We start from the raw sequence: 72,089 nt of genomic DNA on the forward strand, positions 1-72,089 counted from the left end.
TCCCAACTCTCCAGCATTAGTTAGGAGGAGCAATGGATGAGGAAATTGGATAAAATGATCATTTAGCTAAAGAAGATGTCCGCTTAGAGTGATTAACTGTTTAGAATCGTTGCATAAATGACAATCATACTGACCTAAGTTCTCAACTTCCTTTCTTCATTGTCATTTTCAGTGTGCATAGTAAGGTCGGGATGAACAATTTCTGAGCTTTGTTTGCAAGTTTAGGCTTCAATATCTGTACATGAAGGTAGGAAAAAATTCAATTAATCAGTCATATCTCCATTTTTAGAAGGTAGATTGATGGAAAGTCTTCCCTTGTGTCTCAGCAAAGGTACTGGAAAGGCCAACTTGGCTTGCTGATTTGGAGAATGTCTGGTTAATGGATATTTATGTACTGTTGAAGGGGACACTCCTCTGGTACACTATTGCATGCCTGGAATTCCATGGTATTCTTTGTGATGTCACTAGTGTTATGGAAACAGAAGCTGCCCTTGTGGTATTTTGTTAATGCTTATTGTTTTAGACACAGACATGTTTTCTAGGATTATCGAGTTATTTACAGGAAAAACGGAGTGCATGGAGAGATGAGAGAGAGAAAAAATGATATTAGGACTTCTTTCTTGTTATAAATGTGCAAAATAAATAATCTGGTGTAAAGCAGAGAGAGTAAGCCCTGAGCCAGTACTGGGGAACTTCCTGGAGAAGCTGTGCTTGGGTCAGACCTTCTAGGAGCAGGACTTATGGTCTGAAACATCTGGACTTTTAAAGAAGGGACCAAGCGTCAAGAATATCTGATGAATATTTGGCAGACAGCCAGAAATTGACAAGCATGCAGTTAGTTTGCTATGAGTTCCTTAATTTCACTCTGAATGAGAAAGATATCCAATAGGAGCCACACAGATAAATCTTCTACTCTCAGGGTAGAGTATAGGACTTCATCTACAGACGATTATTGTACAAGTCATTGACATGTTGTGACAAGGAGAGAGAGACGGATACTCCCCTGGAAATGTATCAAGATTTCAGACTCATTTTTCTTGAACATACATGATTAGGGCTTGGTTGTCCTAAGAACTATGGACTACAGAACTTACCTGCATATGTCTAGCAATCATCGTTGGAGGCAGGAGAGTAGCTAATAGGTCCAACTTGAAAAGAGCTTTCTTACTCTCTCAGTGCTTCAAAGTGTCTGTAGATTTCCCCTTTCCTCATGCTTTGTTGGGGGACTCAGAATGGTCTCTCCTGTGACTGGGCCATTAATATGCATGTTCCCTTGTGTTTATCTACAGGGTCTGCTGGGAAGGCATCATGCCAACCTTCCACCATCAATGAGCATGTTCAGCAGATTAAGAAGTAGAAGAAACTGACTATTGAGCTCAAGAAGAAAACCTGTGAGTTGGGTAAACTTCCAGGAATACTGACCCATGGCATCAGCAGAATTTGAACAAAAGATAGTTATTACACCCAGTCATTCCTTGATCGTCTTGACCCCTCTGTGTTAAACCCAGTATTCTCACATCAGAAGAAACTGCAACTCCAACGTCCTCATGCACAAACACACTTTTCTGATATGCCTCTCAAAAGTAGAACTTGAAGGTAGGATAGGAGTGTAATGGAAGCTATTTCATTTCTCAGAAAAGCAGAAGCTGTGTTTGAATAACAGACGATATATGGCAAGCAGTGTGTGAGCTCTCATCCTGGATTTTAATAGAGAGAGATGCATTTTCTGTCCTCAGAGGAACACAGAAAGTTGGTCAGCTACAGAAGCACAGTAACTTAAACTTAGATAAGTAAACTTTTGTTTTTTTATTTATTTTAAAGATTTATTTTATTTGATTTTTATGAGTATACTGTACCTGTCAGACTCACCAGACTCACCTGTCATTATGAATGGTTGGATGCCACGATGAGTACACTTGGAATTGAACTCATGACATTTGGAAAGACAGGCAGTGTTCTTAAATGCTGAATAAACTTCCTAGTCTAAACTACTACTACTACTACTACTACTACTACTACTACTACTACTACTACTACTACTACTTATTATTATTATTATTATTATTATTATTATTATTATTATTATTATTACTATTATTGTTAAGCAACCCTAGATAGATCAAAACTTACCCTCCTCCAATGCTCTTCCCCCTTCCCTGTTTGGAGAAGATCTTAGAATAAAGAAAGTCACCATAATATCTGCCCCTCGACCTCAGCATTAAAAAATGAAAAATTTTACTTTTTCTTAGCTATGGAGATTTTCTTGTTGACTGGGCTCATAGCTTCAGACCTGAAGTCAGGGATATTATGGACAATGGAGATCCATTTGAAAGAAGCTGCTTAACTTGGAGGAACAGGGAAACAGTGAGCAAGAGTAAGATGTTTGTCCACCACCTGATCCCTTGCTGAGAACAAAGTCTCCTCTTCACAGCCTGAAAACTGGGCAGGCTGGGTAAGTAGGCATAGCTAACAAGCCAATCCAATTGTGTAAATGTTTGTACATATACAGGGTATAAAGGGAGAGCATTTCATTGACTAATTTGAATACAAACCCTGTCCACTATGTTCTTATATCTTGCAAGGAAACTTTGGTGTATTTTGTCTATCCTGGGATCCAGAAAGATCGCTTCTCACTCTCATTGTGATTTCTTCCCTCATATGACCCTTAAGAGTACTGAGGAAGTCAGAAAAAACACAGACAACAATAATCTACATTGTAGAGATCAATTACTTCTCATAAGAAACACTTCCTCATAGCTGTGAATTCAGCAGAGGGGCAAGCTGCAACCAATGCTTGATATTGCATCTGATGTCTGGTATACAGGCTCATTGACTAACTATTCTATTGGAGAAAGGAAACATCAAAAGTTAGCATGAGAACAAAAAAAAGACTTAAAATTGAATCAGAACTCTGATACATAGCAGTAAGTGTTCCCAGTGAGGGTCGCAAATAACATGAAGGGTATTACTTGAGCAAGAGTTACTCTGCTATAGTCCTCATATTTCATATTTACTTGAAAATCTGTCACAGCAAACCATATTGATATCATACAATAGTCCAGAGAGACCATACCCAAAAGTATATAATTCCTACTGAAATAAAGTGTTGATAATACTGCACATCACACATTTGTATGTGAGTCTAAAATTAATGTTCTACATAGATGAAAGCATTCCCACAATCCTTACCTTAGTCACTTGATTTTTTTTTTCGTTTGGAAAATGGCTGAGTATTCTTCAGTTCCACACCTGAACTGAACTGACTCTTCCTCAGACTGTATACATAGTGGACATCTGAGTAGCAATTGACATTTTTAGCCAGGTTGGTCTCCCCATGGATCTTTTTGGGCATGAATAAGCATGCATAGACATATTTTACTAAAGGATTCATGTAGTAGCCTAAATATTACAGGATCCCATTGCTGTAAATAATTTTATTTTACACAGCAGAAGGAAGGTGTATCAAAGGCTGTGTATCAAACGTTGTAGATATTACACCATCCATAGATGATAATATATCAAGAAGAATCCCTTAGGATTACACACATCGATCTAGAAACTCACAGACGATTCTAATCCAGGACAGGTAATCACTTGGCTTGGAAACTTACAATAATATAATGCTCCAGATCTATGTGGAGTGTTAATAGATAATGAGAAACCACCTAAAAAGCATATGCATAAGTAAAAGATGCTATTCAAAAATTATCCAGAGGGAGTTTGGCAACCTACATTCAGCACAAAGACATTGATTCGTCACTTCACAGATTCTGATCAGATCAATTTAGTATTGAGAAAACTATATGAGAACTCACTTGCGTATCCCATGACTGTACAACTAGGTAGTCACAGCAAACATGACATTCAGGAAGCATAGCTTGAACTTGCCAACAATGGACAGAGTTCATTTACCTGACGAAGTCTGACCATGAAACTCAAATTTCCGAAATACCACTTAGGTTTGAATTTACAGAACAATAAATACTTAATGAGTTTTGGGACAAAATTCTAATCTAAAGACTACAAAATTATTTATCAATAAGCTCTTAATCCCTATGGAGAGATTAATGGTAGATATAATGAATTTAATCTGTAGCCCAGAGGTATAAATAATTGGTGCAATGTGAGGTGATTTGGTATGTTTAAGAAACATGCAAAAAAAGGAGGTCATTCTATCTTTGAACATATTTGCTTCTCAAACATTTAGCATGAGTTACTGTGGAATAACCTAGACACATACATGCACATATCCTACAGTTAATTGATTTGTTCTGTTCTGTGTGTGGTATGCCGGACTAATCCAAGATAGGAAGTATATAATGCACAAGTATTTTAAACCCAATATCAATGAAAATAAATCAGAATTCCTCTTGTGAATGCCATCCTAGATGAGTTAATCCAGACCAAAAAGTAAAAAATGAGTTACATATTCACTTTAATATGAATGTTAATTCTCTAAACTGTGTATCTGTATGATCATTTTGTGTAAGAGTCTAGTGAAACAGACTGTATATATTTTGAGAAGTGCAAGTGTACTTATGTATTGCTGAAGGACACAGTCAGGAACAGGAATATCAACTGTGAAGAGACAGGGAAAAGAGCAACAATGAAGGGAATGTAGTACATACAGTTAAATTGAGAGACATTTGAGGCATTGAATGGAAAATTAATGGAGTAGAAAGACAATTTTTTTTTAATTTTCTATCAAGTAACTAAATATTTGGTATAGTTACAAGGGCAGAAGATAAAATATTGAATGGGTTTATCTATGTGAAATTCGAATAATAAGTAAGTCACAACAATTTTGGATTTCAACTTTCAGTAAACCTATGTTACATATACTGACTGTATATTCATTAAGGAGAGAGATGTGAACATCTCTGTTGGAAACATACATATCTTATATTATAAATATTGGAAGTGCAAAATAACCTATGTATTTGTTTACATTTCAAAGTCATTTCCCAAACTCTTCTTTCTTTCTTGAATACCCCAAGCCATTCCGATGCTGTTTGTTTCTATGATGGTGCTCCTCCATCTACATGCCCACTTCACTTTAGCCATCTAACATCCCCCTTCTCTGGGATATGACATTTCCAAAGACCGATTGCCTTCCTTTCCAGACATTAAAGATTGGACAGTTGTCTTCTCCATATGCTTTGCTATCTATATAGCAGTAACCATGTACTGGCCAAGTATACTCTCGTTGGTAAATTTCCTGAGACTCTGAAGGATAAACTTAATTGATACTCTTGTGTTTCATATTTGTTTCCAATCCCCTTAAGATCCTTTAGGCATTAGACTAACTCATCTTATGTGGCTGTCAGTTTTCTGTCAAATGTTTAGCTGTATCAGCATCTGTCTCAGTCAGATGATGGCAGAGCCCCTCAGAGGACAGACATATTAGGGTCTTATCTGCAAGCACATCTTGACATCAGGAATAGTTCGAGGATTTAAGGTCTGTGGATGAAATGATTCTTATGGTGAGGTAGTCTCTGAAGGGGCTTTCTTCATTCTCTGCTCTTTTCTTTTACTTTTTTTTAGGCCTTGCATATTTATAGGTTAAAAATTTTGAGCTGCATGGGTAGCACCATCCCTTCACTTGGGTCATGTGTAGCTACAAGAGGCAGTCTCTAGTTGTTCTATCTCTTTGCTGCTTAGTATTTAAACTACTATCATCCCAGTAGGTGTATAGGAGCCTTTTGCCTTCCTGAAATCTGGGACTTTCCTGGGGATACCCAAGTTCACCACCCACCATTGATGATTATTGTTATTTATTCCACTTTTCCTCTGGATTTCTCTCTTGTCTCTTTTCATTGTTGCTATCCCCCTCCCCACTTTGTCTATCCTTCTCTACCTCTACCTAGGTCCCTTCATCCGTCTGCCTTCTAAGTTTGTTGCAAGCATCCATAATTGGATTTCTTTCATGTTACCCTCCATGTGATAAAGGATTTGAATACTGGGTATTCTTAACTTTGTGGCTAACATCCAATTGTACCTAAGTACATTCCATGATATGACCTTTCTGTACTCTGTTACTTCACTATTTTCCAGTTTCTTCCCTTTGTGTACAGTGTTCTTGGTGTCCTCATTTTTAATACATGAGTCGTGTTCCTTTGTTTTATTATAGCACACGTTCTCTATTTATTCCTCAGTGCGGATGACATATTTCACGATTGGTTCCAGCATTTGACTAATATGAGTAAGACTGCTTTGAACATGTTCAAGCACATGTCCTTGTTATATGTGGATCAAGTGTGGGTATATGTGTTGAAGTGAGTGGTAAAGCTGGGTCTTCAGTAAAGCTATTTGCAATTTTCTCTGACCCTCCACCTTGATATCCAAAGTGGCTATAGAGCTACTAATCCCACCAGCAGTGGAGTAGTGTTCCACTTTGTCTACATCCTAGACCACTCTGCTACTGCATCAGTTTTTTATCTTAGTCATTCTGATTGGTGTAATGTAGAATCTCTGGTTCATTTTGATTTCCTTTTTTCTCATAACTCTGGATGTTGAACATTTCTTGATATGTTTCTCAGATATTGAGTTACATCAGTTAAGGATTATTGGTTTAGCTCTCTAACCCATTTTAAAAGTTTGGATATTTGGTTGTCTGGGGCAGTAAGGAAGGGAGTGTCCATGTGGAGGAGACAATCACTAAAATGCGGGAGTGGGAGAGACTAGGGGTGATGAAGAGGAACCCAGGAAAGATAAAAACATTTGAAATACAAATGAGAAATACCCTATTTAATGAAAATGAAAAAAAAGAATAAACTTACACTTCTGAAATCTTACTGTTGAATAAATATAGCTTTTGAGATTTTAAACATTTATTTCCTATGTAAATTAAAATTGTATGTGCAAATTGAATACAATTGCTCAGTACTATATTATCTAGTTATGGAGCCTGAGAATTAAACTTATATGCTGTATAACTGTCTTTTAGAATATTTTTTGGAACTTATTTTAATTATTTCTAAACCTTTTCTGAGCCTGACACTTTTTTATTGACTATGTCCAATTGTTTTTAGAAAGATACATAAAAGATATTTAATCTTTTCATAAACATTGACACATATACTTCAGCACTGACTCAATATGAATTAGGGTGGATATTATAAGGTATTATTAACCTACTGTTTTCATATAAACAAATTCTGTACCTATTCTTTTATTGGATCTTTTTACTTGTTTTACTGTAGGAAATATTAAATATGCATTTGCATCCCATTATCATTTACTTGAAAATATTAATTATATTGATTGTAATATGGCCCAGATGCAGTGGAAAATGGGTGAAATGTGAGGATTGCTGAGAAACATAGGGTCTGCTCTTTGTTAAGCTTGTCATATATCAAAATAAGAGAGGTAGAGTGACTGATACTGATACGTAAAACTGAAGTAATTACAAATGGTGTATGTATTGTGAAAATGATAAGCAGTCTTCATATTTAAGATTTTTAATATTTAAATGGAAATTATTTTAGATTCCTTTATATGGATGTCCTTCTGAGGAGATTATTGGGTCTTAGTAACCAATACCCACAAGTATGACACCCTGATCTGCATATTGTTTTAAATTAATAATAACTGGAGTAGCAAAATGCTTGAAGAAAATTCATCCAGTATACTCCTGTCTGTTTAAATATTGGATATGCAAAAGATGAAAAGAGTTATCTTTGGTTCCTTTATTGAATTTTCTTAATTGAAATGAATGTTTTCAAAAAGAAATATTAAAGAATATAGCCATTTTTGTCACAGGTTATTGTTAGTGTTCTCACTCTGTGTAATTTCACTATAGAGTCATGCAATACTGTTAGTATATCTGTGATATTCATCACATGAAATCAGCATGTTTAAACTGATAACATCCATAATGTAACCTGTACCAAATTTCCACTTTATTTCCTTTTCTGCTCTATTACACGTCAATGTCATTTTTTTTAGCATTTACCATGGATTTATAAATAAACATGCTTATGTAGTCCACTCAGAATCACTTGTAAATATTCTTCAACAAATAATATTCAATATGCAAGTTCAGGTCTTTCACACTTTTTGTTTAAAATTGCATGAAGCACTTCTCTGCATGAGGTCTTCTCCAAGCTCTGCTTCCTCTTCCAGAAGTATTCTTCCTATGATTCTTGTCACATAGCCAGCTTTCTGTTTTAAATCTGAGTAGAACTAGAACTTTGTAACAACTTTGTTTTTCTTGTCTAAAGGTTCAATGGAACAAACTGTTGGTGGAAAATTTATTGCGGGAAAATAGATCATTTTATTATCTCATTTAAAGAGCAATTATAAAATGGTTGATGTTGAAAATAGAACTGAAAACACGGAAGCGGTAGTGATCTCATTTGTGACAGAGAAATAATAATTACCTGTATGAGAGCAATGTTAGTAAAGATAAAAAATGATGGATCATGATTAAATTTCATTATAGCACATGAGGTTCTCTTACAGACTTAAATATAGTGATAAGATTTGAGGTAGAATGCAGAGCAGGGTGGAAAGTAGCTGAAGATTTGCAAATAGAGACAAAGTATGATGTTATGCCTTTAAGTAACAAAGACGAGATGATGGGAGAATTTGACAGATTAATGTAAAGGAATCTAAGTATTTCATCTCTGTTAATTACCTGAGTGGAAGTGTTAAATAGACATTTTATTTTAAAATTACGGCTGATAAATGTTCCTTTAGGTATTAAGATATGAACATAATTCACATTTAAAATTGTGCTTCATATAAGAAGATATTTCACATTTAATAATTATTTCATGATTGATGGTTCTGAGTATGTGATATTAATCTACTTATTATCTGTGATCTTTCATGTATGTAAATATGTATGTATGTATGTATCTTTCTATCATTCTGATCTATCACATAGAGCAGTCCATTTGTTATATTTTCTAACTCACATAGGTCCTTTAGTATCCTGAAATTACATCACATGATGGAAAAGTTAATTAGATATGTCTCATGCTAAAACCCATATACAGTCACATTACCAAACTAAATCTTTGTGTTTTATGAAATAGACGAGGAAATTTGATAGTATAAAAATTAATTAGCTACCTTGAATCTCTTTTCTGAACTGTAACTTTACAATGAATCAAAATTTATGAAACAGCTTTTAAAAATCTTGAGTACTAATGTATAGCTGTGAAAAGTTTCATAAAGTTAGAAAGTAGAGTGCATTTTATGTTACATAAATATATATATATAAACACATATACACATACAAACAAATATATATATATACATATGTGTCCACCTACACGTATATACATATATACATATAAACATATATACATATGCCCTTACGTACACATACACAATTTTATATATATATATATATATATATATATATATATATATATATATATGTGTGTGTGTGTGTGTGTGTGTGTGTGTGTGTGTCCCTATGTACACATACACATATGCAAATGTATACACATATACATATATACATACATACATTCTTTACTAACAAAAACTTTGCTTTTGAAAGAAATTGCCTAGGCATAATGTATATGGTTTAGTCAAATAAGAGAAAAATGATGTTATTGTCAAATGACTCTGTTTGAGTATTCATTTCTTCTTTTTTAACATGATGATGGTTCTACAAATCTGACTTTTGGTAATTGGAGATTATATGTACGACTCTAACTCATTCAAACTCTTACTCCAAAAATAAGTGATTACTTATTATGTTTCCAGTACATGTCTAGAAAATAGATTTATAAAAAAAATGAATTTTCTGCTTTCCTTCAAGGGCTTCACCATCTAGGGAGGATATAGTCAAATATCATTATTTATTAATCCTATAATCTACTCTAAATATTTCCTTCAAATTATATCATTTTGCTCCTCTAAAACTCGATTTAGGTATAAGTACACTTCATTTTTCAAATTCAAGAAAGAAAAGTGTGAAAAAGTCCCCTTGAGAATCAGGAGTACTGGAGTTAAAATTCAAGTTCACATAATATATTGCTTAAAATTATTTTTAAAAATGTATTATATGGGGTTGGGGATTTAGCTCAGTAGTAGAGCACTTGCCTAGCAAGCGGAAGGACCTTGGTTCGGTCCCCAGCTCCGAAAAAAAGAAAATAGAAAAAAAATGTATTATACTTGCTGTCTTGAGTCACCAAGTTCAATAATTTTCTTAATAAAACATTCAAAATAAAATCCAAGGGAAATATATTATTAAGATACAATTCCAAATTGTTTTTCCACACACTTATTACCTTTCATATCTTTACATTTAACATAGAACTAGAAAAAAATATAATAACTCTACCACCGATTTCCAACAACCATGGGACGTTGTTTGTAACGGATGGAATTTTATAGATGACAATTGAAATAAAACTGTGGGTTTGTGACCCTGCTGGTAGATGCATGAAAAAACATGTATATTTAGGTTGAGTTTCTACAATATAAACCAGATTAATCCCTACAACTAGATGGCATGTGCATTTGGCCAAACAGGATAGGAAAATTTGCAAATGAGCTCCATATCTTAAACACATTATTTTATAAACTTGCTTGAAATCATGCTTTTGATAATTATCATCTTGACCAAAATCACCGACAGGCTAGCCCATTCAAAAACAAATTGTTACCACCTTTTGCCAATTAATTCTATTTTTTATACAAGAGTAATAATATGTAACTGCTATTGAGATGGTTGTTAAGGGTTTCCAGTACCATTACAGCTCATAGGTTGTAAGTGTTTTTAAATTTTTATATTGGAAACATGGTCAAAGCAGGTACACTGTTTTGAATTTTCTCAACTGATCACATATTGGATTACCCGTTTCAAAATTAGCAGCAATAACTGTAAAGGATTTGGATAGTGTCAATCACTCTGAAGAGAAAATAATGTACAGGATTACTCAGCTACAGTAATGTATTTGTAGCAGCAGCAAAAATTTCAAACATATGCTATTTTTTCCAAGGGAAAGTTGGCTACACAGACTATGGCAAACAAATGAAGCAGCAGCAACAATGTTTGTGGATCTTGAGTCTCTGCTGATTTCAATTCCCTGAGAGAATCACAGCATAGAACTTCTCTCTGTCCAGGCTACGTACAGAAGCCTGGCTGTTCTACTAGGTTCTGCCACTGCTGCTGTTTCCTGTTTGTTATGACAACTCTGCAAAATTGAACTACTAGTGTATTCATGAAATGTTTGCTAATGGAACAAGCTGCCACTGCTAAACTGTGTAATGTAATTCTGCTATCCAGACAACACAGATGGGAGTTGCTCCAATGAACCTATTTAAACAGGGCCACCACCACTAAACCCAATGCTTCATCCTTTTTTTTACCTTGGGTGGGAGGAGGGCTACAAAGGATGTTAAAGCTTTTAAGAGGCATCAGCAAATATTGATATTTGTAAAAAACAAAGTTTTAGTTTGAAGAGATTTCAGCTGTGGGCTCTCCTTGGGGTGTAATATCACTCAAGCATTTGGTGTATCCTGCATGGAAGGACGCTGAGAATGCCAAGTTAACTGCAAAAAGACAGGTATTTTCTGGTCCTGCATATATCAGTGAATATAAAGTTTTTTTCAACACTGGTAATAAGCAGGAGGTTTGGAGCCTGGGGGGAGAGAGAATGAAGATGTTTACTATGCATGGCATCTCAGCTCCATAAATTAAAAGAGATCTGGATAAGAGAGGGAGTGAGAGACACACACCAGAGATGCTGGGCACTATAAAAAATGGTATATTAAGAGCATTTTATTTTATTTCTTGTAGGACAGTTAAAAAAGAACCCAAAAGCTATTCTTTTTAATCTTATTTAGCATTAGATAAATATCTCCTTTATAAGACAAGATAGACTTTTTTCTAAAGTACTTTGGTAACTTGAGACATTAAAAAATGAATTTTGCTTTCTTTTTCCAGAAGCCAATAGCAATGTACATGAAGAAAGTACATCAGTAGTGAGAAAGAAAATTGCTGCACTTCTTCAATATTCATTTCCTTAGGTAAGTGAAATTTTATCCAGGTGTTTCTGAAATAATCTAACTATTGTCTTTTCCATCAGTATATGTAGAAGGAACCATGATATAAACAAATGGAATTCACTGCTAGAGAAAATCTCATTTAAGTAAAACCATATCTGTAAACTCAAGGAACTTTTCCAAGCAATTCCAATTGACATTCTTACACAAATTATTTTTATAATAAATGTAGTAAACAAAATACACCCATACATACAGTAATATCTTTGGAGTTAAGTTCACATCTTTTAATTAAACTATTATTACTTTGAAAGTAATAAAAGAGAATATGGATTGTGTTTGGTAGCAGGTCACAATCCAAAGCATCAATCCCTTTATGGTAATCTAATAGATATGAATTTCATTTCTTCCAAGAATGTTTAAACAAGATTCTCTCCTTTTAGTATTCCTAGTCTCTTGATTTCTTTTTGGATATCACAGATCCCATAATGGTTTGGTTAAAAATGTTCACTACGGTATGATAATAAACTTAGTCTTAGAAATACTCTGTTAGTTGCTATCTCTGAATAAGGAAGTTTGAATCAGATAAACTAACTTGACTCCACAGAGATGTCATACTTCTCTAACTAGCATTTGCACAATTTTGCCCATAATACTGTGTCTTAGCCAGAGTTTCCATTACTTTAATGAAATACCATGACCAAGGAGGAAAAAAAGCAAGTTGGGGAAGAAAGTGTTTATTATAGTTTATATTTTCTCTTTTAAAATTTTACTTATAAAATTTTAGAGTTCAGATTTCATTCCTCTCAAAGCCCATATTCTGTTCTACATCCCATAACTTCTCCCCACATTCCCAACTGAATGAAGCTGTCTCCCACTCCACCCTCAGTCTACCAGACCTCTCCACTACCTGGGAACTCAAGTGTCTTGAGGGTTAAGTGCATCTTGTCTTGTTGTGTCCAGAACCAGCACTCCAATCTTAGAGGCCTCATATTAGCTGGTGCATGATGCCGCATTGATGGCTCAGTGTCTGAAAAATCACTGAGGTTCAGGTTAGTTAACACTGCTGGTCCTCCGACTGCATTGCTCCCCTACTCAGCTTCCTCAGCTTTTCCCCAATTCAACCACAGTGCTTAGCAGCTTCTGTTCATTGTCTGAGTGTAAATGTCTGCATCTGACTCTTTCAGCTGCTTGTTTTTTCTTTGCTAATGCAGTCATGTCAGGTCCGTTTTGTGAACATGACAAAGCATGAGTAATAGTGTCAGGCCTTGGGGGCCTCTACTTAATCTGGTTCCCAGATATCGCGGGACACTGGAATTCCTTTTGCTCAGGCTCCTCTCTGGTTTTGCCCCTTAAATTCTTTCAGACAGCAACAAATATGGGTCAGAGTTTTGATTTGTGGATGGCAACCTTATCCCTCACTTGATGCGCTCTCTTCGTCATGGAGTTAGCCTCTACAAGTTCCCTCTACCTACTCCTGGACATTTCACTGAGTCCTGATAGTCTCTTACATCTCAGGTCTCTGTAATATTCTAGAGCCACCCCCACCTCCAAACTTTTAGTTCATGAGGTTGACTCTTTTCATTCATTCTGCTGGCACTCAAGACTTCAGTCAAACTCCCCACCAACACTTGAACATGTTCCCCTCTCCCTTACTGACTCCTTTCTCACACAGGCCCCTCACTCTTCCCTCCTGAGGTTCATTTCTTCTCCCTTTCAAGTGGGATTAAGATTCCTCTTTGGCTGTTCAGTTGGTTAAAATTTTATTTTTCCTTTTATAAAAATGGAATATTTTGTTTAATTTCAAATATTATTCACTTTTCTAGTTTTCCAGTCATAAGACTCCTATCCTTTCCCCAACCAGTTCTTCTATAAAGGTGTTCCCCTCACCAACCACTCACTTTCCCAGCACCCGTGACATTCCCCTACACTGGGGGTTCCAGCTTTGGTAGGCCTAAGAGCCTCTCCTTCCATTGATATCCAACAAAGCCATCCTCTACTACATATACATTTGAAGCCATAGTTCTGTCCATGTACAGTCTTTGAATATTGGTTTAGTACCAGAAAGCTATGGGTCGTTGGCATTGTTGTTATGGGCTTGAAAGCCCATTCAGTCCTGGTAATCCTTTCTCCAAATTTACAAACAAGAGGTTTGTTTGCATTCCACTGGTGTGCCAATAACCTTCACATCTGTAATTGGCATGGTCTACCTGGGTCTCTCAGGAAAGATCTATATCCATTTCCTGGCAGCATGCACTTCTTAGCGTCATCAATCTTATGTAGTTTTGTGGCAGATCTATCTGTCCATCTATCTATCTATCTATCTATCTATCTATCTATCTATCTATCTATCTATCTATCTACCTCTATATCTGTCTCTTGTTATCTATATCTATATCTTTATGTATATCTTTATCTATATTTATATTTATATATCTTTATCTATATCTATATCCATATCTATATATATATATCTATATATATATCTATATATCTAAATATATATATATAACTATCTAAATATATATATATATAAATATATGTATGTATATATATATATGTATATATGTATATATGTATATATTTGGTGGCTCCTACAGCTATGTGGTTTGGTGGAATTTTACGATGGATTCTGTAGAACTAGGTCAAAAATGTAGAAATGCCAATCAAATTCCTTTCTGTTATTATGGACCTATTGAAGTTGAGGTTTCTCTGGACATCAAGCCTTTCCTCTTTCTGTCCATCCTTCTGAGTCTTGTGTTTCACCTGAGAAAGAATAGTGGTAAAACCTCCTAAACCCTTTTGTCTGGCCCTGGGAACACAGGAAGGTACATGTTATAAAACTGATATCTAATAGGAGTAGAGATCAGCCTTCTATAGTACATGATGGCCTGTGCTTTACTGATGTCTCATACTTTTTGGATAAAATAAGGATTTGAGAGTATTATTTGAAGTAGTAACACAATATTGACAGTTATATTCACTCTATAACTGGTCACGCTTTGTTGCTAATTTATTGCAAAAAATGAAATTGCAAAACGGAATTATTGAGTACACATTCAGGAATATATATATATATATATATATATATATATATATATATATATATATATATATATATATATATATATGGTGTCTTCTACAACTATGTGTGTGTATATATATATATATATATATATATATATGTATGTATATATAAATTCTCCTATAAAGGAAAGTACAATACGAAAATAAAATACAATGCTCAATCAATTAAAGGTCTGTAGGGAAAATAATGGCCTTTGGGAAACAGAGAAATCCTAGGAAATTGAGTGTATGTCACAGGAATGGACCTGGAAATGGAATTCTTATCCAGAATAAACTCCTCCACCCCATGTTCCTAGATCATTTCTACCCATGCCATGTGCCTGACTAACTTTCTCCATTCAAAGCATGAAAACACTAATGTAGGAAAAAGAAGTCTGTAGCTTTAAAGGGATAGAGTACATAAAACATTCCCCTGTGTCATAGGAGACACTTCTGGAAAAGGCACTCTCAAAACTGGTCACTGTTAGGAAAGATGTTTAGCAGGTAGGCCACGGCAGTTCTCAGTGACATCATCATTAATCCCTCCCTCCAAAATCTCTTGTAACCAGGAGATCCCTATCTTCTCCTGTGATGTCACAAGTGTTGTTGTGTCTGCAACTGCCTCTCAGATATTCCTTCAGTACCTCTAGGGTTTACTAATTGGCCTCTAATTCAGAGTAAACAGCCTTTTGGGAGGGAGAACAAAGAGGATGAAAAGATCTGATATGGGAAGAAAAAAGGAAGCTGGCCTTCTGTCTTGGTATAAAAAAAAGAAAAGAAATAAGTGGTCCTTGTAACAGCTCAGTGAGTACTTGGTAGGGATTTAGTGGTATTGCCAAAGAGACTGCCTTGATCTGAGCCTCCCACATATGGGAATCAGGAGTTGGGAGCCTCTCAGAAACATCTCGACTTGCCTGTTTTTATTGTTCCTGGAAGTCAGAGAGTTTATATCATTAATTTCTTTATTCAATAGGCCAAGTGTTGTGAAGGGCACAGTTGTTTTCCTGACAGCTCATGGCCTTTACTCTTTTTGACAAGAAGAAAAAAGTCCTAAGGAAAAAGGTAGAGACAGATATAGTGTCTCTAGCTCAGAATAAACACCTCCATGTTTGCATATCTATAGTGCAGTCTGAGAAGCAGCATTGCTATTAGGTGACACATCATCATCTCAGTCTTCCCACTAATATTTCCACTGACCACCACTTTACTTTTCTGAGTCAATAGGTATGATTAGCTGTCAGTTTTTTCTTCTTTTATTTCTTTCATTTTTTTATGTTTTAGCAATTTTATTGCTTTTTTTAACTTGATATTTCTATATTTACATTTAATGTTATTTCATTTCCCATTTTCCTACCCAAAAGGTTCCTACCCGTATCCTTCCCCTTTCTTCTCTAACCCCCCCCCCAACTGTGCCTTCACATTCCCTTGAACCTGGAGACAAACCTAGAGAGGACCAATAGCTTCGGCATCCATTCATGATGAACAAGGCCATCCTCTGCCACATGCAGTTTGATCCATAGGTCTGTCTGTGTACATTCACTGAATATTGGTCTAGTATCAGAAAGCTCTGGTTCATTGACATTGTTGTTCTTACGGGATTTTAAGCTCCTTCACCTCTTGTAATCCTTTCTCAAAATCTGCCAGCAAGAAGTCTGTTTCAGTTCACTGGTTTGCTCTAGCATTAACTTCTGTAGTTGACATGATCTACCTGTGTCTCTCAGGAAATATCTATGTCCAGTTGCTGGCAGATTGCACTTTTTAGCGACATCAATCTTATCTAGTTTTGGTGGCTGATATATATATATATATATATATATATATATATATATATATATATATATACACATATACATATACATATATCCTCCTTTAGGTGGCTCCAAGAACTATGTGGTTGGGTGGAGGCAACATGGATTCTGAGCAACTAGGTCAAGAATATAGAGTTCAGAAACGACAGTGCCAAATAAACTCCCTCCTGTTCTTATGAACCAATTGAAGTTGAGGTTTCACTTGCTCTCAAGCCATTCTTCTTTCTGCCCATCCTCCAGTATCTTATGTTTGGCCTTCAGAGAAATAATGGTAAAATGTATGACCCTCAAGTCTAGCAATGGGAACACAAAAAGGTAGATCGTGTAGTACCGATATCAAAAAGTACTAGAAACTGAATTCCATAGTTGTTTTGTCCTTTGCTTTTTTGAAAATTAAATTGGACACAGAAGTTTTGAGTACACATACAGGAATATTAATAAAGTATCTTATCATTCAATGTACAATGAGAAAGTGAAATACAATATTCATTCAATTAAGGTCTGTAGGCAAAATTCTGGCCTTTGGGAAATAGAGAAAACCTGGGATATGAACTGTGTATCACAGGAATGAACCTGGGAAACAAAAATTATCTAGAACTATCTCCTCCACTCTATATTCCTAATTCGTTTCAAGCCATGTTAAGCCCCAGACTAACTTTGTCCATTCAGAATATGTAACCTCTAATGAAGCAAAGAGAAATCTCTAGCTTTAAAGAGATGAAGTATGTAAAGGTTTCCACTGTTAGACAGGAGAAACTCCTGGAAATTGCACTCCAAATCTGTTCAATGTAAGGAAAGCTGTTTAGCAGGTAGGCCATGGCAGTTCTCAGTGACATCATCATTAGGACTCCCAGAAAAATCTCTTGTATCCTGGAGAGACCTCGCTTCTTCTGTGATGTCACAATTGTTGTACTGACTGCAACTGCCTATCAGATATTGCTTCAGTACCTTTGTGTCTTCAAATTGGCATCTAATGCATTGTAAATAGCCATTTGGGAGGGCAAACATAGAGGATGAAGTGATCAGACATGGGTTGTAGAAGGTGACCTTCTGTCTAGTTATAAAAAGAAGAAACACGTGGTCAATGGGAAAGATCCTTGAGTCTTGGGTAGGTGTTGAGTAGGTTCACTGAAGAGATAGCCTTGATCTGAGCTTTCCACATATGGGAATCAGGAGCTGGGAGCCCCTCAGAAGCATCTGGACTTCCCTGCTTGTTATTTTTCTTGGTAGTCAGTTAGTTTATATAAATCATTTCTTTATCCCAAAAGCCAGGTTTTGGGAAGGGCACTCTAGTTTTTCCTGAGAGCTCATAGCTTTTATCCTTTTGTCAAAAAGGAAAAGGTCCTAACAGAAAAGGTAAGGCAAGTATTTTGTCTTCTGCACAGAGTAAATTCCTCCATGCATTGTATTCTAATAATGCAGTTTGTGTCTGGCACTGATAGCTGGAAGGGAGAAGTGCTTCTAGATGAGACTTCATCATATAAGTCTTTCAACTAGTAATACTCTGACTACCATTCCCTGACAGTGACCCCTTAAAATTCTGAGTCAATAGGTGTGAATAGCTGGAAGATTTCTTTTCTTTCATGTCTTTCATTTTTTTAATTTTTAACTAATTTTATTGCTTTTTTAATTGGATATATCTAAATTTTCATTTAAAATATTTCCATTCCCTGTTTTCTGACTGAAAGATCCCTTACCGGTCCTCCTACACTTCTCTTATAACCACCCTTACTGCCCCTGGATATTCCCTTGAACTGGGAGTCAAAGCTAGGCAGAACCACGGGTTCTCCTTCCATTATTACCCAACAGGGCCATCCTCTGCAACATATGCAGTAAGAGCCATAGGATTGTTCATGTTCATTGTTTGAATATTGGTCTACTACCAGAAAGCTCTGTTTCATTGGCATTGTTGTTCTTATGGGTTTGAAAGCACCTTCAACTCTTCTAATCCTTTCTCAAAATCTACCAACAAGAAGTTCGTTTTCAGTTCACTGGTTTGCCACTAGGGTTCATTTTGTGGTTCTCCCTGCAGTTTTCTGTGTTTGATGCAAATTCAACTGCCCCAAAGTCAGGTGCATAGTCCTATACTCAGAACTCAGGTTACTTCACAAGAACTACCTCCCCATTGAATGTGTAAAGTATAAGTGAGTGGCAGGAACAGGATAGAAGGAGGGTTAATTTGTGAGGAGAAGGAAGAATGATCAGTAGAGATGTTTAAAGGAAGAGGAGGACACTAGAGGAAAAAAGAGGATTGTAATATGACAGAGTGAGAAGCCATGGCAGGTGAATTTAAGATTCTGCTCTGTGTATTTACAAGTCGTTTTTAATATTCATAAGGGATGGGTAGTACCCTACGTGGTGTGTTTAAGTGGGCAAATATATCTAATCAACTAAATCAAAGATTATTGTGCTGTGTGTTTTTTATGTGAGGGTTTGAGTATGGGAGAGTGTGTGACGGCATGAAACACTGTGTAGCTGAGGACTGGGAAGGTGTTTATGCCAAGATATCTAGCAGAGAATTTCAGACACTTCAGTGCCAGAGTTAGCAGGATAAAACAAAAATTTACTTTTTATTTTTATAGTTTTACAAGAATACAGTCACTTCCGTATATAATATGCTCTAGCTGTGTTTCTGAGGAAAAATCTATATTTGGTTCCTGGCAGAAAGCACTTCTTAGCTTCATCAATCTTATCAGGTTTTGGTGATATATATGTAGGTGGCTCCTTCTGCTGCTTGGGTAGGGGGAATTTTCATATGGATTCTGTGTAACTAAGTCAAGAATGTAGAATCCACAAAGGACAATGCCAAATAGATTCCCTCCTGTTCTTATGAACCTATTGAATTTGAGGTTTCAGTGGACCTCAAGCCATTCCTCTCACAGTCCTTCCTCTTCTATCTTATTATTCCTCAAGAAAAAATCATGGTAAAACATCCACAACCCTCTAGTCTGGCCATGGGAAAACAGTGAGGTAGATAACACAGAACAGATATCAAATGGGACTAGAGAACCTAATTCTATAGTCCATGTTGGCCTTCGCTTTACTGATATCTGGTAATTTTGGGATAAAATAAGGACTTGGGAGTTTATCATTTCAAGTAGCTACACAATATTTACACTGTTATACTCATTCTATAACTGGGCCAACTTTCTTGCCAAAATCTTTGCAGAAAATGGAATTGGAAAACAATTTTTGAGTACACATTCAGCAATATATATTAAGTCCCATATCGATAAATGTACATTAAGAAAGTGAAATACAATATTCATTCAATTGAAGGTCAGTAGGGAAAATACTGGCCTTTGGGAAATAGAGAAAACCTACAAAATTGTACTGTATTTCAAAGATTGTACCTGGGAATAAAGTTAATATCCAGAAGAATCTCCTCCACTCCATGTTACAAAATCTTTTCTACCCATTCCAAGCCCTTGACTAACTTTTTCCATTCAGAGCATGTATCCACTAATAAAGCAAAGAGAAGTGTCTAGCTTTAGAGAGATGGAGTACATAAAGATTTCCACTGAATCTCAGGAGACATAACAGGAAAGGGCACCCTCAAATCTGATCAATGTAAGGAAAGCTGTTTAGCAGGTAGGCCATGGCAGTTCTCAGAGACATCATCATTAGGCCCTGCCTGAAAAATCTCTTGTAACCTGGAGAGCTTTATCTTCTTTTTTGATGTCTCTAGTGTTGTCAAGTCTGCATCTGCCTCTCAGGTATTCCTTCAGTACCACTAGGGTTTAGTAATTGGCATCTAATTCAAAGTAAACAGCCATCTGGGAGTTAGAACAAAGAGGATGAAGAGATCAGAAATGGGGAGAAGAAAGCTGCCCTTCTGTCTTGGTCAAAAAAAAAAAAGGAAGAAATATGTGTGCTTGGGAAAGCCCAGTGATGCCTCGGTAGGTTTTGAGTAGTATTGCTTAACAGATAGCATCGATCTGAGCGTCCCACATATGGGAATCAGGAACTGGGGTCCTCTCAGAAGCATCCGGACTTCTCTGTTCTTATGGTTCCTGGAATTCAGAGAGTTTATATCATTCATATCTTTATTGCAAAAGCCAAGTGATGGGAAGGGCACTGTTGTTTTCCTGAGAGCAAATGACCTTTATTCTTTTTCACAAGAAGAAAAAGGACCTACAGAAGAAAGAAAGGAAAAGTATTGTGTCTCTTGCTCAGAGTAAACTCCTCCATGCTCCTGTTTCTTATATTTTGCCTTAAGAAAGAATCATGATAACACATCTACAGCCTTCAAGTCTGGCCATGGGAACACAGTAAGGTAGATCGTGTGGTACCGATATCAAATATGACTAGAGAACAGAAATGTATAGTCCATGTGGACGTTTGCTTTATTGATGTCTGGTACTCTTTGGATAAAATAAGGATTTGGGACTTTATCATTTAAAATAGGTACACAGTATTTGCACTGATATACTCACTCTATAGCTGGGCCCACGTCATTGCCAAAATCATTGCAGAAAATGGCATAGTAAAACAGGATTTTTGAGTACACATTCAGGAATATTTATAAAGTCCCCTATCAAGGAATGTACAAATGATAAGTGAAATACAATATTCAATCACCTAAAGGTCTGTAGGGAATATACTGGGCTATACAAGGCAGAGAAAACTAGAAAATTGAACAGTGTATCACAGGAATGGACCTGGAATTAAGTCCTCCTCTCCAAGTTCCCAGATCATTTCTACCCATACCAGGACCCTGACTAACTTTCTACATTCAGAGCATGTAACCACTATGGAAGAAAAGAGAAGTCTCTAGCTTTATAGAGATGGAGTAATAAAGTTTTCCCCTGTGTCACAGGAGACATACCTGGAAACGGCACTCTCGAAACTGCTCAATGTAAAGAAAGCTGTTTAGAGGTAGGCCATGGAAATTCTCAGTTATATCATCATTAGGCCATCCATGAAAAAATCTCTTGTATCCTGGACATCCCTAGTTTCTCCTGTAATATCATGTTGTCATGTCTGCAATGCCTCTCGTATATTCCTTCAGTACCTATAGGATTTAGTAATTGGCCTCTAGTTCAGAGCAAACAGCATTTTGGGAGTGAGAACAAAGAGGATGAAAAGCTCAGAGATGGGGAGAAAGAATATGGCCTTCTGTCTTGGTATAAGAAAAAGGAAGAAACATTTTGACCCTGGGAAATCTCACTGAGTCTTTGGTAGGAGTTGAGTAGGTACGTTGAAGAGATACAACTGATCTGATCCTTCCACACATGGGTTCAGGAGCTTAGAACCTGTCAAAACTAACTGGACGTCCCTGCTTCTAGTGATTCCTTGAGCTCAGAGAGTTTATATCATTAATATATTTATCACAAAAGCCAGGTGTTGAGTAGGGCACTGTCCTTTTCCTTAGAGCTCATGCCTTTTATTTTTTTGCCCAAAAGAAAAGGGTCCTAAAGAAGAATTGAAAGAAAATTATTGTGTCCTCAGCTCAGAGTAAACTCCTTAATTATTGGATTACCTATGGTGCAGTTTGTGTCTGATACTGGTATTTGGGAGTTAGACATGTTTATAGTACATCATATCAGTCTTTTCACTAGGATTACTCTGACTGTCATTGCCTGATTGTGACCCTTTAAATTTCTCATTCAATATGTATGATTAGAAGGCAGTTTTCTTATCTTTAACTTATTTAATATTTATTATTTTTAGCAAGATTTTTTTTTTGCTTTTTTAATTTGATTTTCCATATTTACATTTCAAATATGTTTGCCTTTCCCAGTTTCCTGTCCATAAGATCCCTAACCAGTCCCCCTACCCGTCTTGTATAATCCCTCTTATTGCTCTTTGAAATTCCCTTGAATTGGTAATAAAACCTAGTTTAGACCAAGGGCATCTCCTTCCATTGGTGCAAATCAAAACCATTCTCCACTACATATGAAGTGGGAGCCATAGTTCTATCCATGTACAATCTTTCAATATTTGTATACAACCAGAAAACTCTGGTTCGATGGCATGGTTTTCCTTATAGGATTAAAAGGTCCTTCAGCTGTTGTAACCCTTCACAAAATCTACCAACAACAAATGGGTTTTCAGTTTACTGGTTTGCCACTAACATTCATTTCTGTATTTGACATGCTCTAACTATGTCTCTCAGGAAAGACCTATATTTGTTTCTTCTAATCATGCAATTCTAAGATTCATCCATCTTATCTATTTTGGTGGCTAATATATCTATCTATATCTATATCTATATCCATATCTATAATCTGTATATCTATATATCTATATATCCATATATATATAAAACTATATATCTACATATCTATATCTGTATATCTGTTTATCTATATATCTATATATCTACATATCATCTATATATACAAATATATATCTATATCATCTATATACACACATTTATATGTATATACACACACACATATATATATATGTACATATATATATATATATATATGTAAATTATAGCTACGAAGTTAGATGGAATTTTAACATGGATTCTGGGATACAAGATCAAGAAAGTAGAATCCACAAATGACAGTTCTATATAGACTCTCTCCTGTTCTTATGAACCTAATGAAGCTGAGGTTTCACTGGACCACACTCTATTCCTCATCCTGCACATCCTCCTGAATCTTATGTTTGGCCTGAAGAAAGGATCAGGGTAAAACATCAAAAACCTTCAAGTCTTGTCATGGGAACATAGTAAGGTAGATAATGCAGAACTGATATCAAATGGGACAAGGGAACCAAATTCTATAGTCCATGCTTTCCTTTGCTTTAATGATGTCTGGAAATTTTTGGATAAAATAAGTGTTTGGGAGTTTATCATTTGAAGAAGGTACACAGTATTTACACTCTTATACTCACTCTCTAGCTCTGCCCCCTTTGTTGACAAAGTCATTGCCAATATTGAATTGGAAAACAGAATTTTTGAGTACACATTCAGGAATATGTATAACGTCCCCTCTCAAGGAATGTAGACAAAATAGTTAATACAATATTTATTCAATTGAAGGTCTGTAGGGAAAATACTTGCTTTGGAGATACAGAGAAAACCTAGGAAATTGAAGTGTATGTCACAGGAATGGACCTGGGAATAAAATTATTATCCAGAAGAATCTCCTCCACTCCATGTTCCTAGATCTTTTCTTCCCATGCCAAGCCCCTAACTAACTTTCTCCATTCAGAGAATGTAACCCCTAATGAAACAATAGAAGTACTTAGCATTGGAGAGATGTAGTATGTAAAGGTTTCCACTGTGTCACAGGAGACAGTCATGGAAAAGACACCCTCGAAATTGGTCAATGTAAGGAAAGCTGTTTAAAAGGTAGGCCATGGAAGTTCTCACTGACATCATCATTGGGTCCTGCCTTAAATATTCTTGTATCCTGGAGAGCCCTAACTGGTTCTGTGATGTTTCTAGCATTGTCCTGACAGCAACTGTCTCTCGGATATTCCTTCAGTACCTCTAGGGTTTACTAATTGGCCTCTAATTTAGAGTAAACAGCCATTTGGGAGGGAGAAGAAAGAGGGTAAAGAGAATAGAGATGGGGAGAAGGAAGCTGGCCTTATGTCTTTGCATAAAAGAAAAGAAAAACTATGTGGTTCTTGTGAAAACACTCTGGGAAGATGGCTTTAGTTCTTTTGTTCTATGGGTTAACCAAGCTCATGGAGAAGTTGCTGAACATCCTAAAGACCTTTGGGCAGATGATAAATATTCTAGATACCCCTTTTTAGATTTTGATGGTCCTGGGGATGCTATTGCTGATGGTAAATTTTTCCCAGGAAGAGTCATAGAACCAGATTGATTTTTTTGATGCTTTAGAGGACATGGAATTTTTCTGATATACTTGGGCTAATAGCACAAGGTCTAAATGATTTTTTTTCGATGTGGACTTTCCATCATACCTTTGGAAATATAAAAAGTGTTATTGTATTTTGGAGTATAATTTTCACAATGACAAATTACTTTGAGGATGGAGAACACTTTCTGGAACCCTAGAGAGGGGTGAAGAAATTCCCTGAAACCCTAGGGCAGATTGGTGTACATGCCTTTTTGGTAGAAGGCGGAGGTACTTGAGCATCCTGGGACAATATGGTATATCCAGCATGCCCTTGTAAGGATTGGCAGATTTTCACAATTCCTTCATCATTTTTGGAAAATTTCAAGACCCTTTGGACAGATGGAGAACGTGTGGGACTCACGTGAGGAATATTCTAGCTTTTGGTGTCTCTTTGGCAGCAGAAGATGGCAAAGGATCCCTTTTGGCAGAAGGGGTAATGTTGAAACTGTTCCTTAGAGGAGAAATTTCTCAAGAGTCCATCAGAAGGTTCAAATCTTAACCCTTTGTTTCTAGAAACTGGATGCCTGTGGTCCAATTTGGTAGAGGGAGAATGTTGAGTATTTCTCCCCAGAGTGGACATGTGAAATAAATCTACTTGGGTAGATGGAGATAGTTGTAAAGCATGTTTTTCAGATGCAGTAGATCCTAAGACATCCTTCTCAGATGAGGAAGGTCTTAATGTACTGTGTATATGTTTAGAAATGCTGACTGTGATATCAGAATGGGGGGTAGGTATTAGAACTACCTCAGAAGATGTGACCTCTCCTAGAGCATCATGGACATATGTGAGAGGGCTGAGAGCCTCATGATCAGATATGGATGTTTCTAGATATTTTTGTGTAATTGAGGAAGTTCCAAAAACATATTTCTTCTGCTGGAGAAGTGGAAATAGAGTTCTGTGTAGAAGTGGCAGGTTCCAAAGCCTGACTGGTAGGCAAAACAGGGTCCAAGACCCCTTCAGAATATAAGGTAAAATCCAAAGTCTTTGATGTACTTTGCAGATGTTTTGGGCCCGATTTTGGGTATAAAAAAGGACTGGCAACCATTTGTTCATATTTGGAAGAGTGCGTAGCATCTTCTGTATTTGGGGAAGATGGCCTGATCTTGAGGAGATAAGGAAGTTCAAATAGTCCCCCGTGAAACCTGCAGAGGTCATATGCATTCTTTTGCACAAATGGAAAACAAGGAATCAATTTCCTCAGATATCAAGGATGCTACAGCCACTAGTGTTTGCATTTCATGTTCCACCACTCCTGGTTCACATACAGTTGGATCCATAATGTTCTCTACAGATGGAATATGTCCAAGAAAATCTTTTGTATATGTGTCACATCAACCAGCCGTTTCTAAGATGTGGCTGTGGGTAGAATTCCTTTAGTAGATGTTTCTTGTCCCACCGTCTCTTAATGAGATAGAGTACTACTCAGAGAATCCTGCTTAGTTTTGGAAAATTCTAGCTTCTCTGATGTACATGTGAAAATTTTGGAGCCTCTCCTTTTGGACAGTATGACCTAGAGTCCCCTGTGGAGAAAGGGGATATTTACTCTTCTCCATACATTGTGTAAATATGGAGTCTGAGGTAATGTCTGTCTTTTTCTCTGAGCTGTGTTCCCTGTAGTGCAAAATGCTGGGTCCTCATTCCATATCCAGTTTGCTAATTTGTGTCTTTTTAGGGGGCAATTGTGTTCTTTGATGTTTAGAGATATTTAGGAATAGTGATGGTTGCTTTCTGTTTTTTCATAATTTGAAGTTAGTTTATGTTTGTGTGCTTCTCTTCTCTGTTTTGTTGAGAAAAGTTTAATTTCTTTCTTTATCTATGGTTTTACTTGCCACAATGTGTTGGACTTTGCCATTGATTATCCTTTGTAGGACTGGATATGTGGAACGATACTGTGTAAATTTGGTTTTGTCATGGAATATCGTGAAACCCGTTAAGCTCCTCTGCTTCTCCAGCCCTTCCCTCAGCTCTCCAGTGGAACTCACTGAGCTCCATCCAATGTTTGGCCGTGCATCTGTGCAGCTGTTTCAGTCGGCTGCTCCATTGTGCCTTCCAGAGGAAAATAATGCTACCCTCCTGTCTGCAAACACAAGAAAAGACCATTAATAATGTCAGGGTTTGCCGTCTGCCCATAGGATAAGTCTCACATCCGGCCACTTATCCTTTGACCATTCCCTCATTTCCTCTTCCATCTCTGTCCCTGTGTTTCTTATAGAGGGGGCAATTTCTGGGTCAAAATTTTGGGGGTGGTTTGTGTCCTTAACCTTCCACCATAGGTCCTCCGTGGCTACGGAAAGTGAACATTTCAGTATCTGTATCCCCATTGCTACGAGTCTCAGCTAAAGTCACCCTCATCGATGCCAGGGTAGCCTCACCCATCCCAGATTGCAGGCAAATCATAGAGATAGCACCAACCCTGGACAGTCACTGATTTCAGTTTATTCTCTTGGCTCTCTGTCCCTTTTGCACGCCTCTCCCAAGAAATGATTCTCAAACCCCATATCCCTTCCCATCCCCTCAGCCACCCAATCCTTTCCTTCCATCTGCCTCCTCTCATTATTTTATTCCTCCTTCTGAGTGAAATCAAAGCATTTTTCTTGGATCTTTCTTCATGTTTAGCCTCTTTGGTTCTGTAGATCGCAGCGTGTGAATTCTGTACTTTATGGCTAATACCGTCTTTTAATCACTTAAATTTAATCATGTACATGTTATTTTGGGTCTCAGTTACCTCATTCAGAACAATACTTTCCCATTCCATCTACTTGACCGCATCTTCACAATGTCCTTATTTTTCATAGCTGCGTAGTATTCCATAGTGTAAATGAACCACATATTCTGTAGCCATTCTTTCATTGAGGGGCATCTCGGTTATTTCTATTTTCTACTCATTATGAAGAATGAAGCTAGGAACATGATGGAGCACGTGTCTTTGCGGTATGGCAGATGTCTTTTCAGACATAAGGCCAGGAGTAGTACAGCTAGGTCTATAGGAAGAATATTCCTCGTTCTTTCAGAATCCACTGAATAGATATGCAATGTCATTATTCAGTTTTGATCTTCCCCGGCAAACGGTATTTGTATCCTTATATTTATCAGCTTCCTCAAAGGAGGATGCCTCTAACTAGACCTCTATCATGTATTAAGGAGATCGCATATGAACCTTCTGTCTATTTTAATTGTTCAGTAAATGCTAGAGCCTATGACAGGGAGCCAGAGAGGAAATTTGATAATGGAGGGTGGAGGATGGGGTTAGGTAGAGAGTCAGAATAGGGTAAGAGAGGTATAGTATTATTACTATATAATAATTTAATATACTAACATAATATATAAATATTAATTATATTGAATCATGATATTAATATTTAATAATTTAATATATTAATGTACTATATCTTTATTTATTATTTATTATAATAATATAATTCAATATATTAATATACTAGAGTAATATTTATTATATATTAGCATAACTTTGATATATAACAATTTAAAATGTTAATATAGTATATTAATATTACTTATATTATTATAATGTTAGTATATAATAATTTAATATATTAATTTATTATATAATATTATATATATGTATATACACACACACACATAAATATACTGCATGCTATGCAACATCCACAAAGTTAACTCCAAGTGAGCTCGCATGTTAATGGGAAATCCTGAGGGTAGAATATTTTTTTTCAGTTTTGTTTGCTTATATGGTGGATCACTTTGATGGGTTTTCCTAGATTGATCCACTCCCGCAACCTCAAGAGGAAGCCTACATGATGGCACTGAATGGCGGTTTTGATATGCCCTTGGATATTATTTTGGAACATTTTACCTAGTAATTTTTCCACCAATGTTCGTAAGGGAAATTCGTCTGAAATTCTTCTTTTGTTGAGTCGTTTGTGATTTAGGTGTCAGGGTGACAGTGGTGACATGGAATCAGTTTGGCTATTTTCCTCCTGTTTCTGTTTTTGGAGTAGGTTGAGAATTCTTTGAAAATCTGGTAGGAGTCTGTACTCAATCTGGCCCTGGGGCTGTTTCAGTGGGTAAACTTAATTACTGTTTGTGTCTCTTTAGTTGTTATAGAGCTATTTACATAGTTTATCCTACCAGAATTTACCAGTGATCAGTGTAATCAGTCTACACAATCATTCACTTTGTTCAGAGCTTCTAATTTTTGAGACAGCAGGTAATTGAAGTGAGACCTAAAGATTCTGTGACTTTCATCAGTGTCCATTGATACGGCTCCCTGGTTCAATTCTGTTTTTGTTATTTGGATGATTTCTCTCAACCTATTAGATTATCTGTCTGTGTGTTTGTCTGTCAGGTTGATGTTCCAAGGAACCAACTTTGGGTTTTTTTTTTTTTTGATCTTTGTATTCTCTTTGTTTCTGATGGATCACTTTCACCCCGAGTCTGATCATTTCTTGCTGTCTCCTCCTTTAATATGTATTTGCTTCTTTTTATTTTAGAGATTTAGGGTGTGCTGTGAAGTTGCTAGTGTGTGGTCTCTCCGGTTTCTTTATGAAAGTGCCCAGTGCTGAATATGCAAGTTCCTCTTAGCACTACTTTCCTTATGTCCCTTAAGTTTGAAGAAGCTGTGCCTTCATTTTCATTAAATTCTAGGAACCCTTTTTGTTTTTCATGTCTTCTCGGAACTGGTTGTTTTTCAGTTGCGAGCTATTTAATTTCAATGAGTTCATACACTTTTTCTTATTGTTGAAGTCCAGTTTTAATCCGTGGTGATCTGAAAAGATCCAATGGTTAGCACAGTCTTTCTGTATCTGTTCTGGCTTGTTTAGAGTGGGAGAACATGGTCAGTTTATGATAAGGTTCCATGAGGTACTGAAAAGAAAGAGTGTACTTTTGTGTTCGAGTAAACTATTCTGTAGATATCATTGAGGTCAATCTAATTGAACCCCGTATTAGTTACATCATTTATATTTTTTTAGTTTCTGTCTCAATGGCCTGTCCTTGGTGAGAGTGGGACATTGATGTTCCCCACTATTAATATTTGAGGTTCAATGTGATATTTAAGCTTCAGGAATATTTCTCTCACCAATGTTGCTGCTTTTGTCTTTGACACATAGACATCCAGAACTGAGATGACATTTTGGTGGATTTTTCTTCTGAAGCATAAGAATTGTCCTTCCCCATCTCTTTTGATTACTTTTGGTTGAAAGTCTGATTTGCCGGATGTTAGAATGGCTACACCATCTTGTTTCTTGTGTCCATTTGCTTGGAAAACTTTGCCGATTCCTTAGTCTGAGGTTGTGTCTATCTCGGTTGCTAGATTGTGTTACTTGAGTGCAAAAGAAGGATGGATCCTGTTTTTAAATCCACTGTATTAGCCTGTGTCCTTTTACTGCTGAGTAGAGGCCATTAATGCTTAAAGGTATTAATGAGAAGTGATATTTAGTTCATGCTATTTTGATGTTACAGGAGCAGTGATTTTTCTTTGCTTGCATGTTTTTTGGTTTTTGTTTTTTCGATTGGGATGTTTGAGTGTTTTTGTGAGTATTAGATCTGTTCTGTAGGGTGCATGATTTTTTTGTTTGCATGTTTTTGTTTTTGTTTTTTTTGGAGAGCTGTAAGAGTATGCGTGAGAATATGAGATCCCTTCTGTTGGTTATGCTATGTAATTATTAATATCTAGTGGGAGGCAGGGACGGTTCAATTTCTTAAAATTCATCAATATAATCTACTATATAATGAGACTGAAAGAAAAAAATCACATAATAATCTCATTAGGTGATGAAAAAGCTTGCAAAAATATTCCAACCCCCCCTTCATGTTAAAAGCATCAGAGTGATCAGTGATACCAGTCCTATGCAGAAACAAAATAGAAGCAATGGACAGCAAGCCAGCACGCAACATCAACCTAAATGGAAAGAAACATAAAGAAATTCCATTAAAGTTAAGGACAATGTAAGGATGCCCACACTTCCTACTCAGTATAGTATTTGAAATTCTATCCAGGTTAAAAGCATGGTTCAAATTTTGTTCTGAAATGGAGTATGGCCAAGGCCTGTGAAGGAGGAATGGCGCACAGCTTTAGAACTCCTGCAGTATGGCCCACTCTTCCCCCCAGTCCCGTTGGACCTTGGAGAGTCAGGAACCCAACGAGGACTTCATGCAGAGTGTCACTCGGTTTTTGCACTAATATCTCTCTTAATCTAAGAAGTGCATGAAAATCCTCATGGAGCTTCACACCACTCAGAGGGCAGCACCATTGGTATTTGCAATAACAGTGGTCAAGATCTTTTAGGATTTGCCTCTGGGGCAGATCAGTGCTTCCATCATTGCCCGAGGAAATGTAGAATGGTCAGCGACGACCGCCAACCTTAAAACACATTTGGAAAAGTAAATTGCTTGTGAAGCTGACTAAGATGTTGTCCCTACTGACTCTGAGGTAATAAAAAATTTATGTAACAGTTTGAGGTTTGGAAAGGCTGGGACGTTTTAAGGTCAGGGATCAAGAACAATGGCGGCACAGGCTAATGGTGTGACTGTCACAAAGGCTGAACTGTTGATGACTGATTTCTGTCCCAGGTTTAGCCTCAGTTCCTGATAGGTTTTAATAAGGATTGCCAATCACAGATGTGCATTCTGATCATTTAAAGCAGATATGACATTTTTATACAGATATTTAGATTTCTGTTTTTTTAAAGATTCTTGAGTACTGTTAAAGATAAATAATACAATATTTAAACATTTCTCTGTAAATTGAAATTGATTACTTATGATGTTACGTTGGCCTTGGGAGGAATTTGATTTCTTTAGGTGTACTATGTAATATTTGTTCTAATACAGTATTGGGTATCATTTTTTCAGCACTATGCAAGAAAATAAAACTAGAACATGATCACATTTGTGTAATATAATATTCAATAAATTAATGGCCTATACGGAAAATACTGCCTGTCGGGAAAAAGAGAAAACCTAGAAAATTGAACTGTATGTCACAGGAATGAACCTCGGAATAAAAATATTATCTAGAAAAATCTCCTATACTTTATTTTCCTAAATCATTTCTACCCATGCCAAGCCCCTGACCAACTTTCTCCATTCAGAGTAAGTAACCACTATTGAAGACAAGAGAAGTCTCTAGATTTAGAGAGATATAGTATGTAAAGGTTTCCACTGTGTCACAAAAGACTCACCTGGAAAAGGCACTCTCAAAATTGGTCAATGAAAGCAAAGCTGTTCAGCAGGTAGGATATGGAGGTTCTCAGTGACACCATCATTAGTCCCTCCCTGAAAAATCTCTTGTAACCTTGAGAGCTCTAGCTCCTTCTGTGAGGTCATAAGTGTTGTTGTGACAGCACTTGCTTCTTAGATATTCCTTCAGTACCTCTAGGGCTTACTAATTGGCCTTTAATTCAGAGTGAACAGCCATTTTTGAGGGAGAAAAGGAGGATGAAGAGATCAGAGGTGGAAAGAAGGAAGATGCCCTTCTGTCTTGGTGTTAAAAAAGGAAGAAATACGTGGTCCATTGGAGAGCTAAATTAGTCCTGGGTAGGTTTTTAGTGGGTTCCCTGAAGAGACAGCCTTGATCTGAGTCTTCCACATATGGGAATCAGGAGATGGGAGCCTCTCAGAAGCATCTGGACTTCCCTGTTCTTATGGTTCCTGGAAGTCAGAGTGTTTATATCATTCATTTCTTTATTCCACAAGCCAATATTGGGAAGGGCACAGTTGTTTCCTGAGAGCTCATGACTTTTATTCTTTTTGTCATGAAGATAAAGGTCCTGAGGAAGAAGGGATGAACAAGTATTGTATTTTCAGCTCAGAGTAAACTCCTTCAGGCTTTGGATCCCTATAGTGCTGTTTGTGTCTGACACTGATATCTGGGATAGAGAAGTTCTTCTAGTTGAGATTTCATCATCTCAGTCTTTCAGTAGTATGACTCTAACTACCATTTCCTTACAGTGACCCTTTACATTTCTGAGTCAATAGGTGAGATATGCTAGCAGTTTCTTTTCTTTTATTTCTTCCATTTTTTTCATTTTTTAGCAAATTTTATTGCTTATTTAATTGGATATTTCTATATTAACATTTCAAATGTTATTTTCTTTCACAGTTTCCTGTCAATAAGACCCCTAACTGGTCCCACTACCCTTCTTCTATAACCTCCCTTACTGCACCTTGACATTCTTTGAACTGGGAGTCAAACCTGGGAAGGACAAAGTTCTTCTCCTTCCATTGGTGCACAATAGGGCCATCCTCTGTAACATATGATATTGGAGCCATAGTTCTGTCCATGCACAGAATATTGGATTAGTACCAGAAATCTCTGTTTCTTTGGAATTGCTTTTAGTATGGAGTTGAAAGCCACTTCAATTTTTTTGGAGCGATGTCCTTGCTGTCCTCCAATGTTTATGTTATTATTATGGTTAGAATTAAGTATGACTATTTTCATGGAAAATCCCCACCCAGCTGCAGAATACTAATACACATCTGGTGGTCAAGAAAAATAATAATATTTCAAAGTTGTCCTGCTGACTAATAATATGACATACCTGTGACATTTCTGATATTATGTCAACATCAGCTGACTCCCTGACCACACCAATACTGTATCTTTGGCCTGAGTAAATGTTTCTTACTTCTCCCCTCCCTCTGTTACCCCTGTTATGGTATAAATTCATCCTTGGATAAAAATAAAATTTTTGCCTTGATCAGACTCCTATCTTAACGTCCTTCTTTGCGACCCTTGTCCCCAATTCTATTCCTGGCACCCTCAGACCTCTCACTTACAAATGGCTACCAATGTGCAGCTCTTTGAAGATGTTCTTGAGGAGAACGTCTATCACTGTGAATAGGCTGGTCTGTCTTTTTGTTTGTGGAAGCCTTCGTTCCCCCTTGGAGCTTTTGCTCCCACCCCCGTCCCATCCCAGAGCTTTTGCTGAGTGAGGGAACAAGCATTCTACAGTCATCTTTTGTGACATGTCTCAGGGAGTCACTCAGGACACAAATAGGGTTAAAATTTAAAAAAAAAATCTTAGATTTTGTAAAAATATTTGTCCATAGTTCCCCCAGGAGGGAACAACTGATTCAAAAGATAGTACAGAGTTAGTGATTGTTTAATGGATGGGATAACCCTTTTACTGAAGTCTACCCCCTGTAATGAATAAAAGTTGTGTGGTTTATGGGTACAAGGTTGGCTCTCCTTGTATGGATGAGCAACCTCACATATGTGGATTTAAAACCTTATACCCTCATGCTACTGCAGTGGTCACTTTGTCAATCTGTGCTCCGTGCTTGTGCTCCAGAAGTGGTCCACTATGAGGTCTTACAACATTTTGGTCCATCACAGGGAACTCTGTTCCCTCCAGACCACAATTGGCGAAGAGATCAGAGGTAAGCACAAGCAAATCTGTGTTTTGTGTTCTGTGTTACTTTCTGTTTTGTCTCTGTGTCATGTCTGGTTTTTGTTTCATGTTGACTTGTGTTGTCTGCCTCTGATGGCTGAAGTGTTTGAGTCACCACTGGAGAGGATTGAGAGTCCACTTGGTAGTCGCTATTGGTCCTGTTAGGGGCTTACAGCTGTGACAGGACGACTTGCTAGTTTTCACAGGCCATAGGCCCTAGAGGGTGCTCTAGGAGGAGAAAGGAATCTAGAGGACCCTCTAGAAACCCATTGCAATGCCCTTGAAGCCCTCCATTGTGTAGATGTCATTATTATTGTTAGAATTAACAATCGGTTCATGTTAACCTAGTTAACAATTAACTAGGTTCATGAAAAATCCCCAGCCAGCTGAAGAAGACTAATACAAATCTGGTGGTCAAGAAAAATAATAATATGATAATGTTGTCCTGCTGATTAATAATACGACAAACCTGTGAACTTTCTGACGTCCTTTCAACATCAGTTCCATAACCAAATGAATCCTGTGTTCTTGCCCTGCGTAAATGTTTCCTACTTCCCCCTCCCTCTGTAACCCCTGTGATGTTATAAATTCAGCCTTGGAGAAAAATAAAATAGATGCCTTTTTCAGGCTCTTATCTTGGCATCCTTCTTGCGTTCTTTGTCCCACATTCTCTTCCAGGTACCTTCAGAACCCTCACTTACACAGCATTTGTAATCCTTTCTCAAAATCTCAACAGATCAGTTGTCAGTAAACTAGTTTGCCACTAGCATTAACTTCTGTATTTGATAAGTTTAGCTGTGTCTCCCAGGAAAGATCTATATCCGGTACCTGGAAGCATGTACTTCATTCATCAATCATATCTAGTTTTGGTGATATATATATATATATATATATATATATATATATATATAGTGTCTCCTACAGCAATGAGGTTAAGTAGAATTTTAGCATGGATTCTGAGCAAGTAGTTCAAGAATGTAGAATCCACAAATGACAATGCCAAATAAACTCCATCCTGTTCTTATGAACATATTGAAGTTGAGGTTTAACTGTACCTCAAGTCATTCCTCTCCCTGCCCATCCAAATGAATCTTATGTTTTGTCTGAAGAAAGAACCATGATAAAATATCCAAAAACCTCAAGTCTGGCCCTGGGAAAACCAAAGGTAGATTTATAGAACTTATATCTATTGGGACTACAGATCTGCTTTCTAAAGTCCATGTTGTCCTTTGCTTTACAGATGTCTCATAATTTTTGGATTAAATATGCATTTAGAGTTCATTATTTGAAGTAGGCACACAATATTTTCACTGTTCTGTTCACTCTATAGCTCTACCCCCTTTGTTGCAAATATCTGGGAGTAAGAGGTGCTTCTAATTGAGACTTCACCATCTCACTATTTCCAATATTATTTCTCTGACTACCATTCCCTGACATTGACACATTAGATTTCTCAGTCAACAGCTGTGTTTAGCTGGCAGTTTTCTTTTCATTTATTTCTTATATTTTTTTTATTTTTTTTACAAATTTTATTTGTTTTTTTAATGTATATTTCAATATTCACCTTTATAATATTATTTCCTTTAAGAGTTTCCTCCCATAAGATCACTAACTGGTCCCTCTCCACTTCTTCTATAACTCCCTTACTGTCCCTTCTAATTCTCTTTAACTGTGAATCAAACCAAGGGAGGATCAGTGGTTCTTCTTCCATTGGTGCCCAACAAGGCCGTTTTCTGCTACATATGCAGTTGGAGACATAGGTCTGTTCACGTTTAGTCTTTCAATATTAGTCTCATACCAGAAAACTTTGATTCATTAGCAATGTTGTTCTTATGGTGTTGAAAGTCCCCTCAGCTCTTGTTAGCCTTTCTCAAAATCTACCAACAAGAGGTCCATTTTCAGTTCACAGATTTACCAATAGCATACACTTTTGCATTTGACATGCTCTAGCTGTGTCTCTCACAACATAGCTATATCAGTTTTCTGGCAGAATGCACTTCTTAGCTTCATCAATTATAATTGGTGACAGATATATATACATATATACATATATATATACATATATATATATATATATATATATATATATATATATATATATATATATATACACACACACACACACACTTTTGGTGCCTACAGCTTTTTGGTGGAATGTTAACATGGATTCTGTGCAACTAGGTCAAGAATGTAGAGTTTACAATGACAATGTTAAATAGACTCTCTCCTGTACTTGAAGTTCAGGTTTCACTGTTCCTCAAGCTTTCTTAACCCTGCCAATCCTCCTGTTTCTTATATTTGGCTTTAAGAAAGAATCACGGTAAAATATCTAAAACCTTCAAGTCTGGCCATGGGAACACAGGAAGGTAGATAGTGTGGTAAAGATATCAAATGTGACTAGAGGTCGGAATTTATAGTCAATATGGTCCTTTGTTTTATTGATGTCTGGTAATTTTTGGATAAAATAAGGATTTGTGTGTTGATCATTAGAATTATGTACGAATATTTCCACTGCTATATTGACTCAATAGCCAGGCCAAGTTTGTTGCCGAATTCATTGCAAAAAAAAAAAAGGGAATTGGAAAAATGAAATTTTGAGTACACATGCAGGAATATATATAATGTCCCCTGTCAATGAATGTACAATCAGATAATGCAAAACAATGTTCACTCAATTAAAGGTCTGTAGGGAAAATACTGGCACATGGAAAACTGAGGAAACCTAGGGAATAGAACTGAATGTCACAGGATTGGACCGGGGAATAAAATTATTCACCAGAAGAATCTCCTTCACTCCTTGTTCCTATTACTTTTCTAACCTTGCCAAGCCCCTGACGAACTTCTCCATTCAGAGCATGTAACCACTAATGAAGCAGAGAGAAGTCCCTAGCTTAGAGAGATGTAGCATGTAAAGGTTTCCACTATGTCACAGGAAACACTCCAGGAAAGGGCATCTCCAAATCTGGTCAATGTAAGGAAATCTGTTCAGCAGGTAGGCCATGGCAGTTCTCAGTAACATCATCATTAGGCCCTCCCTGAAAAATCTCTTGTAACCTGGAGAGCCCTAGCTTCTTCTGTGATGTCACAAGTGCTATTGTGACTGCAAATGCCTCTCAGATATTCCTTCAATACCTCTACGGTTTACTAATTGGCCTCAAATTCAGAGTAAACAGCCATTTGAGAAGGAGAACAAAGAGAATGAAGAGATAAGAGATGGGCAAAGGAAGCTGGCCTTCTGTCTTGTATAAAGAAAGGAAGGAAGATGTGGTTTATGGGATAGCTCAGTGAGACATGGGTAGGCATTGAGTGGGATAACTGAAGAGAAAGCCTTTATCTGACCCTTCCACATATGGGAATATGGAGCAGGGAGCCTCTCAGAAGCATCTGGACTTCCCTTGTTGTTATTTTTCTTGAAAGTCAGATAGTTTATATCATTAATTTCCATATCCCAAAAGCCAAGTGTTGGAAAGGGCAAAGTTGTTTTTCTGAGAGCTCATGGCCTTTGTCCTTTTGGGCCAGGAGGAAAAGTTCCTTAGGAAGAAGGGAAAGACAAGAATTGTGTCCTGAGCTCAGAGTAAACTCTTTCATGCTTTGGATTCCTATAGTGCAGTTTGTGTCTGTCACTGATATCTGGAAGAGACAAGTGCTTCTACCTGAGATTTCATCATCTCAGTCTTTCCACTAGTATTACTCTACCATTCCCTGACAACGACACTTTAGATTTCTGAATGAATAGTTCTAATTAGCTGGCAGATTCTCTTCTTTTATTTCTTTCATTTTTTATCATTTTTTAACAAATTATATTGCTCTTTTAATTGGATATTTATATATTTACATTTAAAATATTATTTCTTTTCCCTATTTCTTGCCCATAAGATCCCTAATCGGTCCCACTCTCCTTCTTCTATAGGCTCACTTACTGCGCCTTCACATTCCCGTTAACTGGGATCAAAACTAGGGAGGACCAAGGGCCTCTCTTTCCATTGGGACCCAAACAGGTCATCCTCTGCTACAGATGCAATTGAGTCCGAGGTCTACCCATGTATAGTCTTTGAATATTGGTTTAGTATATATATATATATATATATATATATATATATATATATATATATATAATTTGTTGGTTCCTACAGCTGTGACATCATGTGGAATTTTAATTTGGATTCTGAGCAACTAGGTCAAGAATGTAGAATCCACAAATGACAATGTCAAATAGACTCCCTCCTGTTCTTTTGAACCTATGGAAGATGAGGTTTCACTGGTCCTCTAGCGGTTCTTCTCCCTGCTCATCCTCCATTATCTTATGTTTGGCCTTAACAAAGAATCATGGTAAAACATCCAACCCTCAAGTCCTGCACAGGAATACATTAAGGTTGCTATTGTAGTACTGATATCAAATGGGAATAGAGAACTGAATTCTATAGTCCATGTGATCCTTTGCAGTATTGATGTCTAGTAATCTTTGGATAAATTAAGGATTTGGGAGTTTATCATTTGAAGTAGGTACACAATGTTTACACTGTTATACTCACTCTAGAGCTGGGCCCACTTTGTTGCCAAAACCATTGCAGAAAATGGAATTGGAGAACTGAATTTTTGAGTACACATTGAGGAATATTTATAAAGTCCCCAATCAAGGATTGTACAATAAAAAAGTGAAATACATATTCATTCAATTAAAGGTCTGTATGCAAAATAATGGCCTTTGGGAAACAGAGAAAACCTAGAAATTTGAACTGTATGTCACAGTAATAAAACTGGGAATAAAAATATTATCTGGAAGAATCTCCTCCACTCCATGTTCCTAAATCATTTCTACCCATGCCAAGCCCCTGACTAACATTCTCCATTCAGAGCATGTAACCACTAATAAAGCACAGAGAAGTCTCTAGCTTTAGGGAGATTTAGTAAATGAAAGTTTCCACTGTGTACCAGGAGTCACTCCTGGAAAGGGCACCCTTGAATCTGGTCAGGAAATTGTTCAGCAGGTAGGCCATGGCAGCTTTCAGTGACATCAGCATTAGTCCCTCCCTAAATAATCTCTTGTATCCTGCCTCTCAGATAGTCTTTCCTTACGTCTAGGATTTGTATAGTGGCCTCTACTTCAGAGTAAACAGCCTTTGGGAAGGAGAACAAAGATGATGAAGAGATCAGAGATGGGGAAAAGGAGCCTGGCCTTCTGTCTTGTTATTAAAAAAAGGAAGAAATACGTGGCCCATGGGAAAGCTCAGTGAGTCCTATGTAGGAGTTGAGTGGAATCGCTGAAGAGATAGCCTAGACCTGAGCCTTCCACATATGGGAATAAAGAGATTGTAGCCTCTCAGAAGCATCTTGACATCCCTGGTTTTTATGGTTCCTGGAAGTCAGAGAGTTTATATTATTACTTTCTTTATTCCAAAAGACAGGTTTTTATCTTGGCACATTTGTTTTCCTGACAGCTCATGGCTTTTACTCTTTTTGCCCAGAAGAAAAACCTCCTAAGGAAGAAGAGACAGACAAGTATCGTGTCCTCAGCTCAGAGTAAACTCCTCCGTGCTTTGGATACCTATTGTGCAGTTTGTGTCTGACACTGATATCTGGGAGAGAGAAGTGCTTCTAATTCAGACTTCATCATCTCAATATTTCGACTAGTATTACTCTGACTGCCATTCCCTGACAGTGACCCTTTTGATTTCTGAGTCCATAGATGTGATTAGCTGGAAGTTCTCTTTTCTTTTATTTCTTTCATTTTTTTTATATTTTAACAAAATACATTGCTTTTTTATTTGGATATTTCTATATTTACATTTCAAATGTTATTTCCTTTCCCACTTTTCTGTCCATAAGATCCCTAACTGGTCTGCCTTACTGTCCCTTGAACTAACAGTCAAACCTAGAGAGGACTAAGGGCTTCTCATTCCAATAGTGCCCAAAAAGGCCATCCTCTGCAACATAAGCATTTGGAACCATAGGTTTGTCCACGAATAGTCTTTGATTATTGTTTTAGATCCAGAACATACTGGTTCATTGACATTGTTGTTCTTATGTGGTTGAACTCAGCATCAGCTCTTATAATTCTTTCTCAAAATCTACATAACTCTGGTGTCAGAAAAGTAATAAGACTGTAGTGTTCCTTCTATTTCTAGTTTGTTGAATAGTTAGGAGAATATTGGTATTAGGTGTTCTATGAAGGTCTGAGAGAATTCTGTACTAAACCTTCCTCATCCTGGGATCTCTTGGTTAGGAGACATTTAATGACTGCTTCTACTACTCTACAAGTAAAGGTAGTATTTAGATGGTTTATCTGATCGTGATTCAAGATACTTTGGTATCTTGTATCTGTCTAGAAAATTATCCATTTGATCCTTGCTTTCCTGTTTTGTTAAGTATATGCTTTTATAGTAGGATCTGATAATTTTTTGAGCTTCCTCATTTTCTACGGTTATATCTCTATTTCACTTCTGATTGTGTTATTTTTATTTTGAATACAAAGGATTTACCTATCTTCTGGATTTTTCAAAGAACCAGCTCCTGGTTTTGTTGATTCTCTACATAATACCTTTTGTTTCTACTTGGTTGATTTCAGTACGGAGTTTGATTATTTCCTGCTGTCTAGTACTCTTGGTGTATTTGGATTTTTATTGGTTCTGAGATTTCAGGTGTTCGGACAAACTGCGAGTGTATCATAGCTCCTGTTTCTTTGTGGAGGCTCTCAGAGCTATGAGTTTTCCCCTTAGCATTGCTTTTTTGTGTTCCCAATTTATGCATTCATTTTCATTAAATTCTAGAAAGTCTTTAATTTTTTTCTTTATTTCTTCCTTGAACAAGTTCTCATCAAGTAAATCATTCTTATGCTACCATGTATATGTGGGACTTTGGTTGTTCTTGTTGTTATTGAAGACCATTCTTAGTGATTTCATAGTTTGCATGGAATTAATTCAATCTTCTTGCATCTTTTGAGGCCTTTTTTGTGATGGATCATATTATCAATTTGTAGAAGGTACCATGTAGGACTGAGAAGAAAGTGTCAGGAGCCATATCAGGACAAGCTCATAACTAACAGGTGATCATCCTCAGATGGACAGCCTTGGATTATTTTATAATCCACAACTGGTTTGCCCTTATTAAGCAAGGTTGTAAGAGATTCATTTTTGGAAAGTTTCCTGCTATTGAAATGCTATTCGTGTTATTATTATTAGACATATATAGCAATCATTGAGTAAGAGCACACCCCTTTGGAGCAGATCTCTGCAGGCCTACGAAGTTGCACTGTCCCGTAGTGATGCTATTCATACAAATAGATTAATTCTTTAGTCTTAATAATGATGCTACAATAATTCCTAAAATTATATGAATGGTTATTAAGCTCTTATATAGTGGAACTCCTACAAGTCTCTTTCTAATAGTCAGAATTCCAGTGACAACTCCAGTCTCCCAGGTGTCACCAGTTAATTATTCTGAGACAGTAAACAGACTTTCTCCAACTCAGAACACAATTCAAGAAGTTGCAAAAACAGTTATCAAGTGTCATAAACTATTTGTTACAGGTGCAAGGACAGGGGATAAGATATTGACTGTGTTTATCTGTAAATAACTTCACTAACAACTATGGTTTTAGACATTCAGTGAACCTGTAGAGCTGACACTGGTGATGAATGTTTAGCCAGATAATTACTCCTGATGGATATCCATGTAAACATTCTCGGTTGTAAACTTGTATTTCTATTTATGCTTTGATCTTTCATATGTACTTGTGGAGAACAATTTAACACCTGATCATGTATTCTGAAAGATTTTTAGGTGCTGAGGACAAAGAGAAGACACACAGAAGGACTGAGACAGAGGGTCTGAACTGGAAGGACAGAGACAGATGGACAGAGCAGGAGAGGGGATGACCTGAAAAGACCAGTTTGAGATAAGGAGAACAAAGGTAAGTAGAACTAAGACAAAAGGATCTGGGCTGAGAAGTAATGTAGAGAGGAATAACTTATGTAACATAAGAGAGCAATCTAGAGAATGCAGGTGAAAAGAGGACAAAAGAAGAAGCTGGAAAGAATAGAAGGTGCAGGCAGGTTTCTCCTTATCTTGGGACAGAAAAGGACATTTCTTAATAGCAATGCAAATTAGTCTTGTTAAAAGGAACAGGCCTTTTCTTTTACAAACTTGGGTTTAAATCACTTAGCATTAAAAGGGTAGAAGCGATTTCTTTCTCTCTGTAATAAAGATTGGAGTTCATCTTTCTGTACTGGTCCTTGGTCTTTTGCACCATATGCATATGTAAGTATTGATGTCTGTGTAAGTATGCAATTATGAGAATGTATGCATGTGTGTGTGTGAGTGTGTGTGTGTGTGTGTGTTTGTGTAAGAATGTAATTGTGACTCTGCTCCCAGACCCCGTGAGAGAGAGACCCAACCGCCTGGTCAGGTGGGCACTCCTGAGGCTGCAGAGCTGAAGAGACCACCAACACTGCCCACCCCTGCCCACATCCCTGGCCCAAGAGGAAATTGTATAAGGCCTCTGGGCTCCCGTGAGGGAGGGCCCAGGAGCGGCAGGACCCCTGCCTGAGACACCGCCAGAACCTGAAGGAAACAGACTGGATAAACAGTTCTCTTCACCCGAAACCTGTGGGAGGGAGAGCTAAACGTTCAGATAGGCAGACAAGCCTGGGAAACCAGAATAGACTGCTCTCTGCACATACATCTCGGAAGCAAGAGGTAAAAACAAAAGGCCATCTGGAACCCTGATGCACTGAAGCTCCCGGAAAGGGTGGCGTAGATCTTCCTGGTTGCTGCCGTCACAGAGAGCCCGTGGGCAGCACCCTGTGAGTGAACTTGAGCCTCAGGACCACAGGTAAGACAAACTTTTCTGCTGCAAGTGACCTGCCTGGTGAACTCAAGACACAGGCCCACATGAACAGCTGTAGACATGTACAGAGGAAAAACTACATGCCCAAAAGCAGAACACTCTGTCACCATAACTGACTGAAAGAGAGGAAAACAGGTCTACAGCACTCCTGACACACAGGCTTATAGGACAGTCTAGCCACTGTCAGAAATAGCAGAACAAAGTAACACTAGAGATAATCTGATGCCGAGAGGCAAGCACAAGAACCCAAGCAACAGAAACAAAGACTACATGGCATGATCGGAGTCCAATTCTCCCACCAAAAGAAAAACATGGAAAATCCAAACACACCAGAAAAGCAAGATCTAGTTTCAAAATCATATTTGATCATGATGCTGGAAGACTTCAAGAAAGACGTAAAGAACTCCCTTAGAGAAACACAGGAAAACATTAATAAACAAGTAGAAGCCTACAGAAAGGAATCACAAAAATCCCTGAAAGAATTCCAGGAAAACATAAATAAACAAGTAGATGCCCATAGAGAGGATACAAAAATTCCTGAAAGAGTTCCAGGAAAGCACAATCAAACAGTTGAAGGAATTAAAAATGGAAATAGAAGCAATCAAGGAAGAACACATGGAAAAAAACCCTGGATATAGAAAACAAAAAGAAGAGACAAGGAGCTGTAGATACAACCTTCACCAACAGAATACAAGAGATGGAAGAGAGAATCTCAGGAGCAGAAGATTCCATATAAATCATTGACTCAACTGTCAAAGATAAGGTAAAGCAGAAAAAGCTACTGGTCCAAAACATACAGGAAATCCAGGACTCAATGAGAAGACCAAACCTAAGGATAATAGGTATAGAAGAGAGTGAAGACTCCCAGCTCAAAGGACCAGTAAATATCTTCAAAAAATCATAGAAGAAAACTTCCCTAACCTAAAAAAAGAGATATGCATAGACATACAAAAAGCCTACAGAACTCCAAATAGATTGGACCAGAAAAGAAACACCTCCTGTCACATAATTGTCAAAACACCAAACGCACAAAATAAAGAAATAATATTAAAAGCAGTAAGGGAAAAAAGTCAAGTAACATATAAAGGCAGACCTATCAGAATCACACCAGACTTCTTGCCAGAAACTATGAAGGCCAGAAGATCCTGGACTGATGTCATACAGACCCTAAGAGAACACAAATGCCAGCCCAGGTTACTGTATACTGCAAAACTCTCAATTATCATAGATGGAGAAACCAAGATATTCCATGACAAAACCAAATTTACACAATATCTTTCTACAAATCCAGCAGTACAAAGGATATTAAATGGTAAAGCCCAACATAAGGGGGCAAGCTATACGCTAGAAGAAGCAAGAAACTAATCGTCTTGGCAACAAAACAAAGAGAATGAAAGCACACAAACATAACCTCACATCCAAAAATGAATATAAAGGGAAGCAATAATCACTATTCCTTAATATCTCTCAACATCAATGGCCTCAACTCCCCAATAAAAAGAAATAGATTAACAAACTGGATACGCAACGAGGACCCTGCATTCTGCTGCCTACAGGAAACACACCTCAGAGACAAAGACAGACATTACCTCAGAGTGAAAGGCTGGAAAACAACTTTCCAAGAAAATGGTCAGAAGAAGCAAGCTGGAGTAGCCATTCTAATATCAAATATAATCAATTTTCAACTAAAAGTCATGAAATAAGATAAGGAAGGACATCATATTCATCAACAGGAATATCCACCAAGATGAACTCTCAATCCTAAATATCTATGCCCCAAATATAAGGGCACCTACATACGTAAAAGAAACCTTACTAAAGCTCAAAACACACATTGCACCTCACACAATAATAGTGGGAGATTTCAACACCCCACTCTCATCAATGGACAGATCATGGAAACAGAAATTAAACAGTGATGTCGACAGACTAAGAGAAGTCATGAGTCAAATGGACTTAACGGATATTTATAGAATATTCTATCCTAAAGCAAAAGGATATACCTTCTTCTCAGCTCCTCATGGTACTTTCTCCAAAATTGACCATATAATTGGTCAAAAAACGGGCCTCAACAGGTACAGAAGGATAGAAATAGTCCCATGCGTGCTATCTGACCACCACGGCCTAAAACTGGTCTTCAATAACAATAAGGGAAGAATGCCCACATTAACATGGAAATTGAACAATGCTCTACTCAATGATAACCTGGTCAAGGAAGAAATAAAGAGAGAAATTAAAAGCTTTTTAGAATTTAATGAAAATGAAGGTACAACATACCCAAACTTATGGGACACAATGAAAGCTGTGCTAAGAGGAAAACTCATAGCGCTGAGTGCCTGCAGAAAGATACAGGAAAGAGAATATGTCAGCAGCTTGACAGCACACCTAAAAGCCCTAGAACAAAAAGATGCAAATACACCCAGGAGGAGTAGAAGGCAGGAAGTAATCAAACTCAGAGCTGAAATCTGAAGTAGAAACAAGTAGAAACAAAAAGGACCATAGAAAGAATCAACAGTACCAAAACTTGGTTCTTTGATTAAATCAACAAGATAGATAAACCCTTAGCCAGACTAAAGAGAGGACACAGTGCGTCCAAGTTAACAAAATCAGAAATGAAAGGGGAGACATAACAACAAATTCAGAGGAAATTAAAAAAATCATCAGATCTTACTATAAAAACCTATATTCAACAAAACTGAAAATCATCAGGAAATGGACAATTTCCTAGAAAGATAACAGGAACCGAAGTTAAAGCAGGAACAGATAAACCAGTTAAACAACCCAATAACTCCTAAGGAAATAGAAGCAGTCATTAAAGGTCTCCCAACCAAAAAGAGCCCAGGTCCAGACGGGTTTAGTGCAGAATTCTATCAAACCTTCATTGAAGACCTCATACCAATATTATCAAACAATTCCCCAAAATTGAAACAGATGTATCACTACCGAATACCTTCTACAAAGCCACAATTACTCTTATACCTAAAGCACACAAAGACACAACAAAGAAAGAGAACTTCAGACCAATTTCCCTTATGAATATCGACGCTAAAATACTCAATAAAATTCTGGCAAACCGAATTCAAGAGCACATCAAAACAATCATCCACCATGATAAAGTAGGCTTCATCCCAGGCATGCAGGGATGGTTTAATATACGGAAAACCATCAATATGATCAATTATATAAACAAACTGAAAGAACAAAACCACATGATCATTTCATTAGATGCTGAGAAAGCATTTGACAAAATTCAACACCCCTTCATGATAAAAGTCCTGGAAAGAATAGGAATTCAAGGCCCATACCTAAACATAGTAAAAGCCATATACAGCAAACCAGTTGCTAACATTAAACTAAATGGAGAGAAACTTGAAACAATCCCACTAAAATCCGGGACTAGACAAGGCTGCCCACTCTCTCCCTACTTATTCAATATAGTTCTTGAAGTTCTAGCCAGAGCAATCAGACAACAAAAGGAGATCAAGGGAATACGGATCGGAAAAGAAGAGGTCAAAATATCACTATTAGCAGATGATATGATAGTATATTTAAGTGATACCATAAGTTCCACCAGAGAACTACTAAATCTGATAAACAACTTCAGCAAAGTGGCTGGGTATAAAATTAACTCAAATAAATCAGTTGCCTTCCTCTATACAAAAGAGAAACAAGCCGAGAAAGATATTAGGGAAACGACAGCCTTCATAATAGACCTAAATAATATAAAGTACCTCGGTGTGACTTTAACAAAGCAAGTAAAAGATCTGTACAATAAGAACTTCAAGACACTGAGGAAAGAAATTGAAGAAGATCTCAGAAGATGGAAAGATCTCCCATGCTCATGGATTGGCAGGATTAATATAGTAAAAATGGCCATTTTACCAAAAGCGCCCTACAGATTCAATGCAATCCCCATCAAAATACCAATCCAATTCTTCAAAGAGTTACACAGAACAATTTGCAAATTCATCTGGAAAAACAAAAAACCCAGGATTGCTAAAACTATCCTCAACAATAAAAGGACTTCAGTGGGAATCACTATCCCTGAACTCAAGCAGTATTACAGAGCAATAGTGATAAAAACTGCATGGTATTGGTACAGATACAGACAGCCAGACGAATGGAATACAATTGAGGACCCAGAAATGAACCCACACACCTATGGTCACTTGATTTTTGACAAAGGAGCCAAAACCATCCAATGGAAAAAAGATAGCATTTTCAGCAAATGGTGCTGGTTAAACTGGAGGGCAACATGTAGAAGAATGCAGATCGATCCATGCTTATCACCCTGTACAAAGCTTAAGTCCAAGTGGATCAAGGACCTCCACATCAAACCAGACACAGTCAAACTAATAGAAGAAAAACTAGGGAAGCATCTGGAACACATAGGCACTGGAAAGAATTTCCTGAACAAAACACCAATGGCTTATGCTCTAAGATCAAGAATCGACAAATGGGTTCTCATAAAACTGCAAAGCTTCTGTAAGGCAAAGGACACTGTGGTTAGGACAAATCGGCAACCAACAGATTGGGAAAAGATCTTTACCAATCCTACAACAGATAGAGGACTTATATCCAAAATATACAAAGAACTCAAGAAGTTAGACCGCAGGGAAACAAATAACCCTATTAAAAAATGGGGTTCAGAGCTAAACAAAGAATTCACAGCTGAGGAATGCCGAATGGCTGAGAAACACCTAAAGAAATGTTCAACATCTTTAGTCATAAGGGAAATGCAAATCAAAACAACCCTGAGATTTCACCTCACACCAGTGAGAATGGCTAAGATCAAAAACTCAGTTGAAAGCAGATGCTGGCGAGGATGTGGAGAAAGAGGAACACTCCTCCATTGTTGGTGGGATTGCAGACTGGTAAAACCATTCTGGAAATCAGTCTGGAGGTTCCTCAGAAAATTGGACATTGAATGCCTGAGGATCCAGCTATACCACTCTTGGGCATATACCCAAAAGATGCCTCAACATATAAAAGAGACACGTGCTCCACTATGATCATCGCAGCATTATTTATAATAGCCAGAACATGGAAAGAACCCAGATGCCCTTCAACAGAGGAATGGATACAGAAAATGTGGTACATCTACACAATGGAATATTACTCAGCTATCAAAAACAACGAGTTTATGAAATTCGTAGGCAAATGGTTGGAACTGGAAAATATCATCCTGAGTGAGCTAACCCAATCACAGAAAGACATACATGGTATGCACTCATTGATAAGTGGCTATTAGCCCAAATGCTTGAATTACCCTAGATCCCTAGAACAAACGAAACTCAAGACGGATGATCAAAATGTGAGTGCTTCACTCCTTCTTTAAATGAGGAAAAAGAATACCCTTGGCAGGGAAGGGAGAGGCAAAGATTAAAACAGAGACTGAAGGAACACCCATTCAGAGCCTGCCCCACATGTGGCCCATACATATACAGCCACCCAATTAGACAAGATGGATGAAGCAAAGAAGTGCAGACCGACAGGAGCCAGATGTAGATCGCTCCTGAGAGACACAGCCAGAATACAGCAAATACAGAGGCGAATGCCAGCAGCAAACCACTGAACTGAGAATAGGTCCCCTGTTGAAGGAATCAGAGAAAGAACTGGAAGAGCTTGAAGGGGCTCGAGACCACAAAAGTACAACAATGCCAAGCAACCAGAGCTTCCAGGGACTAAGCCACTACCTAAAGACTATACATGGACTGACGCTGGACTCTGACCCCATATGAAGCAATGAATATCCTAGTAAGAGCACCAGTGGAAGGGGAAGCCCTGGGTCCTGCTAAGACTGAACCGCCAGTGAACTAGTCTATGGGGGGAGGGCGGCAATGGGGGGAGGGTTGGGAGGGGAACACCCATAAGGAAGGGGAGGGGGGAGGGGGATGTTTGCCCGGAAACCGGGAAAGGGAATAACATTCGAAATGTATATAAGAAATACTAAAGTTAATAAAAAAAAAAAAAGGAAAAAAAAAGGAGTTTCAAATGTTCATTCCCTATCCTACAGGTCTCCAGTCTTTCCATTTCTCCTCCAAATGTGTTGCAGAAGACCTCTCTGTTCAAGGGGAGGTAAAACAGGCCCCATCATACAAAGAGGGCTTTAAACTTCTTCTCTTAAAGGTAATCTCAGTGATTTCTCATATTCCACAAATGGATTAAGTCCTGCCCCCTCTCAACACAAGACTTTAATACCTTCACCTGCTGCCAAAGCAGGGCAGAGAGCTATGTCCAATCACAAAGACAGTCAAATGTGTCCTCCGTCTGCACCAAAGTGTGATATGCAATCTGCATTGGGTAAAATGAGTTTGAAACCTGACTCTGCTGATAAAAGGCATTTCAGAACTTCCCTATTAAACCTAGAGGACCTTACACGTCCTCCACTATTAAAAATGTTCTTAAATCATCACTTATGGTACAAGCAGCCAAAATACAGTCACAAAGCCCCAAGTGAACCTCACACCACACATACCAGCCCTAACAGAGACAAAATTTTCTGCATGTACACCTTTAGATCAAGTACAATTGCCAGCTTCAGAAGGGGCTCTTGAGAGTTCCATACCCAAGGAAAATGTGGTAGAAAATTCTGAGTCCACCCAAGGGACTCCTGTGCATTCTGTACTTAAATATCATTAGCGTACTCTACATCTCCCCCAGTACTTCTACTGTCACTATACAGAAAATTATTCAAATATCCTCTACCACCGGAAAGGACCCTCTTGACTTGTCATCAGGCCCAAAACGACCCAAGTTTATCGCAATACACAGTCAATGAGAGATGAACAGTCCATATTTATACAATGTACAGAGAAGATAAAACATCCCCTACATCCTCAGAGAACTCTAGATCATTCTGTCCTGAAAGGAGAGGCTCCAAAATTTTCCAAATATACATCAGAGATGCTAGAATTTCCCAAAACTGAGCAGGAATCTCTGAATAGTACTCTATCTCATAAAGAGACTGTAGGACAAGAAACATCCACAAAAAGATATCTATCCACAGCCAAATCTTTAGAAATGGCTTGTGGATGTGACACAAGTAAAAAACATGTTCTAGGACATTTTCCATCTTAGAGAAGGTTATGGATCCAACCATATGTTAATGAGGAGTGGGGGAACATGATATGCAAACACCAGTGTCTGTACCATCCTTGACATTGAGGAAAGAGATTCCTCGTATAATTTGTGCAAAAGAATGCATATGACCTCTGCAAAATTCACAGGGGGGTATTTGAAAATCCGTATATCCTCAAGATCAGGACATCTTCCCCAAATACAGAAGATGCTACACACTCTTCCAAATATGCACAAAGGTTTTCCAGGCCTTCTTTATACCCACAAGCGGTCCCATAACATCTGCAAAATACATCAAAGACTTTGGATTTTTACCTTATATTCTGAAGGGGCCTTGGATCCTGTTTTGCCTATCAAGCAGGCTATGGAACCTGACACTTCTACACAAAAGTCTGTTTCCACTTCTCCAGCAGAAGAAAATTTTTTGGACCTTCCTCAATTACAAAACAATATCTAGAAACATCCTTATCTGCTCATGAGGCTCTCAGCCCTCTCATATATGTCCATGATGCTCTAGGAGAGGTCACATCTTCTGAGGTAGCTCTAATACCTACCCCCCATTCTGACGTCACAGTCAGGATTTCAAAACATATACATGGTACATTAAGACCTTCCTCATCTGAGAAGGAAGTCGTAGGATCTACTGCATCTGAACAGCATGCTTTACAACTATCCCCATCTACCCAAGTAGATTTCACATGTCCACTCTGGGGAGAAATAGTCGACATTCTCCCTCTACCAAAATGGACCACAGGCATCCAGTTTCTAGAAACAAAGGGTTAAGTTTTGACCCTTCTGATGGACTTGAGAAATTTCTCCTCGAAGGAAGAGAGTTTCAACCTTACACCTTCTGCCAAAAGGTATCCTTTGCCATCTTCTGCTGACAAAGAGACACCAAAAGCTACAATTCTTCCACAGGTGAGTCCCACACATTCTCCATCTGTCCAAAGGGCCTTGAAATTTTCCAAATATGATGAAGGAATTGTGGAACGTTGTCAATCCTTACAAGAGAATGCTGGATATACAATATTGTCCCAAGATGCTCACTTACCTCCTCCTTCTACCAAAAAGGCATGTTCACCATCTACCCTAGGATTTCAGGGAATTTCTTCACCCCTCTCTAGAGCTCCAGAAAGTGTTCTCCCATCCTCAAAGTAATTTGTCATTGTGAAAATTAGACTCCAAAATAAAAACCAACTTTTTATGTTTTGAAAGGTCTGATGGAAAGTCCACATCGAAAAAAAAATCATTTAGACCTTGTGCCATTAGCCCAACATTATCAGAAAAATATCATGTCTTCTAAAGCATCAAAAAATCAATCTGGTTCTAGCACTCTTCCTGGGAAACATTTACCATCAGCCATAGAATCCCCAGGACCATCAAAATCTAAAAAGGGGTATCTAGAATATTTACCATCTGCCAAAGGTCTTTAGGATGTTCAGCAACTTCTCCATGAGCTTGGTTAACCCATAAAACGAAAGAACTAAAGCCATCTTCCCAGGGTGTTTTCCCAAGAACCACATAGTTTTTTCTTTTCTTTTATGCCAAGACTTAAGGCCAGCTTATTCATATCTCTATTCTCTTGACCTCTTTCTTCTACCTCCCAAATGGCTGTTAACTCTGAATTAGAGACCGATTAGTGAACCCTAGAGGTACTGAAGGAATATCCGAGAGGCAGTTGCTGTCAGGACAACACTAGAAACATCACAGAACCAGTTAGGGCTCTCCAGGATACAAGAATATTTCTGGCAGGACCTAATGATGATGTCACTGAGAACTTCCATGGCCTACCTGCTAAACAGCTTTCCTTACAATGACCAATTTCGAGGGTGTCCTTTCCATGAGTGTCTCCTGTGACACAGTGGAAACCTTTACATACTACTTCTCTCCACTGCTAAGTACTTCTATTGTTTCATTTGTGGTTACATTCTCTGAATGGAGAAAGTTAGTTAGGGGCTTGGCATTGGAAGAAAAGATTTAGGAACATGGAGTGGAGGAGATTCTTCTGGATAATAATTTTATTCCCAGGTCCAAACCTGTGACATACACTTGAATTTCCTAGGTTTTCTCTGTATCTCCAAGGCAAGTATTTTCCCTACAGACCTTCAATTGAATAAATATTGTATTAATTATTTTGTCTGCATTCCTTGAGAGGGGACGTTATACATATTCCTGAATGTGTACTCAAAAATTCAGTTTTCCAATTCAATTTTTTTGCAATTATTTTGTCAACAAAGGGGGCACACCTATAGAGTGAGTATACCATTGTAAATACTGTGTACCTTCTTCAAATGATAAACTCCCAATCAGTTATTTAATCCAAACATTACAAGACATCATTAAAGCAAAGGAGAGCATGGACTATAGAATCCAATGCATGGAGGAGCTTACTCTTTGCTGAGGACACAATACTTGCCTTACCTTTCTTATTTAGGACCTTTTCCTTCTTGGCAAAAGGATAAAAGCTATGAGCTCCTTGGAAAAAATAGAGTGCCCTACCAAAACCTGACATTTGGGATAAAGAAATGAAATACAAAAACTATCTGACTCCCAAGAAAAATAACAAGCAGGATAGTCCAAATGCTCCTGATTCCCATATGTGGAAAGCTAAGATAAAGGCTATCTCTTTAGTCAACCTACTCAACCCCTACACAAGACTCAAGGAGCTTTCCCATTGACCACATATTTCTTCTTTTTTTTATACCAAGACATAAGGCCAGCTTCCTATTCCCCATATCTGATCACTTCATCCTCTGTGTTCTTCCTCCCAAAAGGCTGTTTACCCTGCAATAGAGGCCAATAAGTAAACCCTAGAGGTACTGAAGGAATATCTGAGAGGCAGTTGCAGTCATGACAACACTTGTGACATCACAGAAGAAGTGTGGGCTCTCCAGGATACAAGAGATTTTTCAGGGAGGACTAATGATGATGTCACTGAGAATTGCCATATCCTACCTACTAAACAGCTTCCCTTACATTGACCAGATTTGAGGGTGCCATTTCCAGGAGTTTCTCCTGTGATACAGTGGAAACCTTTACATACTATATCTCTCTAAAGGTAGAGACTTCTCTTTGCTTCATTAGTGGTTACATGCTCTGAACGGACAAAGTTAGTCAGGTGCTTAGCATGGCTAGAAAAGATTTAGGAACATAGAGTGGAGAAGACTCTTCCAGATAATATTTTATTCCCAGGTTCATTCCTGTGACTTACAGTTCAATATTTCAGGTTTTCTCTATTTCCCAAAGTCTAGTATTTTGCCTACAGTCCTTAATTGAATGAATATTGTATTTCACTTTCTCATTGTACATTCCTTGATAAGAGATTTTATTAATATTCCTGTATGTGTACTCAAAAATTCTGTTTTTAATTCCATTTTCATCAAAGCAAAGGACAAAATGACTATAGAATTCACTTATTTAGTCCTTTTGGAATCAGTACTACACTATCTATCGTACTGTGTCCCCTTCAATAGACTTGAGGGTCGGATGTTTTACCAAGATTGTCTCTGAAGCCGAGCATAAGATACCGGAAGATGGGTAGAAAGAAGAATGGCTTGAGGACCAGTATAACCTCAATTTCAATAGGTTCATAAGACAAGAGGGATTCTATTTGGCATTGTCATTTCTGTACTCTATATTCTTGAACTAGTTGTGCAGAATCCATGTTACAATTCCACCTAACCACATAGGTGTAGGAGCCATCAAAAGTATATATGTGTATATATATATATATATATATATATATATATATATATATATATATATATATATATATCTGCCACCAAAACTAGATAAGATTGATATAGCTAAAAAGTAAATTCTGCAAGCAACCAGACATAGATATTTCCTGAGAGACACAGGTAGATCATGTCAACTGCCTAAAAAACACAAAGACCCAAAAAAGAAAGAGAACTTCAGACCAATTCCCTTTATGAATATTGACACAAAAATACTCAATATAATTCTTACGAACCGAATCTAAAAAACAATCATCCATCATGATCAGGGATGCAGGGATGTTTTAATATACAGAAAACCATCAATGTTATACAACATCTAAACAAACACAAATATAAGGACACATGGTCATTTCATTAGATGCTGAGAAAGCATTTGACAAAATTCAACAACATTTCAGTGTAGGGAGCGTTGAGGTAAAACATAAATGGTGCCGACATCCAGTCCTGTCTGGTAGTAAATGATTTATTGCACATGCACAGCCTTTTCCCCTTGCCAGGGTGGCTGTAGGATAATGAGGTGATCCGGGGCCCTCCTGTGGTGATCAACGATACTGCACATGAGCGGTTTTTCCACCTGCATCAGTTCGAAGGGTAATGAGGAATTCATGTGCTGCCAATCCCTGAAAGAAAAGTAGCAGGTGTGATTGTGGGGTGATTCATGCTCGACCAATCACTGAAGGACAATTAGGATAGCCACAGCCTGTTGTGTATATAAAGCAAGTGCATTTGGCAATCAAGGTCCCTGTATCAACAAAGAGGTGGTCCTGCCATAAAGGCTGTAGAGAAGAATGCGACCTTGTTGTGTCTCCATGCCAGACGAGGTGGGCGTGAAACTTCAGAATAAAGTCATGGAAAGATCAGGAATTGAAGGCCCATTTCTAAACATAGTAAAAGAAATGTACATCAAGCTGCTAGCCAATATCAAACTAAATGGAGAGCAACTTGAAGCAATCTCACTAAAATCAGGACTAGACAAGGCTGTCCACTCTCTCCCTACTTATTCAAAACAGGACTCCATGTCATAGCCAGAGAAAACAGACAACACAAGGAGGTCAAAGGGATACAAATTGGAAGGGAAGATATCAAAATATCACTATTTGCAGATGATAGGATAGTATACACTTAAGTGACCCAAAAGTTCCACCATGGAACTTCTTAACGTGATGAATAACTTCAGCAAAATGTCAGGATATAAAATTAACTCAAACATACCAGGAGCAATCCTCTCCTCCATGGATAAACAGGCTGAGAAAGAAAATAATGAACCCACACACTTCACAATAGTCCCAAATAATATAAAATATCTTGGTGTGAGATTAACCAAGCAGGTGACTGATCTGTATGACAAGAAGTTCAAGTATCTGAAGAAAGAAATTGAGGAAGATCTCAGAAGATGGAAACAGCTTCCATGCTCATGGATTGACAGGATTAATATAGCAAAGATGACCATTTTGCCAAAAGCAATGTACACATTCAATGCAATCTCCATCAAAATTCCTACTCACTACTTTAATAGAGGTGGAAAGAGCAATTTGGAAATTCATTTGGAATACTTAAGAAGTTAGACTCTAGAAAGCAAAAGAATTTTAAAAACATATGTTCTAGGGCCTCTCTGCCCCCTTTTCTCAAAGTCCTAACTAATATCATATCAAAAGTTAATGAAAATATTTTAAATCCTTTCCAAGGCACAGAAACTTATTTGTTTACAGCCAATACGGTACAATCGGGGTGACTTTCAGCTCTTTATGAGAGGCACAACCAGAAACGTCCAGCCCCTACTACTCCTATATCCCTATGCACAGGAGGCCCAGATGGAGCTATGTGTTTTTTTTCTTAAGTCAGGAATGTGAGCAGAGTTCTCAGGGGTTTCTGTCCCTCTGATTGTCTCAGCCTGACCCACCCCACACGAGATTTGTGTATAGGATGCTGTTTGGACCAGTTCAGATCCAGGTGCAGTTTGGACTGCAGGTCTCCTGCAGCTTAAATGCTCCTATATATATATATATATATATATATATATATATATATATATATATATATATATATATATATATGTGTGTCCAGAGGCACTATGCAGTTTCCTCTTGGGCTAGGGATGTGGGAACAGGTGGGCGGAGGTGGCAGTCTCTCCTTCCCTGAGTTCTCAGTATTGCCCACTCTTCTGTCCCACAGAGTTTCCAAAGGAGTTTCAAATTTTCATTCCCAAACCTACCTGTCTCCATCTTTCCAATTCTCCTCCAGATGTGTTGGAGAAGACACCTCTGGTCAAGGGGAGGTACAACAGGCACCACCAAACAAAGAGGTCTGCAAATCTTCTTCTCTTAAAGGTAATCTCAGTGATTTCCATATTCCACAAATGGATTAAGTCCTGCCCCCTCTCAACATGAGACTTTAATACCTTCGCCAACTGCAAAATCTTGGCAGAGAGCTATGTCCACTCACAAAGACACTCAAAGATGTCCCACATCTCCACCAAAGTGCCTTATGCAATCTGATTCGGGTAAAATGAGTTGCAAACTGATTCTGCTGACAAAGGGGATTTCAGAAATTCCTTATTAAACCAAGTGGAACTTCAAAGTCTTCCACTATTAAAAATGGGCTTAAATCATCACTTATGATCCAATGGGAACAAAATACAGTCACAAATCCCCAAGTGAACCTCATAACACACATAACAGCACAAGCAGAGAAAAAACTTTCTGCTTGTACACCATTAGATCAAGAACGATTGCCAGTTTCAGAAGGGGCACTTCAGAGTCCACACCCACACAAGATGTGTTAGAAAATTCTGAGTCCACCCAAGGAACTCTTGTGCCTTCTGAACATAAAAAATATGATCTAGCACCCTCACTATCTCCACCAGTACTTCCAATGTCCCTTATACAAGAGAGAATTATTCAAATATTCTCTACCACCAAAGAGGACCCTCCTGACTTGACATGAGGCCCAAAAGAGACAAGGTTATCAGAACACACACTCAATGAGCCATCCAGACATCATATTGATACAATGTACAGAGAAGATAAAACATACCCTTCCTCCTCAGGGGACTCTAGGTCATTCTGTCCTGAAAAGAGGGACTCCAAAATTTTCCACACATACATCAGAGATGCTAGAATTTCCCAAAACTGAGCAGGATTCTTTGAGTAGTACTCTATCTCATAAATAGACTGTGGGATAACATCTACAAAAGGAGATCTACCAACAGCCACATATGTAGAAATGGCTTGTAGATGCGACACATGTACAAAAGATGTTCTAGGACATTTTCCATCTGTAGAGAAGGTTATGGATGCAACCATACATGAACGAGGAGTAGGGGAACATGATATGCAAACACCAGCGTCTGTAGCATCCTCGACATCTGAGGAAAGGGATTACTTGGATTCCATTTGTGCAAAAGAATGGATATGACCTCCGCAAACTTCACAGTTGGCTATAGGAACTTCTTAATCTCCTCAAGATCAGCTACCTTCCCCAACTACAGAAGATGTTCCACACCCTTCCAAACATGCACAATGCGGTTCCAGTCCTTCTTTATACCCACAAGCGGGCCCAGAAAATCTGCCAAATACCTCACAGGATATGGATTTTACCTTATCTTCTGAAGGGGCCTTGGACCCTGTTTTGCCTATCAAGCAGGCTACGGAACGTGACGCTTCAATTCTTCAATACGAAATTCTCTTTCCATTTTTCCAGCAGAAGAAATTTTTCTTGGAACTTCCACAATTACACAACGCGGTCTAGAAACATCCTTATCTGCTCATGAGGCTCTCAGACCTCTCACATATGACCATGTTGCTCTTGGAGAGGTGACATCTTCATAGTCGGCTCTAATACCTTCCCCCCATTCTGACATCACAGTCAGGATTTCCACAAATATACACGATACATTAAGACCTTCCTCATCTGAGAAGGATGTCTTAGAATCTACTGCATCTGAACAGCATGCTTTACAACTATCCCCATGTACCCAAGTAGATTTATTTCACATGTCCACTCTGGGGAGAAATAGTTGACATTCTCCCTCTACCAGAGTGGACCACAGGCACCCAGGTTCTAGAAACAAAGTGTTAAGATTTGATCATTCTCATGGAGTCTTTAGAAATTTCTCCTCTAAGGAAGCCAGTTTCAACCTTCCCCCTTCGGCCAAAAGGGATCTTGTGCCATCTTCTGCTGCCCAAGAGACACCAAAAGCTACAATTACTCCTCAGGTGAGTCCCACACCTTCTCCTTCTGTACAAAGGGACGTGGAATTTTCCAAAAATGACGAAGGTATTGTGGAAATGTGCCAATCCTTACAAGGGCATGCTGGACATTCCATATTGTCCCAAGATGCTCAAGTAACACCTACTTCAACCGAAAAGGCATGTTCACCATCTGCCCTAGGGTTTCAGGGAGTTTCTTCACCACTCTCTAGTGCTCCAGAAAGTGTTCTCCATGCTCAAAGTGATTTGTCATTGTGCAAATTAGATTTCAAATATACAAAACTTTTTTTATATTTACAAAGGTCTGAGGGAAACTCCACATCGAAAAAAAAATCATTTAGAACTTGTTCAATTAGCCAAGTATATCAGAAAAATTTCATGTCTTCTAAAGCATCTAAACATCAATCTGGCTCTAGCACTCATTCTGGGAAACATTTACAATCAGTCATACAGTCCCCAGGACCATCAAATTTAATAAGGTGTATCTAGAAACTTTACCATCTGCCAAAATGTCTTTAGGATGTTCAGCAACTTCTCCATGAGCTTGGTGAACCCATAGAACAAAATAACTAAAGCTATCTTCCCAGGATGTTTTCCCAAGATCCACATATTTTTTTTCTTTTTTTTTTTTATGCCAAGACAGAAGACCAGCTTCCTTCTCCCCATCTCTGATATCTTCATCCTCTTTGTTCTTCCTCACAAATGGCTGTTTACTCTGAATAGAAGGCTAATTAGTAAATCCTAGAGGTACTGAAGGAATATCCGAGGTGCAGTTCAAGACATGACAATACTTATGACATCACAGATGATGCTAGGGCTCTCCAGGACGCAAGAGTTTTTTCAAGGATGGACTAATGATGATATCACTGAGAATTGCCATGGACTACATGCTGAACTGCTTTACTAACATTGACTAGATAAAAGGGTGCACTTTACAGAGTGGAAAACTTTACCTACTATATCTCTCTAAAGCTAAGGAATTCTCTTGGCTTCATTATTGATTACATGCTCTGAATGGAGAAAGATAATTAGGGGCTTGACATGGGTAGAAAAAATTTAGGAACCTAGAGTGGAGGAGATTAATCTGGATAATACTTTTATTCCCAGATCCATTCCTATGGCCTATAGTTCAATTTTTTCAGAAATATGTTTCCCAAACACTACGATTTTCCCTATACTCCTTTAATGGAATGAATATTACATTATATTTTCTTATTGTACATTCTATGATAGGGGACTTTATAATATTCCTGAATGTTTACTCAAAAATTCTTTTTTCCAATTCCATTTTCTGCAATGATTTTGGCAACAAAGGGGGCCCATCTACAGTGTAAGCATAACAGTGTAAATACTGTGTACATACTTCAAATGACACACTACCAAATCCTTATTTTATCCAAAAATTACCAGACATTAATAAAGTAAAGTACCACATTGACTATATAATTTGTTTCTCTATTCCCACTTTATATTATTTCTGCAATATCTGCCTTCCTGTGTTTCATTGCCATACATGAGGGTTTTGGATATTTTACCATGATTTTTATTAAGGCCAAACATAAGATATAGGTGGCTGGGCAGCGAGTGGAATGACTTGAGGACCAGTGAAACCTCAATATCAGTAGTTTCAAAAGAACAGCATGGGGTCTACTTGGTGTTGCCATTTGTGGATTCTACAGTCTTGACCTAGATGCACAGAATTCATGTTAAAATTCCAGCTAAAATTATAGCTTCAGGAGCCACCAAAAGTACATATATATATACATCAGCTTCTGAAACTGCACAAGATTTATGAAGGTAAAAAGTGCATTCTGTCAGATATAAATATTTCCTGAGAGACACAGCTAGATTATACAAATACAGAAGTGAATGCTAGTGGCAAACCAGTAAACTGGAAATGGACTTCTTGTTTGTAGATTTTGATGAAAGATTACAAGAGCTGAAGGGGCTTTAACACTATAAGAACAACAATGCCAATGAACCGGAGCTTTCTGATACTAGAACAATATTCAAAGAATGTACATGGACAGAGCTATGGCTCCAACTGCATATGTGGAAGAGGATGGACTTGGTGAGCACCAATGGAAGGAGAAGTCCTTGGTCCTCCCTAGGTTTGACTCCAAGTTCAAAGGAATGTCAAGGGGTAGTATGGAGGGTTATAGAAGAGGAGGGGGGACCAGTTAGGGATCTTATGCGCAGGAAACTGGGAAAGGAAATAACATTTTAAATGTAAATATAGAATCATCCAGTTAAAAAAAGCAATAATATTTGCTAAAAATGAAAGATATTAAAGAAAAGATAATTGCCAACTAATCATACCTATTGACTTGGAAATCTACAATGATAGTCAGAGTAATACTAGTGGAAAGACTAAGATGATGAAATCTGAACTAGAGCACTTCTCTCTCCCAGATAGAAGTATCAGACAGAAACTGCACTATAGGTACCCAAAACATTGAAGAGTTTACTCTGAGCTGAGGACATAATATTTCTCCATCCCATCTTCCTTAGTAACTTTCTCTTTCTGACAAAAAGTATAAAGTCCATGACCTGTCAGGGATACAACTGTGGCATTCAATACACTTGACTTTTGGAATAAAGAAATGAATGATATAAACTCTCTGACTTCCAGAAAGCAAAATAACAGGGAAGTTCAGATGCTCCTGAGAGGGTCCTGGCTCCTGATTCCCTTATGTGGAAGGCGAAGTTAAAGGCTATCTCTTCAGAGATATGCCTCAACACCTAACAAGGACACACTAAGCTTTCCCAAGCACCAAATATTTCTTCCTTGTTTTTATACCAAGACAGAAGGCCAGCTTCCTTCTCCCCATCTCATATCCTTCATCCTCTTTTTTCTCACTCCAAAGTTGTCTCTGAATTAGGCCCATTAGTAAACCTTAGAGTTATTGAAGGAAAATCTGAGAGGCAGTTGCAGTAACTACAACAGAAGGAGCTAGGGCTCACCAGGTTGTAAGAGAGTTTTCAGGGAGGTCCTAATGATAATGTCACTGAGAACTACTGTTGTCTACATGCTGAACACTTTTCCTTACATTGACCAGATTCTAGAGTGTCCTTACCAGGTATATCTCCGGAAACACTGTTGAAACCTGTATGTACTACATCACTCTAAAGTAGAGACTTCTCTCTGGTTAACTAGTCGTTACATGCTCTGAATGTAGAAAGTTAGCCAGGAGCTTAGCATGGGTAGAAAAAATTTAGGAACATGGAGTGTATGACATACTTCTAGATAATATTTTTATTCCCAAGTTCATTCCTGTGACATAAAGTTCAATTTTCTGTGTTTTCTTTCTTTCCCGAAGGCAAGTATTTTCTCTACAACCTTTAATTGAATGAATATTGTATTTCAATTTCTTACTGTAAATGGGTAGTTTTACCAAAAGGTATGGCCAATAGCCTTCTATGTGTCAACATTTGTGGGCAATGCCATTGCCCCAATAAGACAGAAGTTTCCTGCGCCCCATTTTACAGATGATATCCTTTTAACTGCAAAGAATGAAGAGATTTTAGATTTAGTATATGGAAATTTATTTAAATTGCTAGAAGGTAGGGGATTTGATTACTGCCCCAGAAAAGGTACGAAAGGGCAATTTTGTAAATTATTTAAGAGCAAAACTAAGTCCTTATAACATTATCCCCCAGAAGGTTGAATTGAGGAAAGATAATCTTAAGACTCTTAAAGATTTTGAAAATTTGAAAAATTACTAGGAGATATTAATTGGGTCAGATGTCATTTAAAATTGCCTAATTATGAATTAAAACCATTGTATAACATTTTAAGAACAACAATGCCAATGAACCAGGGCTTTCTCATACTATACCAATATAGAAAGAAAGTACATGGACTGAGGAATGGCTCCAAATGCATATGTCGCAATGGATGGAATTTTTGGGCAACATAGGAAAGAGAAGCCTTTGTCCTCCCTTGTACATCTTTCACTTCAAGGGAATGTCATTCAGGAGAAAGGCTGGTTAGAGAAGAAGGAAATGAGAATATGTAGGGATCTTATGTGCAGGAAACTGGGAAAGGAAATAATATTGGAAATTTAAATATAGAAACATCCAGTTAAAAAAAACAATATAATTTGCTAAAAAATAAAAAAAGTAAGATGTAAAAGACAGTAAAAGTTGCCAAGTAATCACACATATTGACTCGTAAATATGATGTGGTCGAGTAATACTAGTGGAAAGACTGAGATGATGAAATCTCAACTAGAAGCAATTCTGTGTCCGTAATATTAGTGTCAGACAAAAAAATCACTATAGGTGTCCAAAGCATGGTGTTTACTCCGAGATAGCAACACAATATTTGTACTTCCCTTCTTCGTTAGTTCCTGTCTTCTGAGAAAAACAGTAAAGGTCAGGAGCTCAGGGAATCAATTGTGCTCTTCACAACACTTGGATTTTGTAATAAAGAAATGAATGATATAAACTCTCTGAATTTTAGGAACCATAAGAAGAGGGAAGTTGAGATGCTTCTGAGAGACTCGCAGCACATGATTCTCATATGTGGAAGGTTCAGATAAAGACTATCTCTTTAGCGATCCCACACAACTCCTATCTTGGACTCACTGAGCTTTCCAAGGACCACATAGATCTTTCTTTTTTTTTCATTCAAAGACAAAAAGCCAACTTAATCCCCTTCTCATATCTCTTCATCTTCTTTTTTCTCACTCCCAAATGACTGTTTACTCTGAAATAGAGGACAATTAGTAAACCCTAGAGGTAATGAAGGAACATCTGAAGATCAGTTGCAGTCACAGCAAACTTGTGACATCACAGAAGAAGTTTTGGCTCTCCAGGATACCAGAGATTTTTCATGAATGAACTAATGATGATGTCTATAAGACCTGCCATGGCCTATCTGCTAAAGAATTTTTCTTACATTGACTAGATTTGAGGGTGCCCTTTCCATGTATGTCTTCTGTAACATAGTGGACATGTTTACATACTCCATCTCTCTAAAGCTAGTGACTTCTCTTTGCTTCTTTAATGGTAACATGCTCTGAAAGGACAAAGTTAGTCAGGGTCTTGGCATGGGTCGATGAGATTTAGGAACAGGTGTGTAGAAGATTCTTCTAGATAATATTTTCATTCTCAGGTTCATTCCTGTGGCACACAGTTCAATTTTCTTCGTTTTCTCTGTTCCCCAAAGGCCAGTATTTTCCCTACAGACATTTATTTGAATGCATGTGCATTTCAATTTTTATTGTATATTCCTTGATAGGTGACTTTATTCATATTCCTGAATGTGTACTCAAAAATTCTCTTTTCCACTTCTATTTTCTGCAATGATTTTCACAACAAAGGCGCCCAGCTCTAGAGTGATAATAACAGTGTAAATTGTGTGTATCTACTTCAAGTGGTAAACTCCAAATTCCTATTTCATCCAAAAATTTCCACATATCAGTAAAGCATAGGACCACATGGAGTACAGAATTTGGTTCTCAGGTCCCTTTTGATCTCGGTTCTTCAATATGTCTCTTCCAGTGTCTCTGGGTTAGATTTGAGATTTTTGAATGTTTTACCATGAATATTTCTTGAGGCCAAACATAAGATAGAGAAGGATGGGAATTGATAAGAATGGCTTCAGGACCAGGGAAACCCCCACTTCAATAGTTTCATAAGAACAGGAGGGAATCTATTTGCCAATGCAATTTGTGGACTCTACATTCTTGACCTAGTTGCACTGAATCCATTTTAAAATTCCCCCTAACTTCATAACTGTTGGAGCCACCAAAAGTATATACATATATATCATATATATTTCATATGTATATGATATATATATATATATATATATATATATATATATATATATATATGAAATCAGCCACCAAAACTAGATAAGATATATGAAGCTAAGAAGTGCATTCTACCAGGAACTGGATATAGATAATTCCTGAGAGACACATTTAGAGCATGTCAAATACAGAAGTGAATGTTAGTGGCAAACCAGTGAACTGAAAACAGACATCTTGTTGGTAGATTTTGAGACAGGATTACAATAGTTGAAGGTGTTGTTAACTCCAAAAGAACAACATTGTCAATGACCCAGAGCTTTCTGGTACTAGACCAATATTCAAACAATTAACATAGACAGATCTATGGCTCCAAATGCATATGTGGCAGAGTATGGGCACCAATGGAAGGAGAAGCCTTGGTCCTACCTAGGTTTGTCTCCCAGTTCAAGGGAATTTCAAGGGGCAGAATTATGGTTAGAGAAGAAGGGATTGTGAACAGGTAGTGATCTTATGGGCAGGAAATTGAGAAAGGACATAATATTTTAAATGTAAATATAGACTCATCCAGTTTAAAAACACTATAATTTGATAAAAATTTAAAAAAGAAAGATTTAAAAGTAAAGAAAACTGCCAACTAATCACACTTATTTAATCAGATCTCTAAATTGGTATTCAGAGTAATACTAGTGGAAAGACAAAGATGATGAAGTCTCAACTAGAAGCACTTCTTTCTCCGAAATATCCGTGTCAGACACAAAATGCACTATAGGTATCCAAAGCTTGGAGGAGTTTACTCTGAGCTAAGTACCCAATAATTGTCTTTACCTCCTTCCTTAAGACCTTTTTCTTCTGGGCAAAAAGAATAAAGGCCATAGCTCTCAGAAAAACAACTGTGCCCTCTCAAAATCTATTCTTTGCAATTAAGAAATGAATGATATAAACCCTTTGACATTCAGGAACCATAAGAACAGGGAATTCCAGATGCTTCTGTGACGCTTCCAGCTCTTGATTCTCATATGTGTAAGTCTCAGATCAAGTCTATCTCTTCAGCGACACCACTCCAACCCTTCCAAGGGCTCTCTGAACTTTTCAAAATACCACTTATTTCTTCATTTTTTTTCATACAAAGACAGAAGGCCAGGTTCCTTCTTCACATCTCTGATCTCCTCATCCTGTTTGTTCTCACTCCCAAATGGCTGTTTACTCTGAATTAGTGGCAAAGTAGTAAACCTGAGAGGTAATGAGGTAATATGTGAGAGTCAGTTCCTGTCAGGACAATAATTGTTACATCACAGAAGAAGCTAGGGCTCTCCTAGTTACAACAGATTTTTCATGGAGGTCCTATTTATGATGTCACTGAGAACTGCCATCTCCTACCTGCTAAACAGCTTTCCTTACATTTACCAGATTCGAGGGTGTCCTTTCCAGGTATGTCTCCTGTGACACAGTGGAAAGCTTTACGTACTCCATCTCTCTTAAGCTAGAGACTTATCTCTGCTTCACTAGTGGTTACATGCTCTGAATGGAGAAGGTTAGTCAGGGGCTTGGCATGGGTCCCTAAGATCTAGGAATATGGAGTGCAGGAGATTCTACTGGATAATAATTTTATTCCCAGTTCCATTCCTCTGGCCTATAATTCAATTTCCTCAGATATCTTTCTTTTCTAAAAGCCAGTATTTTCCCTACAGATCTTTAATTGAGTGAATATTTTATTACATTTTCTTAGTGTACATTCCTTGATAGTGGACTTTATATATATTGCTGAATGTGTACTCAAATGTTCTATTATCCTATTCCATTTTTTTGCTCTGATTTTGAAAAAAAGGGGGCCCAGTACTAAAGTGAATATAACAGTGTATATATTCTGTATCTACTTAAATGACAAACTCCCAAATCCTTATTTTATCCAAAAATTACCACACATTAGTAAAGCAAAGGACAACATAGACTATAATGTGGTTCTGCGGTAGCATTAGATAGCAGTTCTCTAATATCTACCTTCCAGTGTTTCCATGGCCAGACTTGAGGGTTTTGGATGTTTTACCATGATTCTTTATTCAGTCCAAACATAAAGTTCATTACATGGACTGGGAGAGGAGTGGCTTGAAGTCAAGTGAATCTTCTACTTCAGTAGGTTCATAAGAATAGAATGGCGTCTATATGGCTTCGTCATTTGTGGATTCTAAATTCTTAACTTAGTTGCGCAGAATACTTGTTAAACATCCACCAAACACCATAGCTGTACAAGGGACCAATTATATCCTAATCATTCTGATTGCTGTGCTATGGAAACTCAGGATTTTGTTTTTGATTTCCATTTACCTGATGGCTAAGGATGTTGATATTCCTCAGTTGAGAATTCATTGTTTAGCTCTACACACACAAACACAAACACAAACACACACACACATACACACACTCTCTGTCTCTGTCTCTGTCTCTCTCTCTGTCTCTCTCTCTCCCTCTCTCTCTCTCTCTCTCTCCCTCTCCCTCTCTCTCTCTCTCTCTCTCTCTCTCTCTCTCTTTCTCTCTCTCTCCGCAATCAAATGTAGATAAGAGTGATGAAGCTAAGGAGTCTATGCTGCCAGTGAACTGAAAATGGACATCTTGTTGGTAGGATTTGAGAAAGGATTAGAAGAGCTAAAGGTATTTTCAACACCATAAGAACAACAATGCAAAAAAAAAAAAAACAGAGATTTCTGGTACTAAACCAATATTCAAAGACTGTACATGGACAGAACTATGGCTCCAACTGCATATGTGACAAAGGATGGTCTTGGGGTCACCAATGGAAGGAGAAGCCATTGGGTTTGACTCCAAGTTCAAGGCAATGTCAGGGAGCAGTAAGGTGGGTTATAGAAGAAGGGGAGCAGAATTGGATAGGGCAATTATGGAAAAGAAACTGGGAAAGGAAATAACATTTGAAATGCAAATGTAGAAATATCCAGTTAAAAAAGCAATAAAATTTTATAAAAAATAAAAAAATGAAAGAAAGAAAAAAAATCTGCCAGCTAATCAAACCTATTGACACAGAAATCTAAATAGTCACTGTCAGGGAATGGTATTCAGAGTAATACTAATAGAAAGACTGAGATGATGAAGTCTCAACTAGAAGCTCTTCTTCTCCAGATATCAGTGTCATAAACAAATTGCACAATAGGAATCCAAAGCATGGAGGCGTTTACACTGAGCTGAGGAGATAATACTTGTCTTTCCTTTGTTTCTTTGGACCTTTTCTTCAGGGCAAAAAGAGTAAAAGCCACAAGCTCTGAGAAGAACAACTGTGCCCTTCCCAACAACTGGCTTTTGTAATGAATAAATTGATTATATAAACTCTCTTACTTACAGGAACCATATCAAGCAGGGAAGTCCAGATGATTCTGAGAAGTTCGCAGCTCATGATTCCAATGTGTGGAAGGCTCAGATCAAGGCTATTTATTCAGAGAACCCACTCATTACCTACCCAAGACTCACTGAACTTTCCCATGGACCAGATTTGAGGGTGCCTTTCCAATAGTGTCTCCTGTGACATACTGGAAAACTTTACATACTATATATCTGTAAAGCTAGAGACTTCTCTTTGCTTCATTAGTTCTTACATGTTCAGAATAGAGAATGTTGGTCTGGGGCTTGGCATGGGTAAAAAAGATCTAGGAACATGGTGTGGAGGAGATTATTCAGGAAAATAATTCCACTTCCACGTCCATTCCTGAGACATACAGGCCAAGCTCCTAGTTTGTCTCGGTTTCCCAAAGTCCAATATTTTCCCTCCAGACGTTTAATTGAAGGAATTTTGTATTACATTTTCTTAGTGTACATTCTTTGAAAGAGGACTTTATATATATATTCCTGAATGTGTACTCAAAAATATTGTTTTCCAATTTTATTTTTTGCAATGATATTGCAACAAAGTGGGCCCAGCTAAAGTGTGAATATAACAATATAAATATTGTATACCTACTTCTAATGATAATCTCCCAAATCCTTATTTTATACAAAAATTAACAGACATCAATAAAGCAAAGGAGAACATAGACCCTAGAATGCGGTCCTGAATTTCTTTTAGGCTTGAAAAATTTTGCCTAGAAATTTTGTAGTTGTATTTGTGTCTTTATCCCTCCACTGGTGTCCTTCCGGGCTACAGGAGTTGGCCTCTAAATGTTCCATATCACCAATGTAAGTCACAGCTTAGGTAACCCCCATTGATTCGTGGGTACCTCCATTATCCTGGACTCTTTCTCTTCCTGGAGATTTCCCCTACCTCCTCATCTCTAAAAGTTCAAGATTTCCTTTCCTTCTCCTGACTATTGGATCATATCTCCTGTCCCTTCCCACACAGGATCCATTCTCCACTTCCTTCCATCTCCCATCTAGTTCCTTCCCTCAATCGGCCTCCTAGACAATTTTATGCCCATTCTACATGAGACTCAATCCTATGCACTTGGGGCATTCTTCTTGTGTATCTTCTTTGTATCTATGAGCTTAGTGGAGAATGTCCTGTAGTTTACGGATAATATTACTTATAATTGAGCAATTTCAAAAACCCTGCTGGATCATATTTTCATAGTAGTATTCAACTTTGAAAATGATAATTTAATATGTGTGAATGTCCGGAGGAACAAATTTAAGTAAAAAGAAACTTAAAACATAGATCAAATCACAGATTTTAAAAGTTGACCTAATAATAAAATTGTCTACTATCATAAAGTTTGATTATACCACAGGCAATTTTTTAAGTGGTACAATAAATTTGGCAGACAAATGATGTTTTTACCAAATAATTATGGATAATTTGACTAAGATCAAATAAGATAAATATATTATTTCCATTTCGATATCACTTGCTGGCATTTTTCCTCAAACATGATGTATATAGCATTAAACATAATGGTATTAGTTTTAAATTTTAATATTTATTTTAACCTAACCTAAAAAGTAACAGGTTGTCTTATTTTATTCTTGTTGACATTCAACCTCATCCTTGCTTTTTCAGTTCTTTGTTCCTTCCTGTCCTATGTCCGTCACCACTTATACTAGTCTCTCTTCATTATTCTTACATCTACATCCATATCCCACATGTTCAATATCTTCCATGGCACACTGTTTAAAACCCAACTTTCTAATGTCTGCGACCTATATCAGTTAAATAAACTCAAGCCATCCACAGCTTCACATAAATACAAGTATATTAGAAGGAGATTCTATGATCTATATGAGAAAGAACACATGGTATTTGCCTTTCTGAGTCTTTGCTACCTTACTTGGTATATTTTATAGTTACATTTATTTTCCTGAAACCATGATAGTTTAGTTTTCCTAGGGCTTAATGAAATGCCATTTCGTATATTGTCATATTCTTATGTATCTACATATCAATGAACATTCCTTACTATTCTCAATAAAACAACAATAGATTTTTTGTGAATAATGATGAGAAAGCTCAGATAGAGAAGTCAAGATTAATTACTGACAAACTAAGAAAAAAATTTCAAAGATAAAAATTTGTGGTTATGTTAACTAGATCAGTGTACATTAAGGTTAATAAAGGATGTGGTATTTATAATGTTTTAATAAAAATTAAAATTGTAGAATATTCAATACTTTAGAGAATGCTTATAAAATTGTCCATCACTAAGTGTTACTTACACTAAAAATTTAATATTTTTATAAAATATTTTGGAGATATATATATATATATATATATATATATATATATATATATATATAAAACCTTCAAAATAACATTAAGAAGTTACTGTCATAAAATTCAATAACAACACCAAAGACCGGTTATATGAATTAAAAACGGACTAGAAGTTATTGAAAACCTCTCCAATTAAATTCAGAGACTTAGAAAAGAGAGCCTTTTAATAGAAAGGCACATGGCAAACAAGAAACAATAAAATCCTGAGACTATACTAAGATGGTTACTATTCATTCCTATGTGCTAAGGTTTCATCAACAAGCATGGTAGATGAAGAGAAGGTATATGTCAGAAAAACTAATTCATGTTTAACATAGTAACTTTCTTCATAATACCCAAGCAGACACTTCTCTTTTTTGTTGCTTAAAAAGTATGTACAAAGCACGGCTTTTGATTATAACACTAATATTTCAAAACTATCATTAAATATGCAAAGATCTTAACACAAAACCCATAGTTTTCATAGCAACCATACAAACTTAAGAAGGAAAAGAAAACATTTTTAAGTACATAGATATGCGTAATGAAGTCCCCACCTTACCAGTAACAGATGGGTCAAATTTATTGTTCTATGTATTACATAGAATACTCTATCCCAGTTCATTGTTCCTTAGCATATGTTTTTTCTCATCTTTCTCTGTTACTTATCTTCTGAAAGCAGGTTGTATTTCTCATAAAATTAGTTCAAATTATCCAATCTTCACACCAACAAAAAGAAGGTGTTGACATTAGAGGAAAACCAATTAAAGGTTCTCATTCTTTATTGTGCAAAATTTTATATATTATTTTGTATGCTTAATATGCTTCTACACCTTAGTGATGACAATTCAATATTGGCCTGAAATCCAACATTCTTAATTCACAATGTAAAAGTCCTTTAGCTAATCACAGAAAAGCCTTCAAAGTGTATTTACATAGGTTTATTTAATAATAATTCAACTTATAGTGTAAGGGGAATAGTGATGTATAACATCTTTTCTTACATTTTTGGTGCCTCACATTATTTTATAGCTAAGAGATTTCATTAGAATCAAGAAAAGATTATTGACATCTTACTAAAATAAAATGAGAATTTTTCTCTGTATAATTCAGAACTTATTCTTGAACATTTTTGTGACAGTGTTTCTTTTATATCCCTGGCAGTACCAGAACTCACTCTCCCTCTCACCTTTTCTCTCTTTCTCTCTCTGTAGACCAATCTGGCCTTGAACTTAGAGTTCTGCCTGCTTCTGCTCCCCAGTGCTAAGAATAAAGGCCTGTGCCACCACACCCCGTTCTTGTCTACATCTTTAACATGCTCTTGTCTGATTATATTCCAAATCTTATGAAGTTAGTTCCCTAAAGTACCTAGAAAAACTCCAATACCAAAAATATATTTTGCATATCTAAGTCCCTCTTCCCAAATTCCTGATTGATCTAGTCACCTAGCAAGCTCTCTGAAGGAACTGAAAACAACAAATTTTGCTTTCATAACAGGAATAAAGAAAAGGACTGTTTACTGCACGATCTCTTGATATCACGGAACAATTCTTCCAACACTACAAAGTGAAATCTCATAAAGAAATGGGTACCCGAAGCCACAGTTTCTTACCTTCTATTTGGTTGTGCACACTGTGACCACCATTTCATTTTAACCAGGTTTAACGCAAAGGTATTCTCTGCCCCAAGAATCCAATTCTACTATATTGACATATTCAGCCATGTTCAGATAAATTTAATCACCAAGCACACCAAAGTAGGATTTATAAAATATCCAACAGAAACATGGGAAGAAATGCTACAAATATAAATTCATACACAATAAATAAACAAAAGGTCATTTACTTTTTGTAACACAACATCTGTCTATTTTCATTGTATTGATTGGTTCTGTGTATATTCAGAAGCCAAGAAAATTGTATTTAAGCCAGGACACAATTTGTGAGTTTTAGTTCTCTCTATTATATAGACTATGAAGACTAACACTTAGATATCAATGCTTAATAGAAAGCAATTTTACATGTTGTGTCATTTAACTATTTCTCAGATTTATTTGTATAATTGAAAAAGTATAGCTAAATCTTGTTATTTAATATTTTTCCCACTCAATTTCAATATCTACTTTAACTCTGAGTAATAAGTCCAAATGGGATCTGATTACATATATTGGCCACATACGTATTTTTCTAAAAATTATAAGGCAAAGTTTTATATGCTAGAATGTACACTTTTGGGAGTACTGGAATTTAGTTCATCCTTTTTCATTACTTTTCTCTGAAAGACTATTTTTTACTAATTTGTTTCAAATTTTTAGAAGTATTGTTGTGTGTGTTTTTGTGTGTGTGAGTGTGCCTGTGTGAGTATACATACATACATATACATGTATATTTTATAATTCAAATATAATAAGACCAGAGAAAGTAGCTTGAGTGATATTGATAATTTATGGACACAGTGAATTTTTATATATGCCATATATATAACCTTGAAAATATTTTCTGAGTATTTTTTCAAAAGCAATTTTTAAATATGTATACTAGATCAAACATGCTAATTGCAGTTTTCGCTTTTTCCACACTAATTTTATCTCATTAGATGTCTAGAATGAAATATATGGATCCCTGAATCATATATTAACTCCAACTGTAGGTAGAATCAATGATGGATCTTATTTTTCTCACCTTTACTTCATAAATTATATATTTAATATGCTCTATTTATATTAG

The 72,089-nt window shown here is 37.2% G+C and overlaps 2 long non-coding RNA genes across 3 annotated transcripts in view; both read left to right on the top strand.

Annotated features, from left to right (window-relative positions):
- Positions 1-348: 348 nt before the first annotated feature.
- Positions 349-44,627, top strand: LOC134484759 (uncharacterized). 2 transcript variants are annotated; one of them, XR_010062513.1, is made up of 4 exons: positions 349-1,391; positions 1,636-2,452; positions 11,912-11,994; positions 41,817-44,627. It is a non-coding gene; the product is annotated as an uncharacterized LOC134484759 (long non-coding RNA). The 2 variants fall into 2 exon arrangements; XR_010062512.1 differs by having other exon boundaries at positions 358-1,391; positions 2,250-2,452.
- Positions 44,628-64,931: 20,304 nt separating this feature from the next.
- LOC134484760 (uncharacterized) overlaps positions 64,932-72,089 on the top strand; it is an 8,599-nt gene continuing 1,441 nt past the window's right edge. The window contains exons 1-2 of the long non-coding RNA XR_010062514.1: positions 64,932-65,108; positions 70,861-71,035. This is a non-coding gene — a long non-coding RNA (uncharacterized LOC134484760). The remainder of the gene's footprint in view (positions 65,109-70,860; positions 71,036-72,089) is intronic.

The sequence above is a fragment of the Rattus norvegicus genome, assembly GCF_036323735.1.
Source record: "Rattus norvegicus strain BN/NHsdMcwi chromosome Y unlocalized genomic scaffold, GRCr8 chrY_unlocalized_5, whole genome shotgun sequence".
NCBI classification, from domain to species: Eukaryota; Metazoa; Chordata; class Mammalia; order Rodentia; family Muridae; genus Rattus; species Rattus norvegicus.